Source organism: Malaclemys terrapin, chromosome 1 (assembly GCF_027887155.1).
Source record: "Malaclemys terrapin pileata isolate rMalTer1 chromosome 1, rMalTer1.hap1, whole genome shotgun sequence".
Taxonomy (NCBI): domain Eukaryota; kingdom Metazoa; phylum Chordata; order Testudines; family Emydidae; genus Malaclemys; species Malaclemys terrapin.
In genome coordinates this window covers 209391520-209463608 of record NC_071505.1, presented here as the reverse complement: position 1 = coordinate 209463608, position 72089 = coordinate 209391520, and positions in this window count along the sequence as shown.

Below are 72089 nucleotides of genomic sequence, written 5' to 3'. Positions count from 1 at the left end.
ACTGAGGGGCTCATAGGGTGGAAGAGGGATCAGACCTGGGGCGCAGGTTCCAGCTGGGGGTGCAGGCTCTGGCGTGGGCCTGGGAGATGAGGTGTTTGGGGTGCAGGAGGGTGCTCCGGGCTGGGATAGAGGGGTTTGGAGAGCAGGAGGGGGAATCAGGGCTGGGGAAGGGGGTTGGGGCATGCAGAGAGGCTCAGGGAGTGCAGGCTCCGAGTGGCACCTACCTCAAGTGCTTCCGGAAGCAGTGGCATGTTCCTTCTCCGGCTCCTATGCGGAGCGGAGGCACAGCCAGGCAGCTCTGCATGCGGCCCCATCCACAGGCACTTCCCCTGCAGCTCCCATTGGGGTACTTAGGAGCCAGAGCTGGGCCATGCCACGGCTTCTGGGAGCCACGTGGTGCGGCTCCCGAGCCTGAACCCTGGCTGGAGTGTTGAAGTGGGGCCAAGTCATGTGGTGCAGCTCACGGGCCGGTTTAAAATGGCTTGCAGGCCGGATCCAGCCCGTGGGCCATAGTTTGCCTACCCCTGATATAGATAGAAAAAAGTAAACTAGAAAAATGCCTATTTTAGGCTTGATATGCTTTTAATTGTATTCGCTGTCACTCAGAGAGCAATGGGAAGGCGAATGTGTAAGATATCTCTCCATGATTATATACCAAATGAGGAGATCATAAGGTGTATAGAGGTGATCAACATAGGACAGACAATGTACGACGCAAAGATGTGCAGGTCATGTAGTCCTCAGGCAAGACAATTGGTGGACAACCTGCATCAGTGACTCGATCCACAGAGACCACAAGCGACCACTGGGCAGACTGAAAACATGCTGGGCCGATCCCATGACAAAACTCTTTGGCCAGAAATGGAAAGAACGGGCTCACAACAAAATAGAATGGTTTGGCATCAACTTGTTTGTGGAAGGACAGATGAGGACAAACCGAACAAAGGTGATGCTTTTAATGCTTGGTCCCTGGTCTTGAAATGAGCTATATGCAGCCGAATTGGTCACACAGAGTTACAGAAATGTTGGGCTGGAAAGGACCTTAAGAAGTTGTTATCTAGTCTACCCCCTGTGCTGAATCAGGATTGTGTATACCTAAACCATCCCTGACAAGAGCTTACTGTGTTACTAAAAATGCAAATTATATAATAAAGACAAATCCATTATCCAAACCTTACCATAAAGCAAAGATAACCAGCAGAAAACTACAGATTTGTAATGCATTTCTCAGGAACAGAGTTAAATCCTTTCCAGCACAGGCCTGTTTAATATGTTTGTTTGTTAAGAGTAAACAGCTAAGCCTCATTCACCAGAATTTGATTTGAGAGGTTGTGGGGGATACAACATAAAGAACATTTTTTATCAATATCAAAATACCCCACTTACAAATTTTCTGAACATAGCTCTTTGATTTTTCATTTTGTAGTTTTTTAGTTGTAATACTTTTTTATTCTATTATATACTATATTGAGGTAATAGACTTCTGCAAGGCATTAGTACTGTATAATATTTTGATTAAAAAACTAGAAATGATACAAAATCAATATGACACACTTAAATGGTTTGAAAACATGGCTAACTGTTAGATCTCTAGTAGATCCCATCAAGCAGGTATGCATCTACTAGGATCCCACAGTGATTGGGACTTAGCCCTTTGGGATTTAACATTTTTATCAATGACCTGGAAGAACACACAAAATAATTACTGATAAAATTTGCAGAAGACACAAAAGATTGGGGGAATGACAAATAATGAAGAGGTCAGATCACTGATACAGAGCTATCTGGATTGCTTGGTAAACTGAGCACAAGCAAATAATATATATTTCAATATAGCCAAATTTAAAGTCAGACTTATAGGAATAAAGAATGTAGGCCATAATTACAGGATATGGTACTCTATCCTGAGAAGCTGTGACTGAAGAAGACATGGGGTCATTGTTGATAATCAGCTGAATATGAACTCCCAGTGTGATGCTGTGACCAGATGGCTTATTGCAATCCTTGGATGTATAAAACAGGGTGTAGAGGAGCGGACTCACCCCTGTGGCGCCTCCTGCTGGTCTCTTCTGGGAATTAGCTCTTTGACCCTGGAGCACCCTCTGCAGGTCGGGGATACGCCTGTCCTTTGGCCCCCATGTCCCTCCCTGGACCCCGGTGCCCTTTTGGCTGGGGTGCTGCTCCCTGGCAGTAACCCCTCAGTCTTAGGGTCTCCCCTTCCCTGGGAACCCTCACCCACTATTCCCACCTCACCTCAGTACAAGGCTACTGCCAGTCATCGACTAGCCCCACGCCCTGGGGCAGACTGCCTTATCAGACTACTCATCACTGGCAAGGTTGAGTTTGGACCTGCTGCCTTGGCCTACCCCTGGGATGTCCTCTGCAACCCCCAGTACCCCTTGGCCTTCTGCTAGGCTGCAGCCTGGGGCTTCCCAGCTCCTCAGCCTTTGCCCAGCCCTGCTCCACTTAGGTACTCAGTCTCTAGCTCTCTGCAGCCAGCCCCTTCTCTCTCTGAATGCAGAGTGAAAGTGTCTGCTTGAGCTCCTGGCTCAAGCCTTTATAGGGCCAGCTGGGCCCTGATTGGGGTGTGGCCCAAGCTGAGCCTGCTTCCTTCCAATCAGCCCAGGCATCTTGCCCTTCCACAGCCCTCCTCCAGGCTGTTTTAAACCCCTCAGGGCAGGGGCGGGTAACCACCCTGCTACACAGGGGAATATTGTACTCCCCGGCGCGTACTTCAGGAGGTGAGGGCCGCTTTGCCGCCAGCTGCTTGGGCCTACCTCGACCTGGTCCTGCACCAGGGCACGCCCCGCCCACCCTCCACCCCTGGGCCTCTGGACCTTTTAATCGGGCCCCTGCCCCGTGGACCCAACCGGCCCCCCTGCCCCTTTTCCGTGAGCTGGCTGCATGAGTTGCAGCCAGTTCGTTTCCAGACCACGCCAAGGAAACATCTATACACGCTCGGGCTCCACACCCTTCACTTCCTCATCCTCATGTCCCACCCCGATACAAAATGTCGGGATCTCCTACCACCTGTTGAGGGTGAGAAGCCCTGGTGGTAGGAGATCCCGAGGCCCGCCGGGGATATCAGCTGGTGGCTCCTTCATGGGTCCGTGAGCACGGGCATGTACTTGGTACGGTTTACCCCTGTCCCAGACACATGTCCTTTCTGCAGCGTGAGGGAGACCCTGGCTCACATTTACTTAGAGTGCACCAGGTTGCAGCCCCTATACCGGCTGTTCACCAATATTATGTTATGGTTTTGGTTGCATTTTTCCCCTCACTTTCTTATTTATGCACTCCCTATCCGTGGCCCCACAAAGTCACGGGACCTCCTGGTCAACTTCCTCTTGGCCCTGGCTAAACAGGCCATCTATAAAACCAGGGAGAAGAGGTTGGCCGATGGAGGTTCCTGTGACTGTGGGGCCTGTTTCCGATCCTCTGTCCGTTCACGTATCTGGGCAGAGTTCCTCTGGGCGGCGTCCACTGGCTCCCTTGACACCTTTGAGGAGCAGTGGGCGCTGTCCAGGGTTCTCTGCTCAGTGTCCCCGTCAGGTTCCCTTCATTTAGTCCTGTGACCTCACTCCTGTTCCTGTTATTACATTAGTTGTCCCCCGTAATCAGTTGGTTTTCGGGTCCTGTAGATCTTCCCCTTACTCTGGGGGGGATCCTTTAGCAGTGGGGGGGGCTTTGCCCGCCCACTTCCCAGAACCCAATAAGTACACAGGGGAATAAGAAGTAGAAATAGGGAGGTCATATTACTTCTGTATTTGGCACTGGTAAGACAGCTGCTGGAATACTGTGTCTAGTTCTGGTTTCCACAATTCAAGGAGGTTGAAAAATTTGAGAGGGTTCAGATAATAGCCATAAGGATTGGAAAACCTGCCTTTATAGTGACTTTGATCTCCTTCAGTCTACCTATTTATCTTAACAAAGAGAAGGTTAACCTGTAACTTGATCACAGTCCTTAAGTACCTACCTGAGGAATAGAAATGTGATTATAGAGAGCTCTTCAGTCTAAGGTAGACAAAGGTATAATAAAATCCAATGGCTAGAAGTTGAAGCCAGACATATTTATCTAGAAATAAGGTGCAATTTTTTTACCAGTGAGTGTTATTAAACACTGGCACAATTTACCAAGGGTGGTGGATTCTCCATCACTAGAAATATTAAAATCCAGAGTGGATTTTTTTTAAAAAAGACGTGTTCTAGATCAAACAGGAATTAATTTAGGGCAGTCCTCTGGCTTGTATTGTGCAGGAGCTTGGCCTAGATGATCACAATGGTCTCTTTTGGCCTTGTAATCTGTTTAAAAAAAAAAAACAGCCAAAAGATAAATTTCCAAGTTGGAAGGTTATTGCCATCCCTCATCCTTAATATGTGTGAAAATGATGAATGAGTAAGGGGAAGTGGGACCTGCTAAAGCACTGCAATTTTTACAAAAGCTTTTCTGGCAGTGAAGTGAAAACAATCTTTCCAAAATGTTATGTATATTTTAGAACATTTCCTATCAGATTACCAACACTGTAGTGTAATGCTATAGACTATGCTCGAATTAATTACTCCTACTTCAGAGTTAGTAATTATTTTTGATCAGATGAACCAGAACAAATACAACTGTGCTCTAGAAATAGTAAAGCATTCAAGAATTGCTATAATAGTGATGGTTTTAAAATCATATGACCCAAATTGTGCATACCCTATAAAAGTCATGGATGATTAGATGAGTCAAACCACCCCTAAAGATACTTCTGGAGATAAAGGCAAAATGTCCAGCTCTTTCTTTAACATTAAATCAGCAAACCTCCTCATTATCCTTTTGGCATAAGTATTGTGAGTAAATTCCAGTTCCCTAAAGCAGACTGTAAGACAGGAGCTGCTTGAATACATTTCAGATTCTTAGCGTTAATAGAAAGAAAAAAGTATAATAAGTGAGAAAGTTTCCTTCCTCTCCATTTCCAGAAATTAATGTGGAGATATTAATATAGTTACTTTTTTGTAGATATTAGTGTTCACTACTCTGTCCTTGTGCCCCTCATGACAAGAAGGCATAGATAATGCACTGTTACATGGTTCATGTTATTAATAAGCTAATTAACTGAACTACGTTATACTTTCCCACATGGATTCATGGAATACATTTTTTACAGGGCTTTTCTAAACATTTGGGTATAGGAGTCAAGTCTTTACCCTGGCTTTTACCTGTTCATTGCTTTGTCTGTTATCTTCTATGTATTGTGCTTGTTTCTTGCTCATGGTTTATAAAGCCCCTTTAATAACTGAAAAAATAAGACAAATATATATTTTTATATATATTTATATACATGTACAAATTACTACTGAGACAACGGGATGCCTTTTCAGAACCTACTTATTTTGTTTTAGAAAGTTTGAAACACTAGATCCAAGAAACAAACACTGTATGTAACTTAAAAAATATATTGTTCTACTTATATGAAGCAGCACAGTCTGGGTTTTGATATATGCATATTAGCGTGTAGAATACCTGTAACAAAATCAGACTATTAACATCTCTATATTGCAGTGTCCTTTAGAATCCTTTAAAATGAACCAGTTTAGCCACTCACGCAAACCTCTAAGCACAAGAATGTGTTATAGAAAGTCAGACCCGGATGTTATATAACTGTTTCTTCCTGTTCTACCTATAGAAAAGTAGAAATTCACTTCACAATTTTTGGTCCTGTTGATGTTCAATGCTCAAACAAAAAAGCAGCATTTTATGGATATAAATATTGTTCTCATGTCTATACATTTTAAACTCATTTAATTCCTTTCAGAGATTCTAGAAATTAAAATGCAGCAAATATATAGGTAGATAAAACAAGTAGAAACATTCATAGATTCATGCTGGTATATTTTGTTTGACTTGAATTGAAATATTTCATTTAGATTTAGAGTATTTAATATGTCAAGCTAAAATTGAAGGAAATTTCTAAACAACAAGTCATTTTGAACAGAAAAATAAATCATGTTTCATTTTAAAAATGTCCTGAGGCACAGGCCTACTTCGGAGTGGTCCTTCGTGGCCAGAGAGCACTCTCCAGCACCCTGCCTCTGTTTTCTCCCTTGCCATGGCCCTTTGAGAACTCATTCAGTTCAACAATAGGTCAAACAGTCCCCTCTTGGGGTTCAAAATTATTGAGTCCTCTGGTTCATACAGGCCCCAAGTGAAATTCAGTCTCTCTTGATTAATCCAAAATAACACAAAACTCCTCTCAGGGTATGTCTATACTACGAGAGTAGTTCGATTTTACTTAAATCGAATATGTGGAATCGATATTACAAAGTCAAACGTGTGTATCCACACTAAGGACAGTAATTTGACTGTGTGAGTCCACACTAACAGGGCAAGCGTCGACATTGGAAGCGATGCACTGTGGGCAGCTATCCCACAGTTCCCGCAGTTCCCGCTGCCCATTGGAATTTTGGGTCGAGCCCCCAATGCCTGCTGGGGAAAAAAATGTGTAGAGGGTGGTTTTGGGTAACTGTCGTCATCCAACCGTCACTCCCGCCCTTCCTCCCTGAAAGTGCCAGCGGGCAATCAGTTCGCGCACTTTTATGGTGAGTGACAGCGCGGACACCACAGCACTGCGAGCATGGAGCCCGCTGTGACCATCGCTGCAGTTATGGCTATTGTCAACACCTCGCACCTTATCATCCTCCTTTTCCAGAGGCAGATGCTGAGAAATCGGGCAAGGAGGCTATGGCAGCGCGGTGAGGACATGAAGTCTGAGAGTGGCACAGACCTCTCACAAAGCACGGGACCCACGCCGTGGACATCATGGTGGCAATGGGTCATGTTGATGCTTTGGAACGGCGATTCTAGGCATGGGAAACAAGCACGGACTGGTGGGACCGCATAGTGCTGCAGGTCTGGGATGAATCACAGTGGCTGTAAAACTTTCACATGCGGAAGGGAACTTTCATGGAACTTTGTGAGTTGCTGTCCCCTACCCTGAAGCGCAAGGACACCCGGATGCGAGCAGCCCTGACTGTCCAGAAGTGAGTGGCCATAGCCCTCTGGAAGCTTGCAATGCCAGACAACTACCGGTCAGTCGTGAACCACTTTGGCATGGGCAAATCTACCGTGGGGGTTGTTGTGATGAAAGTAGCCAACGCAATCGTTGAGCTACTGCTCTCAAAGGTAGTGACACTGGGAAACGTGCAGGTCATCATAGATGGCTTCGCCACGATGGGATTCCCAAACTGCGGTGGGGCTATAGATGGAACTCACATCCCTATCCTGGGACCGGAGCACCAGGCCAGCCAGTACATTAACAGAAAGGGCTACTTTTCAATGGTGCTGCAAGCACTGGTGGACCATAGGGGACGTTTTACAAACATCAACGTCGGATGGCTGGGCAAGGTTCATGACGCTCATGTTTTCAGGAACTCTGGTCTGTTTAGACGGCTGCAGGAAGGTATTTACTTCCCGGACCACAAAATAACTGTTGGGGATGTGGAGATGCCTTTAGTGATCCTCGGGGACACAGCCTACCCGCTAGTGCCCTGGCTCATGAAGCCCTATACAGGCGCCCTGGACAGTGAAAAAGAACTCTTCAACTACCGTCTGAGCAAGTGCAGAATGGTGGTGGAGTGTGCTTTTGGACGTCTCAAGGGGAGATGGAGAAGCTTACTGACTTGCTCTGATCTCAGCGAAACCAATATCCCCATTGTTATTGCAGCTTGCTGTGTGCTCCACAATCTCTGTGAGAGCAAGGGGGAGACCTTTATGGCGGGGTGGGAGGTTGAAGAGAATAGCCTGGCTGCTGATTACGCCCAGCCAGACAGCCGTGCGATTAGAAGAGCCCAGCGGGATGCGCTGTGCATCCGGGAGGCTTTGAAAGCTAGGTTCCTGAGTGAGCAGGGTAACCTGTGACTATTACGTTTGTTTACAGAGAAGCTGAACCTGCCCCCGTTTCTTTACCCAGTGAATGTTCACTATCCTCTCCAGTTTCATACTCCGTTCACCCCCTTCCCCCTCTTCCACCACACGTTTAAAAATAAAATCACTGGAAATTTGTTAATGAACACCGTTTTCTTTATTACTGTTTTTGCGGTAAAGTGTTGAAACTGGGACACAGACTGTGGTAGGGAGGGGATGTAGTGTAGTGATGCAAAGGATGCTTCTAAACTCGAGGAATGACATGCTCCTGCTTCTAGAGTGGTCCGCACTGGTGGACTGGTTGTTTCAACGGAGCCTGCCACCCCTCCTGTTCGGGACTCTGTGTGTGGGGGCTATGTGACTTTCTGACAGGGGAGGATGGTTACAGATCCCCTGCTGCGTGGCTCTGTGATCCAGGATAAGGACCGCTGCATAAGATCTCTAACTGCCCTCCCCCGCCACAAAGTCACATACACCACCCCCCCCCCCCGAAAATGAAAACCACCTCCCAGACTGACCAGGGTGCCTAGTGACTGCAATGTGTGTGTGACCTGCTGCTGAACCTGCCCCTGTGTCTGTACCCTAGTAAAGGTGACTGTCCTGTCCAATTACCAACTCCCTTTCCCCGCTTCAAACAGACTGTCCTCTAAAAAAACATTATGGAAACAGTAATTAACAGAAACATATTTTTTATTAGCAACTACACAGTTAGGGGATGAAACTGGGATGGGGGCTTGGGTGAGGCCGGAAGGAAAGGACTTATCAAATTTTGGGGAATGACAGCCTTCTGGTACTTGAGCAGTCTGTAGGGGTGGAGTGACAGTTTTCACGGATTCTGCCACCCCTCCTTCTTGGTACTTTGGGTGAGGGGGGTATGGAACTTTGTGGCGGGGGAGGGTGGTTACAGATAGAGCCCCACTGCAGTCTGTCCCCCTGCCTCTGGTCCTGAAGAACATCCACAAGGCGCCAGAGCGTGTCTGTTTGCTCCCTCATTAGTCCAAGCAGTGTTTGAGTCGCCTGCTGGTCTTCCTGCTGCCACCTCTCCTCCCGTTCGCTGTGTGATCGCTGGTATTGCGACATGTTCTCCCTCCACTGGGTCTGCTGGGTTGCCTTGGCTCAGGAGCAACCCATAACATGTCGTCCCGTGTCCTTTTCTTTCTACGCCTAACCTGCGCCACCCTCTGGGAGTGTGATGCCAGGGTAGGTCGGGAGACAGTCACAGCTGTGGGATGGGAAAAAGGGAGTGAATTCCTCAGAAAGATACATTTTTTGGTGAACAAAGAACATAGTCTTTCTCTGTGAACAAGACCATGCACAGCACCTATCACATGCGCACTCAGGACAAGGTCGAATTTTCGGCCTTCGCATTCAGTGCCTGGGGTCTTGCAGTGCAGATCAGACAAGTGCAGCCGGACAGCGAAATTTGGGTAGCAGGTTGACATGGTAAGCCGTAGACTTGTGGCAGCTTAAAACTGTAATAATAGCACTGCCCTACTTTCACGTTCAAAGCAATGCTCCTAGCGTTGGCCAGTTCCTGCTGCCAGCAATCCGGCAAGCATGAACTCTGCCCCTGCCACACCCCCTCATGGCTGTCCCCAGGAAAGATCCCTGTATGCTGCCCCTCTCCCGCCTCCACCGTATGGCTGTAAACCGCCGGTTACAGTTCTGTAAAGGAACAGGCAAGCAGTCCCAATACTAACATTCCCCTAATTCAAAGCAGGTCACCATGAGCGACATCACTCTGATGCGGATTTCAGAGAGTGACAGAGAACGCATGGTTCGTGAAAGCCTGCAAAGACCAGGGCTGTATGCCGCCATGCTCTGCAAGGCAATGATCCCGGAGTACTTGCTGCTAGCCTGGCGCGGGAACGTTTCCTACTACGGAGGACACAACAAGGCCACTCTCCCAAGGAACCTCATGCAAAGGCTTTCCAATTACCTCCAGGAGAGCTGTGGACTAGGGACTGCTACTCAGGGCCCAGTCTGCAAGTGGGAGAATCATGTGATTCCACCCTAAGAGGCAAACAATGGTTGAGGCTTCAAACCTAGATGGGGTGCTCATGGTCAGATAAGGAAGAGTCAGGTGTGCAGTTTGCCCAGTAACTGTGGCAATCATTATAAGAAAGGGTAAACTTTCTCCTTTGGGTGACTGTTTTGCCTTTTTAAATGAGATTTTTGCCTCTTTTGCTAGGTGGGTAGTTTATTTTTCCATACAAACAGTTTGACATATTACACCTTAAAGAAGTTTAAAAACATTGTGCAATATTTTGTCTATCATTGAATACAAGTAACACCTATTACACATGATAAATATTATACATTTTGCAATTTCACTTTATATTTTATTGATTTGAACAATAATGAAAGGAAGGTTTAAGATGCATAAAATTGTATTAATGGTAAAAAGGGTGAAGTTTCATCAGAAACTAAGATAGTCTTCTCAATTATCAGATTGCAATCTTGCATTTTCAATATTTTTTTAAAAATGCTTTCACCATAAAAGGACATATTTTTTTTAAAGATGATCTTCAAAGGGTTTATTCCATCTTCCTCAGCCCCAAACTCTCCCCACATCTATGATTCACCAGTCTATAGCTCTCTTTCTTTTGCTCTGCCTTCACCATAATACATGGGTACAATAAATGAGGTGGGATACTTTAAAAGCAGTGTTTCCCAAACTTGGGATGCCGCTTGTGTAGGGAAAGCCCCTGGTGGGCCGGGCCAGTTTGTTTTCACGCCCCATCCACAGGTTCGGCCGATCGCGGCTCCTACTGGCCACGGTTCACTGCTCCAGGCCAATGGGGTCTGCTGGAAGCAGTGGCCAGCAAGTCCCTCGGCCTGTGCCACTTCCAGCAGTTCCCATTGGCCTAGAGCGGCGAACCGCAGCCAGTAGGAGCCATGATCGGCCGAACCTGCGGATGGGGCAGGAAAACAAACCGGCCCGGCCCACCAGGGGCTTTCCCTACACAAGCGGCGACCCAAGTTTGGGAAACACTGCCCTAGAAGATAATAGGGTGATAAGTAACAGTCAGCATGGATTTGTCAAGAACAAATGGTGTCAAACCAACCTAATAGCTTTCTTTGCCAGAGTAATAATTATTGTAGATAGGGGGAAGTGGTAGATGTGGTATATCTTGACTTTAGTAAGGCTTTTGATACTGTCTTGCATGACCTTCTCATAAACAAACTATAAATACAACCTAGATGGAGCTACTATAAGGTGTGTGCATAACTGGTTGGAAAACCATTCCCAGAGAGAAGTTATCAGTGGTTCACAACCTGGAATGGGATCCCGCAGGGATCAGTTCTGGGTCCAGCTCTGTTTAATATCTTCAGAGATTTAGATAATGGATAGAGAGTACACACAAAATATTATGATACCAAGCTGGGAGGGATTGCAAGTGCCTTGGAGGCTAGGATTAAAATTCAAAATGATCTAGACAAACTGGAGAAATGATCTGAAGGAAAAAGGATAAAATTCAATAAGGACAAATGTAAACGACTCCACTTAAGAAGGAACAATCAGTTGCACACATACAAAATAGGAAATGACTGCCTAGGAAGGAGTATTGCAGAAAGGGATCTGGAGGTCATAGTGGATCACAAGCTAAATACAACTCAGCAGTGTAACACTTGTTGTAACAAAAAAAAAAACAAAACAAAAAAAAGCAAACATAATTCTGGGATGTATTAGCAGGAATGTTGTAAGCAAGGCAGAAGTAATTCTCTCTACTCTGCCCTGATTAGGCCTTAACCTGAGTATTGTGTCCACTTCTGGGCATCATATTTCAAGAAAGATATGGACAAATTGGAGAAAGTCCAGAGAAGAGTTACAAAAATGATTAAAGGTCTAGAAAAAATGACCTATGAGGGAAGATTGAAAAAATTGAATTAGTTTGGTCTGGAGAAGAGATGATTGAGGGGACATGATAACAGTTTCCAAGTACATAAAAGGTTGTTGTAAGGGGTAAGGAGAAAATTTGTTCTCCTTAACCTCTAGAGCAGTGGTTCCCAAACTTTTTCCGCCGCTTGTGCAGGGAAAGCCCCTGGCGGGCCGGGCCAGTTTGTGTACCTGCCGTGTCCGCAGGTTCGGCCGATCACGGCTCCCAGTGGCCGCGGTTCACTGCTCCAGGCCAATGGGAGCTTCTTGAAGCGGCACGGGCCAAGGGATGTACTGGCTGCTGCTTCCAGCGGCTCCCATTGGCCTGGAGCAGTGAACCGCGGCCACTGGGAGCCATGATCGGCCGAACCCATGGACGCGGCAGGTACACAAACTGGCCCAGCCCGCCAGGGGCTTTGCCTGCAGAAGTGGCGGAACAAGTTTGGGAACTACTGCTCTATAGGATAGGACAAGGAACAATGGTCTTAAATTGCAGCAAGGGTGGTTTAGGTTGAACTTTAGGGAAAAAATCCTAACTGTCAAGGTGATTAAGCACTGGAATAAATTGCCTAGGGAGGTTGTGAAATCTCCATCTGTGGAGGTTTTTAAGAACAGGTTAGATAAACCTGTCAGGGATAATCTAGATCAGGGGTTCCCAAACTTGGCTCGCGGCTTGTTTAGGGTAAGCCCCAGCTGGCCGCGAAACACTTTGTTTACCTGAGCATCCGCAGGTATGGCTGCTCACAGCTCCCAATGGCCGTGGTTTGCTGTTCCCGGCCAATAGGAGCTGCGGAAAGAAACGCAGGCAGGGCCACTGCTTCCCACAACTCCCACTGGGCAGGAACAGTGAACCATGGCCGTTGGGAGCAGCCATATCTGCGGATGCTCAGGTAAACAAAGCATCTTGCGGCCCTCTGCGGCTTACCCTGAACAAGCCGTGAACCAAGCTTGGGAACCCCTTATCTAGATAATACTTGTCCTGCCACAAGTGCATGGGACCAGAGAAGATGACCTCTCAATGTCCCTTCCAGTCCTAAAGTTCTTTGATTCTATGATTCTGTGCTCTGCAGCCATAAGTCTTTTCATGGACCAGGACTCTGAAGTTGAAAGATCTGAGAGGAAGATAAACATATTTCTAAGCTTCCCCAAATGGCAATGGTTTATTAAAAAAATAAAACCCACCACCACCAAACAACAACCACCAACAACCATGATGTAGCGCTTATAAAAAGTTTTCAAATATTGAAATTTCAGTGAAATTTCAACCAGATGTGTTTTATTAGTAAATTATTCACTAATCCTATCATTACAGTCTCATATACTCTAGAAAGTAGCAAAGACTCAAAGCCATATTCAGAGGATTATAGTTGTTAGGATGTGATAATGTTTACTTTTCCCTTTTTCTTATTGCCACAGTATTAACAGTAATCTGGGCTGTTGGCAGAGAGGGTTGAAAATTTAGGTAACTTTTGGAAAAGAAATAAACAAAACAAAACAAAAAACGTTGTCCCTTTTGGAAATTCAGAATTTTGATGATATTTTCTGCAGAAATTTCATAAATGGGAAAGTTTTGACCAGCTGCATCTGGGGGTATTGTAGATTTTGCTTTTTGCAATCCATGGCAGAAAGACATTTTGTTTATAAAATGTATTAAAACACAAATTAAAAAGAAAGAAAAAATAGTTAGAACATTTAGGGATCCTCCTTATTCTCCTAACTTCCCTCCCACACTATTTGTATTGTACAGAATCATTAAAAGGAAATTCTCTCATATGGCATTATATGCCCTTATTGGGGAAAAAGGTAGTATCAATGTAAGATAGAAGTTTGGTTAATAAAGTCTGATCCTGTCTCATCTCCTCCCTAACCGAGAACAAATCAAAATGAAAAGAGAAATGCATTTCTTGACTCTGAATTGCCGTTCAGATGCTAGAAAGATCACAGGCACAGCTGCTGATACAATTAGCCATTCATGGATATGCTTTTTCATACTTTTATAGTTTTTTTGTGGCCAGAAGGGACCATAATGATGACCTAATGTGATCTCCTGCTTATTGGACTTATCCAGTAATTTACATATCAAGTCCATAACTTCAGCTTGAGCAATAGCATATGTTTTAGAATGACAGATGCCCTCACAGTTAAAAAAAAAAAAATGTGCCTTATCCCTAATGTGATTTGCCTAGCATCAGCTTACAACTATTGGATCTTGTTATACTTTTTGTGCTAGATTAAAGAGATGGCTCCATACGTACATACTTGCAGACTCTAAGCAAGCCATCTTAACCTTCTCTGGGTTAAACCAGATAGATTGAGCTTCTTATGTCTCTCACTATAATGCATGTTTTCCAGACCTCAGATCATTCTTGAAGATGTCTTCCAGACCTCAGATCATTCTTTTTTTAACCCTTTCTGATTTTTCAATAGCCTTTTTGAAATGTGGACAGAAGAGCTGGACACAGTATTCCAGCAATGATCTCACTAATTCCATATACATTGTTAATACCACTTCCCTCCTCCCTTCTTAGCTATAGCATCACTCTGGAAGCACATGTTGAATTAATTTTCTACTATAACCCCTAAGCCTTTTTCTTTGGCACTGCTTTCCAGGATACAGTCACCCATCTTGTGTAGCGGATTATCCAATGGACTGATGGGGCCCCGTAGCAATGCGAGAACTCACCGGCGCAGTGCATCCTGCTGGTTGTCTTGGGAATCAGCTCTCCAGCGTACAGATCGCCTCCTCCTGGCCAGTGTCTTGCCTGCCGCTTGCCCCGTATCCCTCCCGAACCCCGATGCCATTTACTTCAGGGTACCCCTGCAGTCTGCATCTCCCCTCCCAGGGGAAACCCCAACCCTCTCACCCACCTTGCCTCAGTGGCTACTGGCAGTCACCATCTAGCCCCCGTTCACTGGGGCAAACTCCAGTCTATCATGGCTATTCATCATCAGCAAGGAGGTTGGACCAGTCGCCTTGGCCTATCTCTAGGCTGCTGCCTCTGCAACCCCAGTACCTGTTTTGGCCTTTAGCAAGGCCCGTAGCCTGGGGATTGTCAGGCTGGAGCTCCCCAGCACCTCTAGCCTTTCCCTAGCCCTGCTCTGTTCCTTGTACCTTAAGCTCCCAGGCAGCCAGGTCCTTCTCTCTCCACTGCTAGAGAGAGACTGATTTAGCCCCTGGCTCACAGCCCTTTTATAGGGCCAGCTGTGGCCTGATTGGGGTGTGGCTGCAGCTGTGGCCTAGCCTTTTCTCTCCAGAGCAGGGTAACTGCCCTGCTACGGGCCCATTCCCAGTGGCCCTGGGCCAATTTGGGGCACCAGAAAAATGGGCACCCCAGCAGAAATCTGTCGTGGGTGGCAGAAGCCTGGAGCCCTAGCAGAAGCCGCAGGGCAGGCAGGGGAAGGCCCAGCACCCAGACCCTGGTTGCAGCCCTGTGACCGGAGGAGCTCTCGCTCCCTCTTGCAGCTTCAGGGCTGGAGGATCTCACTCCCTGCTGCGGCCCTGGGGCAGTGGCATGGGGACAGAGCTTCTCTGGTCTTGGGGCTGCAGTGGGGATGGAAAGCAGAAAGGAGCAAACAGGTTGCAAGGTCTGACTGTGGGTGGAACAGGACCAGGGACATAGGAGAAGGGGCAGAATGGGGTGGGCTATGGGCAGGGCCGTGGGTGGAAGGGGTGGAATTGGGGCGGGTCAGCAGGTGGAAGGGATGGGGAGGGGCCCCCCACTTGCTCTGGGCCAGGGCTCCAGGAAACTTTAATCCGCCTCTGCCAATCTTGTAAGTGTGACCTACATTCTTTGTTACTCGATGTATGACCTTGATTTTGGCTGTTTCATCTGCTTGATTTAGGAAAACATATGGCTAGGTTGCTCTCAGTTCCCTCCTGCCAGGCTATAACTGGCTGAACTTTCACCAAGAGCAGGCTGCTCAGGCATATTTTTCAGCTTGCCAAAGTGGTCTGATTAAAGGGTCATAAGGTTAAATTTGTCCTTTCCAGCTAATCTGGACTATGATAGATAGAAAGCAAAATGAGAGACAGGAAAGGGGTACTAGCAATAAAGTGGCAGTGAAATCAACACCAGAGGAAGAGGATAGAGCAGAACCTCTACTTAGATTCACATCTCAGGAGAGAGCTATGGAAATAATGATATTATCTGTTTCCCTCTTTTGGTCTGCTCTGGTCACAGCATACTTTGGGACCATGTAAATGTCCCAAGTAGCATGGTGGCACATCCCCAAGTCTCTGCATTTAGTGCTGAAAATAGTGACAGCCATGATGCTACAGAAACTTTCTCTAATATATATATATAACAAAAATTCTGATCTGTTGAGAATTAGGAGCAACCCTAGTCAGCCATTTTGCCAGCCAGGGCAGAAAACATTTTTGGCACTGTGCACTCCTAGCAGCCAAGCAAAGAGGGCTAGCCACTCAGCGAGAGGGGAAAAAATGCTGAGGTGCAGAGTGGTACTGTGTCCCCTGGAAGTTGGCAGGAGGGTGTCCACCCTGCTCACTCACTCCTAGAATCAGCCTTGCTGAGAATCATCAGTCGGCGATTCTTCTAGTTCAAGCCATTATTTTGAGGCAATGCCTTTTCTCCCGAGTATTCATATCCATTACAATATTTTATGTAAAAAATTTTGTTCAAAGACCTGTCTGTCATCTTTCACTTACTTTGGACAATTTAAAATTCTTATCAAGGATAGAGCAGAACCCCAGAGCCTTCTGCTCCTTCAAAGAGGGAATCCTGACTGGGGAGGCATAGAAAATGGTGAAGGCAACTGGCTCTGTCCTTTAGCGTATTCCCCTCCATGTCATGAATCCCTCCTCCCTGCAACTCCTGAATTAGTTTTTGAAGTAGCTGGATTTGAGATTCCCTGGCAGTCAAGCTTCCATGGGATTTGTGCTATTCAAGGCTAAACAGAGTCAGGGTTGGGGCAAAGCAGCATTGTGGATATGTCCCCTGCCTCTGTAGGATACACTGATTTAGATGATAGAACCACTGTCTTCTTCTGGGGATTGGGTGGGAAGGGGAAAGAAGAGCAAGGGAGGGCGAGAATAAGTTACACGTACAAAGGGAGAATTTCAGAGAAACTTCGCAAGTTGGAATTCACTAAGTTTCCCTTTCCCTACTTGGGAATAACATATAGATAGGAGAGTGGGTCCATATGCCTTTAAATAAATTTGTCACAATTTTAGAAGTGCAAAAGAGGACTAAGAGGGGACTTCTATCTGCCACTTGTCACTGTGTTCTAGGCTAGAAATTGTTAAACAGGGAGTGGGTAGGTGCACACGTTGGCTTTTGAGACATTATTTAAATTAAACGGTTATAGGGTTTACTTCCAGTGTTGTCAGGTAGCAAACCTGATTTTAAGAGGTGTACTTTTTATTGCCAGTTTTGAAACAATGGAATTATCTGTAGTTAATGAAACTGTCTAATGTGACTCAGTATAAATTTGCGGTACAATAGCAAAGAAGACCTATCATTCCTTGCCAAGTGCTATGGAAGATATGACAAGTAATGGGCTTAGTGTGCTCAAAAGCAAATTCAAGGATGAATTGATACTGTCTTCCTAATTAGTTTTGACTTCAAAATCTAACATTAAACTGTGGTTGTCTAGCGAGACTCCTGTTGCCTAATGTATGTAAAACCTCTTATTGGAAAAGAAACATGGAAGCCACATAGGTTTGTTCATAGGAACATTCTCTAGGAATGTCTTTGCGTTAAATCTGATCATAGTTTTTTCCAGGAAATATACAAGATATGGAACTTGGCTAAGATCTTTTCTTCACCAAATACTAAATAATTACTCTTTTCAGTATGTAAAGAAAAATAACCACTCTTGTTTACTATGCTAACTTTCTAAGTGTTAGTTCCCACTGTTTTAGAGAAGAATTCAGAATTATACACACACAATGAAATACGAGGCTTACAGTGTTTCTGCTGAAATATAAATTCCCATCCTGGCTGGGCTCAGACAATATTAAGAAGAAAGGACAGTCTACATTAAAATATTTGTGAAAAGGCTCTGAATTTCAAGTGTATTTGTATCCTGATCCCTAAGTAGAGAGATAGGGTTGAGTTTGTCCCTGATGTAAGTCCACTGAAGTCAAATATTAAGATATGTTTGTGGAAGATTATAATTTAAAGACACTTCCTTATAAGGGACAGTATTATGAATATAGGAATTTAGAGATGTGCCTGGAAGCTGGGGTTGAGAACACAGTGTACCTGTGTGACAGAAGCTCTCTAGTTTGTTTTATTAAAAGTTTTATTCCTTTTTGATTCACTGGTTTGTTGTTTAATGAACCCCAAAATCATTATATCAGAGTTACCCCACTGATAAAATTAATCTATTTAACAATGTTATTTTAGAGAAAAATCCATCCCTAAGGAAGTCAACTAAATACCTGTGTTTTATTTATTTGAAATAGTCTAATTTGTTTCTGTGATTTAAAAAAAATCTGCATTATGCATTAAAAGAGCAATAAAGGAAAATAAGACCATATCTGACAAATCTTCGGAACTCTTACTATAACCTGAGGACTGTATGGCAGTGTAAAGAAAAGTAGAAGTGAAACTAACTACATGCAAGTTAAGATGAGTTTAAAATCAGGTCTGAAATGTTTTCTTTAAGGTTGTTCCTTTTGCAGATTCCCCTGAATTTTGGCTGTTATACAGCAACAGCAAACAACGTTTGCGGGCAGAAGGAAGCCACTTTTTCGATCATCTCCATTTGGGGGGTGGGAGGCAAAAGTAGGGCAGCATTTTATTCTGGTGACTGTAATGAGACAAAAAATGACTGGAAGCTCTGGGCAAAGATTTTTTTTATGCAGCCAGTCAAGCAGTCAGTATCTTGTGTCATTTTAACTGGTTCCAGGAGTTGGGCAATTTATAGCTACACTTTCACAGATTACTTATGTCAGCAAATGGACTTGTGGTATATATTTATGGTATCCAGGGACTTTGCCAATAGTTTCCATGAGAAAAAGAAGAAGTTTTTTTAATTCAGAGGGGGAATAACATGCACATGGTTCCAGCAAAAGAAAAAAAATGGATAAGAAGCTTAGAAGAAAGGGTTATTTGTTCTTCCCTAAGCTTCTGTGCATGTGGAGATGGGTGGCAGGGGGAAGTCAAGTCCAGCTCACCAAGGACCTGTCCATGAAAGCATAGAAGTTGTAATATCAAAACATGTTTGCTAACACATTTTAAAACCCTAACACAGATAGAGCACACTACACATGTTAGTTGGTCAAGCTTTAACCCTAGGATTAAAGTACGGCTTATCCTGTCTACACCAGGCTTTTGAAAAAGTGTTAGATAACATTTGGGATTTGTAAACTTAAGAATTCCTAAGTAAATAAAGAGTTTAAAATAATATACCCTTTATGCTCATGTGCTGTCTCTGTGGCATATTCCCTCGCCCCAAGTCCCACAGAAATCACTGTGCAGGTGTACTGTGAGGTTCAGATTCTGTGAGCTGGAGGGGACAGCATGGGAATGACTATTTTCCACAGCCTCACCTATCCACAACAGCACAGGATTCTCCCATGTAAGATTCATAGATTCATAGATTATAGGACTGGAAGGGACCTCGAGAGGTCATCGAGTCCAGTCCCCTGCCCGCATGGCAGGACCAAATACTGTCTAGACCATCCCCGATAGACATTTATCTAACCTACTCTTAAATATCTCCAGAGACGGAGATTCCACAACCTCCCTAGGCAATTTGTTCCAGTGTTTAACCACCCTGACAGTTAGGAACTTTTTCCTAATGTCCAACCTAGACCTCCCTTGCTGCAGTTTAAACGCATTGTTTCTGGTTCTATCCTTAGAGGCTAAGGTGAACAAGTTCTCTCCCTCCTTCTTATGACACCCTTTTAGATACCTGAAAACTGCTATCATGTCCCCTCTCAGTCTTCTCTTTTCCAAACTAAACAAACCCAATTCTTTCAGCCTTCCTTCATAGGTCATGTTCTCAAGACCTTTAATCATTCTTGTTGCTCTTCTTTGGACCCTTTCCAATTTCTCCACACCTTGTTTTTAAAATGCGGTGCCCAGAACTGGACACAATACTCCAGCTGAGGCCTAACCAGAGCAGAGTAGAGCGGAAGAATGACTTCTCGTGTCTTGCTCACAACACACCTTTTAATACATCCCAGAATCATGTTTGCTTTTTTTTGCAACAGCATCACACTGTTGACTCATATTTAGCTTGTGGTCCACTATAACCCCTAGATCCCTTTCTGTCGTACTCCTTCCTAGACAGTCTTTTCCCATTCTGTATGTGTGAAATTGATTTTTCCTTCCTAAGTGGAGCATTTTGCATTTGTCTTTGTTAAACTTCATCCTGTTTAACTCAGACCATTTCTCCAGTTTCTCCAGATCATTTTGAATTATGACCCTGTCCTCCAAAGTAGTCGCAATCCCTCCCAGTTTGGTATCATCCGCAAACTTAATAAGCGTACTTTCTATGCCAATATCTAAGTCGTTGATGAAGATATTGAACAGAGCCGGTCCCAAAACAGACCCCTACGGTACCCCACTCGTTACGCCTTTTCAGCAGGATTGGGAACCATTAATAACAACTCTCTGAGTACGGTTATCCAGCCAGTTATGCACCCACCTTATAGTAGCCCCATCTAAATTGTATTTGCCTAGTTTATCGATAAGAATATCATGCGAGACCGTATCAAATGCCTTACTAAAGTCTAGGTATACCACATCCACCGCTTCACCCTTATCCACAAGGCTCGTTATCCAATCAAAGAAAGCTATCAGATTGGTTTGACATGATTTGTTCTTCACAAATCCATGCTGGCTGTTCCCTATCACCTTACCACCTTCCAAGTGTTTGCAGATGATTTCCTTAATTACTTGCTCCATTATCTTCCCTGGCACAGAAGTTAAACTAACTGGTCTGTAGTTTCCTGGGTTGTTTTTATTTCCCTTTTTATAGATGGGCACTATATTTGCCCTTTTCCAGTTTTCTGGAATCTCTCCCGTCTCCCATGACTTTCCAAAGATAATAGCTAGAGGCTCAGATACCTCCTCTATTAGCTCCTTGAGTATTCTAGGATGCATTTCATCAGGCCCGGGTGACTTGCAGGCATCTAACTTTTCTAAGTGATTTTTAACTTGTTCTTTTTTATTTTATCCGCTAAACCTACCCCCTTCCCATTAGTATTCACTATGTTAGGCATTCCTTCAGATAATGCTAACCCAGACAGCTTCATCTTATTTGGTGATTAGCTCCATATACAGTAACTCTAACACACACATATAGAAGCAACAGAACAAGATAAAATACTCTATATTACAGCGGTTCTCAACCAGGGGTCCAGGGCCTCCATGGGGGCCACGAGTAGCTTTCAGGGAGCCAGCCAAAATAAACCAGAGCCAGCTGCGGATCAGGGCAGAGTGCCGAAGCCCAAGTCGCACGGAGCTGAAAACCAAAGACTGAGCAGCTTAACAATTGACCTGCTTGCTACCTCCTAATGCCAGCCCTGGGTTTTAATCTACTGGATATGCAGACAAACAGTTGTTGAGGCACAGGTGGGCTGTGGAGGTTTTTATAGCATATTGGGGGGGGGAGGGGCTCAGAAAGAAAAAGGTTGAGAACCTCTTCTCTATAATACTGCCTTATTACACTGCTCTACAGCCAAAATGCTTCTGAAATAAATGTAGTCAAACTTTACTAATTCTGGGTCACTGAGAACGAAAATGATGCTTAAAATTGTTGATTGGCTCTAGTTTTCAAGATATGCTCTTGGGTCAGTATATACGACCCTTGACTTGGGGAATGGCGGAGAATAAGTGAGTTATAAAGGGAAGGGATCTCAATTTAAACCAGAAATGACTAAAATACATCTTTGACTGGATCTATGAATAAATCTATGACTGGGTTTGGACAGTACTTGCTTTTTAGGCAAAACAATAAATGATGCAATCTGAAGCTGGTATTGCGTCATACTTGATATGAATTGCATCATGTTATTCCTAGAAGTCATGGATGATGCGATCATAATGAAGCTTGCATCACTCTGCTGAACAAATTGCCCTCTATCAGCTCTAGAAATCATACAGTGTCTTGCTCTTATTTGTCAGTGTTTGATTTTGCAAAGGGACACATTTCTGTTTAGCCAAAGTGAGCAAAGATGCCTCGTACTTGTGTGAACAGTGCAGATAACTTCTGCTATGTTTGTGGTGAAGTGACTTTTGCATCACAAAAGCGCAGTATAACCACTATGGTTAAGAAAGCCTATCACCTTTATTTTGGCTGCAAAATTGGAGATCAGGACAAGAGGTGGGCCCCACACATATGCTGCAACACTTGTGCAACAAATCTTCACCAGTGGTTGAACAGGAAAAGGAAATCTATGCCTTTTGCAGTGCCAATGATTTGGAGAGAGCCAACAGATCATCCCAGCAATTGTTACTTCTGCATGGTGCCTCCAGTTGGGAAAGGTGTGTCAAAGAAGAAAAAGTGGACTGTGCATTATCCAAACATTCCATCAGCTATACGCCCAGTACCCCACAGAGAAGGACTGCCGGTTCCTGATGCACCAGAATCAATCTCACTTGAGTCAGACGAGGAAGAGGATGAAACTTCTGGTCCTGAACCATCAATGTCACAGGACTCACATTTTGTCCCATCCTCCTCCTCTGTACCACACCTCATAACACAAGGTGAACTGAATGACCTTGTCAGGGATTTGGAACTACCCAAGAGTAAGGCAGAGCTGTTGGGCTCCAGACTACAGCAGTGGAATCTCCTGGCAGGTGATGTTAGGGTTTCCATGTTCCATGACCGTCAAAAGGATCTTGTCCCATTCTTCTTCATGGAAGGTGATCTTGTAGCCTGCAACAATATCGATGGTGTGATGGCAGCCCTCAACATCGTTCACAATCCAGATGAGTGGAGACTGTTCATTGATTCATCGAAGACGAGTCTTAAAGCTGTTTTACTGCATAATGGCAATGTTTTGCCATCAATTCCAGTTGGTCATGCAGTCCATATGAAGGAAACCTATGACAACATGAAACAACTTTTGAGGTGCATAAACTATGACCAACATCAGTGGCAGCTTTGTGGCGATTTGAAGGTTGTTGCTCTCTTGCTTGGTCTGCAGACTGGATATACAAAGTACTGCTGTTTTCTCTGTGAATGGGATAGTCGTGCAAGAGATTCCCACTACATCAAGAAAGATTGGCCACTCTGACAGTCATTGGAGCCTGGGAGGAAAATGTTCAGCATCCACCACTCAAGTAAGATTTTGTTACCACCCTTATGCATCAAGCTGTGTCTGCTGAAGAACTTTGTCAAGGTCATTGACAAAACACAAGCAGCTTTCAAGGATCTCCGTGGAAAATTTCCAAGGTTAAGTGAAGCTAAGATAAAGGAAGGTGTCTTTGTTGGTCCTCAGATTCGCGAACTTCTTCGAGATGATGCATTTGAACATGCACTGCGTGGCAAGGAAAAGACGGCATGGAAAGCCTTCCAGTTAGTGGCAATAAATTTTCTCGGAAACAACAAGGCAGACAACTACAGGTTGTTGGTGGAAAACCTCCTCAAGGCATACAAAAGCCTTGGTTGCAACATGTCACTAAAGATACATTTTTTGCACTCTCATCTAGATTTTTTTCCACCGAACTGCAGAGCCGTGAGCGACGAGCACGGTGAGCGATTTCACCAGGACATTGCAACAATGGAGAAAGGCTATCAGGGCAAATGGAGCCCATCAATGCTTACAGACTATTGCTGGACAGTGACAAGAGATCAGGGTCGGCTCCAGGGTTTTGGCCGCCCCAAGCAGCCAAAACCAAAAAAAAAAAAAAAAAGGCCGCGGCCGCGATCGCAATCTGCGGCGGCAATTCGGCGGGAGGTCCTTCACTCCGAGCCGGAGTGAGGGACCGTCCGCCGAATTGCCGCCGAAGACGTGGACCTGCCACCCCTTTCCCAAGCGGCCGCCCCAAGCACCTGCTTGAGAAGCTGGTGCCTGGAGCCGGCCCTGCAAGAGATGCTCTATTTAATGAATACAAGAGACAAGCCAAGAAGCACCGAGTAGACACTGAATAGGACTAAACTATGTACATAATAGTTTTTTGCCTATTGTTTCATAATACATTTTATTTATATAACCCTTTTGCTGATTTTTAAAGTGTTACATAAACAGGACAGTTGAAATATTATCATGTAAAGCAACCATAAACACATGAAAAGACCTAGGTTTACAATTTATGATTAAAACTCTACTATCTACACAATATACATAGATATAAAATGTAAATAAACTTAACTATCTTAGAAACAGTAGCCAATCAGTTGTTTTAATGGTCATATTTGAATTCAGCACATCAAAATAGATAATAAATAACACATTTTATCTCTGAAGCAGACGACTTCTCAAAAATTGTAGACCAGTGTTATCAATGTATGCTGATTAGGAGTTCTATGTGCCCTTTGGCTTCCTAATGACAGAGTTCTAATGAATATTCACAATTTTAACTGTATACAGTGTAAAGAAGAAAACAATACAAACATTTCTCACTCAGATAAAAATGATTCCTTTTTGTAGAGCAGAAAATGCTTTGCAAACAGCGTGCATTTTTCTCCTCTTGTCTAAAGTGTAGCTGTTGCTTCAGTACTATGCAGCTGTTTTCTAATTTTTGTTCTTGTTTTATAATAGTATGTTCCTTTTTCTGATATTGGATCTGTTTGGCCCTGTTTAGGAATTCCTTAGTAAGCCTGCTATAGTGACCAACATGATACAACAACAGCATATAGAACCCAGAGAGGAATATTCCATAGATCCAAAGGTGGGGAAGAATTATTATCTCCATTCTTCGGACAGAGTAACTGAGGTTTAGGGAGGCTGAGCAAATTGCCCCTGGATCACACGGTGCCAGGGTCAAGAACTGAAATTGGCTTTTCCTCACTCCCAGTCTCTTGTTCAACCCACTAGACAACACCTGCTAGTTGCACAGGCTAACTCAAGTTTATGGTTCCATCAGTTATAAATACTCTCTCTCTCTCTCATTCTCTCTTGCTCTCTCTCACACACACTGCATGTGGCACAACTGGGAAATAGCAGCAAGCAAATATCTTCAAGAAGGCAACTTTAAAAACAGAAACAGAACTTTTTTCAAACATCCAAAGGGGTAAATTCAGTAATTAAATGAAAAAGAAGGGGGAAATATGTATTTCCTCATGCAAAGAGGTGAATGAAGGAAGGTAATAGCACATTCCAGCCTATAACATCTTTTCAATTAATGCATTTCCTGATCTGCAAGAAGAAGACTGTGGAGTGAGAATTCCCAGAGCTAGAATCATTTCAACAACTTGTATTTTGGATTCAGATATAGAAAGCTGTATCATCACTGGCTTCAGCAAGCTTTCATTTTCATGCTAGGGTGATATAGGATAGGATATAGTTTGGCTGCCCTTTCCAAAGGCAATTTCTGGCATTTTATGCAGGCCTAACACATAAGAGCTGTTTTATTTACCAGGGAAAGCTGGCAACTTAAATGCAGCATCTGGTTTGTAGTAAGTCTCAGAATAGTGCTTTACCAATTATCTAGCTGGACTGACCGAGGCACAAAGAAGTCATCAGACATGCCCAAGGTCATTCAATAAGTGGCTCCACCTGGATTTCAACACACATTGTGATTCACGGTTCTTTGTTGCAATTATTTGCTTTCATAGGGAAGGATGTTCAGTTGCTAGTCTATATTAATCATATCCATAAATGAAAGTCACCTGTTAGGATTATGCTGCTTTATGTCCTGTGAGTAAGAAAAGTACATAATTTTTTTTAGTAGCTTGACTGCTGTTTTTCTGACATTCATGATACGTGATACAAAAAGCAAATATACCAGTTAGAGGGATTAGATGATAAAGATGGAAGCACTCACGGGGCACCTACCATATATTTTTCTTAATGGACAATAATTTGAAAGAGAAATAAAATAAATGTGACAAGGTTTAGCACATTTCAACTGAAGCATTTTAGACAGGGATTGTATGTAACTGAATTTTGTTGTACAGTATCTACTGCAATCTGCCACATAATTCACTCTAAATAAAGCTGATTTAAATTGTATCACACAGTGAAAGCCATGTTAATGGGTTTTGTACGGTCTGCAGTGCTCAAGGGAATGACTGGAGTTAAGGGCATCAAGATATCTCACAATGAAGTGGGTGCCACAGAAGAAGTGAGCTGCCCTCTTATTGATCCATCTATATATACAGCTTTGGTAAAGCTTTATGCAGTCTACTCTTGCTCTAGGTAATCTAAAAATGTCCCTTTATGTGTTCATAGTCTGCCAGAAAACAAGGGCATTGTGTTGAGCAAGTCCATGATAAAAATGCAAATGCCTTGGGATAGCACTTTATACAAATTACTGATATTGCTGCACTCATCTTGGCTGAAGCACAAGAGAACTATGCTGAACAAAGCATAGATTCAGAATGTTTTGTTTGAGGTTCTAATGATTTTTAAATGATACTTTGAAATTCTGCTGTAGAGTCAAAGGTGATGCCTGCTATTGAAGACTAATGAGGATGCTAGCAATTCTGCTGCAAGGCTGCATGACTCTAGTAGTGAGAAATGGCAGAAGTGACCTGTAGTGTACTGCCACGACAAGGCACTGCAAGTTCTTAAAATTAAACTATTAAACTTGGATGGGGGAACCTGCGATCTTTCAACCAGACTTGATCTGTGTAATGCTAGAAATGAGCATGCTAACAAAATACAGTGCTTCCATATATACCTCTATCTCAATATAACACGACCCAATATAACACGAATTCGGATATAATATGGTGGGGTGGGGCTGCGCACTCCGGTGGATCAAAGCAAGTTCGATATAACACGGTTTTACCTATAACGCGGTAAGAGTTTTTGGCTCCCGAGGACAGCGTTATATCAAGGTAGAGGTGTATGTCTGGTACATGATGATGAGCTGGATATTTCCCATGAGGTGGGAAGAGACTATAGGACGGGAATGTCTTGGTGCTTAGCAGGAGTGACTTCTGTATTTTTGTGGCTTTTGACATAACCACAAAGTCTTGTTCCATTTATTATTATCATTATGATTCTATTTGTAAACATTAAGGGCTAGGTTGTGCCATGTTTCTGTGTGCAGGCACAGGTTAGAAAAGAGAAGCTTTTGCCCACCCCTCATGCGCACATCTATATGCAACTAGGGACCAGGTACTATTATTGTCCTTCCATGTTAGGAAGATAAGAGGCTGCTTCCTCCTGCTGATCTGTGCAAACCACCTCAAAGGGGAAAAGAAAAAAAAGAGAATCAATGTGTGGCCCTGGATTGAGGCTCACCAGAGCAAGTTTCAATTATCATCTCTCCCACATCCTGCAATTAAAAAACCATGGCTGTCCCATGCCAGCTGACTCAGGCTTGCGGGGCTTGGGCTAAAGGGCTGTTTATTTGCAGTGTAGACTTCAAGGCTCAGGCTGGAGTCCAGGCTCTAAGACCCTGTGACGTGGGAGTGACTTTGCATAAGTGTCTGTTCAATATAGATTCTTACACCACACTTATCACCATAGCACCTGAGCACCTTTCAGTAGTGCATGAAGCAAACTGACTAAAATCAGTTATATGTTATTTGTGCTCTTATCCTCTCTGAAGGGGGAGAAGTGTGTTCAGTGGAGTGTCTTGTTTCTGGGTTTTTTGCAGGGGAGGGATTGATCATCATTGTTTTTTGATTGCTTGGGTATTTTTTAAATCCCTTAATCTCTCTCTGCCTCAGTTCCCCATTCTACAATGACAATAGTAATATTTCATTTCTCTCGCTTTATGTCTATTTAGACTGAGATGTCTGGGACATAGATAATCTCTTATTCTGTATCTGTACCCTTAGCACAGCAGGGCCCCAGTCCTTATTACCCTGATGTAATAATGAACAAACAAACAATGAAGTTAATAAGGGCCCTGCCCTTCTGCATCAATTTTTGGGGCTGACTTGGTGGGCAAGGAAGGAGCATGCTGCACATCCAACTTCTCCTGTGGGGAAGGATTGTGTTTCTTCAGATACGACCCTTCCCCTACCTCTTATGGGGTGGTGGGGTAGGAAGATGATGACTCAGAGGAAAAGCAATGATGAACAGAGTACCCACAATGATTGGAAGAACAGGAAGCAGTCATGGCAGAGCAACCAGGATGCCTGGAACCTGGAGAGGGAGAAAAGCCAACTGGACCAAGCTAGGCTGCACTGGAAAAGGGAATAATTCACAGAAGAAGAAAAAAAGCATATAGACTGCGAGAAATGTGCTACTATGAGGAGAAACCATGCCAGGATGAATTAGATCCTGCCTATCTGGAGCACTTGGCACCTCACACATGATAGCAGAGCATTAGAAAATGGATCGATAGAGTTGTTCAATGGATCAGTTAAAAAAGCCTCCCCACAGAAGCCATTAGATTCAAACCTTGCCATATCTTATCACATAAAATCCCACTGCAATAATTTCTTAAGCTCCACACACTGCACCTTTGCAGAATGAGGTCAAGGAAGGAGTCGTTACTCACTTTGTGCAGTAACTAAAGCTTTTTTAGATGTGTCCCTCTCTGGGGGCTTCAGTTCAGGTGCACCTGTGCCCCATTCACCTTTGATTAGAGATTTTTGGTAACAATGTCCATTTGGCCCATGCATGTGCTCAAGCCCTTGTGCTGAGGACATACAGAGCTGTGTGGCTGAACTTCTCAGTTTGATTTTACCAGTAACAGGGATGTTTCATTGAGAACTGGCCTAAAGAGGATTGAAGTCATCATTGGTCACTGATAGCTGCCACTTTTTGTTCATATAGCCTGCCTCCAAGATAGAGTCCCTGCATATCGAGCCCTGAGGATCAAACTTGGGGTCAAGAGGGGATGTAGCCTGGCCATGGACTGGCAGCAGTCACACAGTTGTTTTTGATTAACCTATCTGCACCAGATCAGTACTAACTGTGTGATCCTTTTAGACGCCTGGAATAAAGCTGAACAATATAGCTATACACATTCAGCTCTACAGCTCCTTGCTATCTAAGCACATTGTTATGGACAAACTGCCCACAGTTCCTTCTCTACCACACAGTCCTTTGAGACAAAACTCCAAAGTAAAATAGGTGGGGAAGGAGGGTGGGTCGTGGAGTATCTATGGCAGGGGGAGACATCTCCAAGAACTCAGTTCTCCAAGAACTCAAAGTGAGTAACTTCCTCCTCCTTCTTCGAGTTATATCTCGATGGGTTCTCAACTTCAGGTGATGCCCGAGCAGTATCTCTGGAAGGAGGAAGGAGCACCAGAGTGAGATCCAACAATGAAGACAGAAATTCATTTCCAACTGCAGCATCTGATCTGCCAAAGCATAGCACTTGAATAAAGTATGTATTGAGGTCCAGGTTGTGGCTCTACAAATTTTGACAAGTGGAATATCTTTCAGTAGTGCCACAGAAGTAGGCTGGGATCTTGTAGAATGGACTAGTACCCTAGAAAAAAAGGTTGAATGTTGGCAGCTTCATAACAAGAGGTTCTAGAGATTCACCTTGAAAGTAATTGAATAGAGATTGAGAATCCTTTGGCTCTGTCTGCAAATGAAACAAATAGTCTGGGAAGATTTCCTAAATTGTTTGGTTCTGTCCAGTTAGAAGGCTAACTTTTTGGTCTTTATTATAAATTGTAGCTTGTGCATGGTATTGTCTGTCATTCTCAGCTTCCACAACTAAAGAATTTGGTGGAGGACAGGAAAACAAAGATTCTGAATTTCTTGCTGGGATATAATACCTTTCTTCAGCCTGTTTACATGTAGGTGGTGCTGTGGCAGGAGTCTTCCAGAGGGTCTTGGCAGATTCTAGCAGAGCCTCATGCACTGGCAAAGCTATTGAGCTGTTGTGTGTAATATGTCAAAAAGACATGTTTCAACTCTTGGGCCTTCTCTAAAGGGATTTGGAGCAAGTCACTGATGTGCTTCATCAGTTCCTGAAACTGCTTGAAGCCATCAACAAGGGAAGGTGGAGACATTACACCCTCATCTGATGACAATGATGATATATTTCTTTGAGGTGTCACTTCCATATCTGCTCTGGGCTCTTGCTCCTTGAATGACCCCTCCTGAGGTTGAGACTGTTGAGGAGGATGTGATGGAGCAGGAGAACATATTTATCTATACTTCCCACAGGAGTATCTGGGAGTTTGAGAACTGCTGATGATTGGGATCCATGGGTCCCAATATGGCCCTGAGGGGTACCATAAAGTAGAAGAGGGGGCATCCTGTGCTGATCATAGGATGGGAATAACATTGTTTTTCCCATGGGAACTTCACTTTCAGGGTAGGTGACAGGGGAGAGGTCCCTTTGGTGGTGGGCAGGAGATCCCTGAACAAAGATCTGAGAATCAGAGCAGTCATCCTCCACATAGTCCAAAAGCAGAGTGAACAATGAAGGAGATGCTAATGGTCTGCTTGGTGCGGTAAGTACCAGAGAGCTAGTTTCTACCAGGATAAGGTAAGGTCTCAGGGATCCAGCAGATCTTAGTCCTGGGAAACATTTGGTACCCATTAACAAAAGTGATTCCAGCTGATCTGAAACAAACAAGGCTCCAGAGAGCCAAAATTCTTGCAGTTCTGGGTGTAGCTGTGCTAAATTTTGATTGCTATGGAGCCTGATCTGTGTCAGTACCAAGGGTGCTGAATGCCTCAGTGGTACCTACCTAAAAGATGGCATTGGTACCAAGTTTTCTGCTTGTTTCTGTGGTCCATGCCCAGTAGATGACATTAGTACCAAAGATGTTGACAGCTTCTGGTGTACTGATGCAATGGTCTGGGACACCTGATTAGGTACTGAGAGTAGTACAAAGGGGTCTCTAGACACAGACTTCCTTGAAGCAGAGAGTTTGGAATCTCTGCTGGAGTGATCATGTTTAAGTGGTACAAGGGACCATTTCAGTACCAGAAAATGCTTCGTACCATGATTTCTTGAAGAGCTTGAATTCAGAAATCAGAATAGCTTAGAGCCTCAACAGTATTCCATCTTGAACGAGGGGTCTCTGAAACAGTTGATCTCTGAGGTGACGGAGATTTCTTTGAAGAAGGCTCTCTGGTGGGAGATCTGGAACTCCTCTTCTTGTTGATAACCTTGTTGATACCTTCTGTGCTGTTATCCCATGAAGATTTTGGTGAGTGAGGTATGGAGATTGACAGGACATTAAGTGCACCTGAAGGCCAGTATACATGGGGTGTTTTCTGAGCCTGGATCAGAGGCTGTCCTCAGAGCTTGCTACATAATTAGGAGCATTAATTTAATTGCCTTGTTTTTCCTAGATGTGATTTTGAAAGCTGTGCAGATCCTACACTTGGTAGTTATGTGCATGTCTCCTAAACAGCGGAGGCATTGAGAGTATCTGTCACTAGCTGAGATGGACTCCTGACAGGAGAGGCAGTGTTTGAAGCCTAGTGATTATGACATATCCCAACCATGTCAACCCCTGGTGGTGCGAGGGGAGGAGGGAAGGATTATTTAGTGGGGAGAAATGAATAAAGAACCATGAACTAAGTCAGGGTTTCCCAAACTTGGGGCGTCGCTTGTTTAGAGAAAGCCCCTGGCGGTCCGGGCCAGTTTGTTTACCCGCCGCATCCACAGGTCCGGTCGATCGCAGCTCCCACTGGCCGCGGTTTGCTGCTCTAGGCTAATGGGAGCTGCGGGAAGCAGCAGCCAGTACATCCTTTGGCCCGCGCCGCTTCAAGCAGCTCCCATTGGCCTGGAGCAGCGAACCGTGGCCAGTGGGAGCCACGATTGGCTGGACCTGCGGACGCGGCAGGTAAACAAACCAGCCCGGCCCACCAGGGACTTTCCCTAAACAAGCAGCGTCCCAATTTTGGGAAACACTGAACTAAGTAAACAAACTAAACTAAAAAGCAACAGAGGGTCCTGTGGCACCTTTAAGACTAACAGAAGTATTGGGAGCATAAGACTCCTTGCATCTGAAGAAGTGAGGTTCTTACCCACGAAAGCTTATGCTCCCAATACTTCTGTTAGTCTTAAAGGTGCCACAGGACCCTCTGTTGCTTTTTACAGATTCAGACTAACACGGCTACTCCTCTGATACTTGAAACTAAACTAAACTACACTAGCACTGTGTAGCGGGGTGGACACCCACTCCTGCCTGGAAGGGCTTGAAAGCAGCCCTGGAGAGGGCTGCAGCTCTAAAACCTGGGCTGATTGGGGAAGCGGACGCAGCTGTGCCACACCCCAATCAAGCCCAGTTGGCCCCTATAAGAGGCTGTCAGCCAGAAGCCCAGTCAGTCTCTCTCTGCATTCAGAGAGAGAAGGGCCTGGCTGCAGGGAGATTAACTAAGTACGTGGAGTGGAGCAGGGCTGGGGAAAGGCCAAGGGAGCCAGGGAGCTCCAGCCTAGGAAAGCCCCAGGCTGCAGGCCTGGTAAGGTCTATTAGGTACTGGATTGCAGGGGGCAGCCCATGTGTAGGCAGAGGCAGCAGGTCCGAACCCCTTTGCCTGTGATGAGTGGCTGATACTTCAGTCTGCCCCAGTGAAGGGGGGCTAGATGGAAACTGGGCAGTAGCCAAGACTGAGGCGAAATAGCGATAGTGGGTGGGGGTACCCCTGGGAGGGGGAGACCGAGAACTGTGGGGGTACTGCCAGGGGGCAGCACCCAGAGAAAGGGGCACTGGGGTCCAGGGAGAGACATGTGGCCATGGCAAGGCAGATTACTGGCCTGCAGAGGGCGCTCCAAAGCTGAAAACGAGCTAATTCCTGAGATGACCAGCAGGAGGCGCCACAGGGGTGAGTCCCGCATCGTTTACACACTGGAACTGGAAGGCTAAGCTGCAGGTTAAACTTGAAGGGGCACAGTAGATGCTCTATCTCAGGCCTTTGGGTAGTTAATAAGGAACTGAGGGTGGTTTGCCCTCGCAGCTCTATAAATCCATGATATATGGAATGAAGATGTCTGGAGTACATGTATGGACTGAAAAGGCTAGAGAAAAATCTTTGATCAAAGGCACAAGGAGAGCATGTGCACCTGAAGTAGAACCTGAAGTGCAGCAATCATGTGGATACCACTTGAAGAAGAACCTGTTTGGAGTATGGCCTGCAAGCAGCACCGTTTCATTTTATATTGAGGAAGATGCAGTTGAAGCATCTACACTGCTTTCTGCTGTGGTAGTACAGTGCGAAGAGAGAGGCAGTCCCTCTCATGTAGCCAGGTCCAAGATTAGATAAGCCCTTATTGGTCAGCAGAAACACCGTAATGGTGTGTATTGGCCTTTTAAAGTTTGAGGGAAACCTTTTTGGGACAGTACAAACCCTGTCCAGGATACATGACCACTGATTGGTTGGAACTGGCCCTGGGAAAGTTGTCTAGAGTTTTCTATAGAGCCCTTACTGCTCATTAGCTTTAGGGCTTGAAAAGCAGAACGCACTGTAACTCACTTCTCCCAACAACAGGAACAAGTATAGCTCACATTAGTTGCCAGCCAATCACTTTCCTGTGATTCAGAAGAACAAGGTTGCTGGGAAATGTCGTACAAATGGATGCCACATTTGTAATCCTTGGTTCTGGCAAGGCCTGCTGGGAAACAGGGAACTGTGTCTGACCCTTCAAACAGAGCAAGACAGGCCTAAGCATACAGCTGGTTGACATTTTCCATAATTTTGTTTTTGATGGTGGGGAGAAGTTTTTCATGAAAAAATTTGCTAAACATTTTCCTGATTTTCAACCAGCTCTCTGGGACAGAAGCAGATTGTGCTGAAGGCTCTCCCATGAAGGTTGTGGGCAGGTAAACCCACCTTCTCAGTTTGATTTTTTTTCCATTTGCTTTGCAAGGCTATTTTGCAGCAAAGACCTTTGATGGGATTCTGTGAATCTATGGAGATGAGTTTCTGTTTAGGGCAATTAAACATAATCCATGCAATTTACTACAACAACAAAATCCAAACCAAATTTCTATCAGGAGTACTTTTTTTTTCCCTTGGAGCCAATACAAACTCAATTTCTTCTATCCCATGTCTTACATAGATCCTTCAGTAAGGACAGAATTATGCGGTATATGGAGAAACTTAATGTTCTGGAAATAAATTTCCTGGCAGTTATACCATTGTCTAAATGTTTTTCTGCTATTCTGGGTAACAGGTAATTTTATAAATAAACAAAAACAAAGACACAGGCTACCTTCTTTGTTCTCTTGATATGTCAGAAGATTTAACAACATACAATAACTCTATTTCTGCATAGAAATAATCCAAATAAAATAATAATAATAATATTCCAAACATTAATAATCCAAAACAAAACCTCAACTATAACTTTGAGTCTCATATTCCTCCTTGTAGTGATGTTGAGTGGCCTCCCTCCGAACTGGAGAGCAAGGGACCACTGCACTCCCCAGGGCGGGCAGAATTGAAACAATGCTGCCCCCGGTACTAGAAGTCCCGGGGTGGGACAGGACATATAAAAGTACAGCAGCAGAGCTCAGTTGGGGCTGGACTGCTGGAAGGAGCAGATATCTCTTCCAGGGAGCAGAGATCTTTGCAGGATCCTGGACTAGTCCCTGAGTGGAGCCGCACCCTGTGGTTGAAGGAGACAGCTGAGTCTTCCAAGGAGCTGCCAGGACCACCATCAGATGAGTGCCTCAAGGAGCTGTGGGGACTGCCAGTGGCTAAGTACCCCGAGGAGACAGAGGACCTTTGGACTACAGAAAACTATGCCAAGACTGTGGTAGGAAATAGCCCAGGGGAACCAGACTTTTGTCTGTTTCTGCTGCCAGAGAGTGAGTCAGCATGTTTTGGGAAGTTCCCCACTGAGCCAGTGGTGGACCCATCCACCACTGTTAGGGCCCTCGGCTGGGACTCTCTACCCCCCCTCCCTGTCACTGACCCCCACCCCTGGGGTGGTGACCAAACCTCCTCTTTTTCACCAGAAGTCCTGGGCTGTGTTGTGGGCTCACCCCCCAGACAGAAGGCTGTGGATCCATAGACTGCTTGTGGCTCTGTCCAGAGGGCCAGAGCTCCCTTATAGACTGTTATTTATTTTCTCCCTCAGCCCAGAAGTCTCTGGGCTAAAGATTATTTGTGGCTGTGCCCCACCAGCGGGCCAGAGCTCCTCTCCCCTAAACTGTTGTTTGCTGTCTGCCCCAGGCTAAAGAGGGTTTGCTGCTCGCCCCACGAGAGGGCCGGAGATTCCCCAATAGAGTTACTTGCTGTATGCCTGTAGTGAGGCAGAGGGCCTCCCTCCCCATTCAAGAGTGAGGGACCACTACACTTCTACAGTAAATCAACATGCTCAATATTTCAAGTCTGAATGTACATAACACATTTAGTAGGGTTATATTAAATACCCAAAGGGAAGGAAAATGGGCATGTGCGCAGCTGATGATTAATGATGATTAAGAATGAATAATAGATTCTGCATCTTTCTGGTATTCTCCCATCTCATCTGCTCCCCCTCCTGATCCCCAGAATAGATGACAAATGCTGTACACTGTAATTTAGATGTCTTCTGTTTGTAGAATTTTGGCCTGATTTTCCTAGATGTCAATGTAGAACACTTCTAACTCCCAGTGACTCCAATGGGATTTGCGGATGCTCAGCCACTGATTTTCAAAGTACAGTGTTATTTATTACTGAGCTGCCATCTCTCACCTGTTTCTATTTCCATACTGTCATATAAATTTCTAAATATTTTTTTCAAAACTCTCAGCTTACTTAGACAAGAGACTAATGACAAAGTTGACTTGGCCGTCTGAAAATCCATTGCAGGAAACGCAAGAAAATAAAGTGTCAGAAGAGGGGAAAAATACAAGTTATTAGGTTCCGACTAATAGAGATCTATTAAATTATTTGGAAAAAACAAGGAAAATGAATCTGAAATGTGTTTCTGTGCCCACCTGAATTTAACTTGGCAATGTGGATTATAAAAAATTGGTAAGTACTTTTGAGGTGAATAAATACACCAGTTCATTTTTCTTAGCTAATAATTTAATTGAGAGAGCGAGAGATCTGCATGCAACGCATATTTATCTTTCAGATTTGAAAAGGACTCCTGCAACTTGTGGAGGAGTCCTTTCAGAAATGAGTCTCACAATCCCCAGTTGCTGGAATGAGCCCTTGAGGCCATAGACTGCCAACACAAATTCAGCACTGCCCTTTGGCTGCTCTACATTGCATCAGCTGAGCAGCCAATGTAGTTTGTAGGAGTGCAAAAATGGTTTTAAGCTATTCTTCCACTCCTTTCTGAGCTGTGCTAGGAGACCCTTCACTACAGCTGAGGATCTTACTGGCTTGATTCCACTGATTTTTCAAGGCATCTAAAAGTAAGATGTTGGAATGCTGAGTGCTGCAATGCCTAAGTCCCTTTGTGGATCTAGGCCTGGGTTCCTTTGAAAGTTCTACCCCAAACATTCAGAGAATTAAACAATTTGAAGATTTAAAAAAAAAAGTTGTTTAGCCCTGTCTACATTTTCTTATGAAAATAAAAATAGCCAGGGTCAGACAAAGAAAACAAATATCATATTTACAATGCATTTCTATTATTCATAACACTTTGTGGGGCCCCCCCCATCACAATTAATATATGGAACAATTTCAAAAGTAAAAATAAATTGACATACCCTTTAAAAAGTTACTTAGAATTGTCCACAAGCCTCTGTAATGTAGCTGTACTTCACTAAAATATGTTTTATGTATTTCCTTCATGCTTAGAGCTTAAATAAGACCCAGTTCACCAAGTAGAACACACATTTTCAAAGGACCACAGATCCTTGGCTTCTGTTACATAGTCTTTTTCATGGGCTTATATCAATTACTTCATTTTGTGTCTCCAAACTTTCAAAGGCATTCTCTCACTATGCCAACAGGCAACCAGAGCCGTTTGTTATAATGCATCCTGTACCCTGCTCAGCCCCATCAAGTCATCCTTTCCTATACTCACCAGAAGCTTGCCCAACCCATCCCAGCTCCATCAATATATATGCTCTCTTATTCATCAATTCTCTTCTCTTCTGTCCAGGATCTCCAATCAACAGATTCTCTTCTCACGTCCCTCAGACTTCCAGTCAGATCTCTGCTCCTAGTTCTTTTTCCCCAGATTATCCAGACTCCAAATCATCCTCTGCAAAAATACCCAACCACCCCATCTAACTGAGCCTCATACCAAGCACCTATCTACCAACAAATTGGTCCTCTTCCCTGTCTCTACTGTCTACCTCACCCAAATGGTCCTCAGCTGTCATTCCTCAGTAAACTCATCTGTTATTCTACACCGGTTTATGGGAAGGGTTTTTTTCCCCCCGCTCTGCCCTACAAAGTATGGGGCAAGCAATTTCCTCTGTTCTCCCCATAAGTGGGTTGTATGGCTGTATGCAAAGGGGAACAATTCTATGCTATACAGTTCTGTTCTGGGAGGCAACAGGCAGCCAGTAGTAGCGTTACTACTGAGCAGCTACAGGACAGAGAGAGAACAGCTGTGCTGCAGCAGCACACGCCACAGACTAGCTGGCTCCAAAATACATTGAGGGCAGGGAGTTGGGGAAGTGGGATCTCATACCACCTCTGTTCTAACAGGTCTAGTTTGCCTGTTACAGTCCTAGGCAACTTTGTAATCTTTTTCACATTTATACCTTATATTTACATTAAAGTCCATGAGACTGGGGAGATATATTAGACTGGCAACCAAGAAAATAGTCATTTTAATATACAGTCCTGCAAATCCATATTGATGTACCTTGATATCAGTGGGTCCGTCTAGAATATTTAATATAACAATATTGCCATTCAGCAGGTTAATGAGTAAGGGCCATACACAGCCTTCAATCCAAGACAGAGCTCCCACAGGGCTCCGACACATTAAATACTGTTTGTAGTTCTGGTCGCCCCATCTCAAAAAATACTGATTAATAACACATGGTCAAATGTTCACTGGCTACAGTTTTTCAAATAATCCACTCCGCGATAGCCCATTTCTGAAAGGCTATTGTTTTAAAATATTGGTATGAAAGGATTGTTTCAAAAAGGGCATCCTGTGACATAGCTGTAAACTTTGGATTGGTCCATTGAGAGGTGGGGATAGCTCCTAAGGTTCACTGCCCAGAACAGCTATTATTTCACTACCGACAGTTGCTGGGGTAGGATGCTTTTCTCTGTATGTGTTCAGTAACACAGACTCTCTTCAGAGTAGCAGCCATGTTTAGTCTGTATCCACAAAGAGAACAGGAGTACTTGTGCCACAAGAGTCTTTTTACAGACTCTTGTTGCTTTATTTTTTTATTCTCTAAAACCTTTTTTACTTTGTCCTGTGCTTATTTTTTCCTCTCTTTCTATTTAAAAAAAAATCATCTGTCCTTACTAAACCTAACCAATCTTTCTTCTGTTTAATAAACTTTCTTTCCTTTTTTCCCCTGTAAACTAACCAAATCTATATATTTTTTTAATCTTTAAGGCAACTCTTTCTATTCTTTCAACCTTTTTCTCTAAACATGGCCAAACACAAGCACACAACAATCCCCCTATTGAAACATACAAAATAATTACAAAAAAGTCTTTTTCAAAATGGCCGACAGTGCTAAACCTCAACACCAAGGAAATGGGAACGGAGGGTGGGACATAAGCCCAAAATGGGGCATGGAAACCTGTCAAAAAGTATATGGTGATGAATGCTATCGAGGTATATACTATTATCATCTATCCTGACCTCCTGCATAACACAATCCATACAACCTCATCCAGAGATTCTGCATGAAGCCCATAATTAATGAATTTCTTTTCTTCTTGTACTATCCAGAACATTTTAAAGGCAATGAAGCAGTGGTGGTTCCAGTTCAGGACAAAGTGGAAGGGGAGTAAGTTTCAAAGACTGTTAACAGCAAGGAACTGATTTCATGCCAAAAACATGTGGCAGATAAAACTCTGAAGAAACATTTTTCAGACTCATAAAAACATCATACACAGACTTTATCTCCATAAACCTCAAAGTCAAGTGCTAAGGCTGTGTACCTCCTTTTTGGGCAGATTATGTTGCTCTCAACGCTAGCCTCAAGCAATCTTTATATTCCTTTAATGAAATAACTAGGAATAAATCTTGCTCATGCAGATGTGTCCAAGGTAGGAGAAATTCTTAATCTTTAAACTGAGATTTACCTTGGACATTGTGAAGGATCATTATAAGAATTATCAAAAGGCTTCTTCAAAAGAAAGCTATTATTTTCTCTTTCCTCCTCTTTTACACATAGAAGTATATGCCCACTGGCTGTTTTTCCGAAGTGCAGAGATAACAACAAGTGTATAGTTGTTAAATTACAATATAGCAGATCCCTAAATTTAGATATAGGGAAGTCAAATCAGTAATATTGGAGAGAGAGTTTTCGGTCTCACATGACTTCATATTTTGTGAATGTATTATTTGGTTTTCATTTTATCAAGATCAGGGGTCGGCAACGTTCGGCACGTGGCTCGCCAGGGTAAGCACCCTGGCGGGCCGGGCCAGTTTATTTACCTGCTGACACGGCAGGTTCGGACGATTGCGGCCCCCACTGGCTGCGGTTCACCGTCCCGGGCCAATGGGGGCGGCGAGAAGCGGCGCGGGCGAGCAATGTGCTGGCCGCGGCTTCTCGCTGCCCCCATTGGCCCCGGATGGCGAACTGCAGCCAGTGGGGGCCGCGATCGGCCGAACCTGCCGCGTCAGCAGGTAAATAAAACTGTCCCGGCCCGCCAGGCTGCTTACCCTGGCGAGCCACGTGCCGAACGTTGCCGACCCCTGATCAAGATCATTGTTCCAAGGTGAGGAACAACTAAAGAGGCTGGGTCAGAGGAAGAGGACAGGAAGCATAGAGAACTGTAGCAATATGAGAAACAAGCCTGTGGAGATTATTTAAAGTGTCTCTAATTTGCACAGTACCTAGAGAATAAAGAAAGAAGTAATCATTTTAGCACTTATTAAAATATTTTTTGAAGAACTAGGGGAAAAAAGCAGGGAAGGGTCTAAGGAAGGTGATGCAATGGAGAAAATAACAGGCTAAAAACCACCACCACCACCACCACCCACCCACCTTTTAATTCACGAAAGCTCCCTAACAACTATTCATCTTTAATTATTCCCATATCTTAAGTGAGTAGAAATATTATTAGAATGATTTATTCCCCAGAAAGTATATAAATGAATGCAACAAGTTACTCTATTAAAATACTTTCAGAATAGAATTTCTGGCACTTCTGCTCCATGACAGAAATGGGAGGTAGGAAGTTAGGTCCTTCTCCAGCATGGCTCCATCTGGGTGCCAGAAGTCTGCCTGCATGGAACTCATTGTGGGATCATGGCTTCAGGATCCAATCCTGCAAAGACTTAGGCACCAAACCTGCAGCTGACTTGTGTGGATGCAAGGGTTCATCATCATGGAATCAACTGGAATCAAGGTCTTATTAACTTTAACTTAAATGTGACTACACATGTAAGCAATTGGTAAGTCTCTGCAGAACTTGGTCCTTTTTCATTATCAATTAAGATTTATTATTTTAAAAAAGCAAACATCCTTAGGTATTTCATAGAGAAATGGAACAATATGTAGAATATACTCATGTGAGATGAATTTTAGCTAAAGGGGTCTGCTTATATAGACCAGGTTCACTTTATTACCATTTATTGAGATCACCGATTCATCCTAGTTAGGTAATGACTAAAAATTACTCCATGTGATGGACATTTAGTAGAATATGAGAAATGAGTTGGGTAGTCCCAATCCAGTTCCTGCAGGGACAGGTATCCATATCAAATACACACACCATCTGAAGAGACATTAACTAGCAGAGAAGCTGAGGGTTTGAGTAGACATAGGAAGTGAATGATTATTTCTTCCCTAGTGATGGCCTCTCCAGGGAGGGGTTGAGATGTATTGGTGAGACAGAGGGGCTCAGAAATTCTCAGCTTCTGTAAACTGTCATAACTCCTTTCATTGTAGCTATGACAATTCACACCCGCTGAGGATTTGGATGTAGGGAAGCTTGAATTTCTCTTAATCACACTGTACCAATGTCATGGTATTAGAGAACTTCAATCTCCAATCTGTCAAATAGGCAGCACCCTTTGCAAGTTCTAAAACTCCACAGTATAATGAAAAAAACAAACAAGCAAGCAATGTGTAATGAAAGGTACTATCTGGAGCTCAACTTAATATCTTACAGTATTCATGGGACTAATCAGCTGAATTAAAAAATGATAAATTACAAAATGTTAAATTCATACAATATGTTATTGTGAATTCCCATTCTGAACTAAGGTTATTAGCTTACGTGCACACCTTTAGGGCTTGATATTTCACTGCTTTTCTCTTTTTGTAATTATTTACATGAGTGTAAAGCACTGCTGTTCAGATTGGGTAATATCATCCAGTTTGCACACAGGTAAATGACTAGACAAACAACCTCTTGAAGTATCAGACCCGAAGATCTGCGCTACACCACTGAAGACAAGAGGGACTATACCAAGTGCATTACCCTAGTAGATAAGTGTTATCCAAACTGTGCCTTTGAGACTCTCAGCAATCTGGGTTCCTGCTTTTTCACTTATTTCAGAGGGGAAGTTATCTTCACCAGACTTCCCTCTCTGCACTGGCACCAGTGCTCTTGCTGGCTCAATGGTGGTGGTGGTGAAATGTTGAGCTGAGCCAAACTAAGCCTCAAATCCAGTGTAGGAGTGGGAGTGGTGATCTGGCAGCAGATATACTCCTCATTCCATCCTGGGGCATGAGGGTGCTGCTTTGTTCTCATGGGAAGGTGCATAGCATGGCTCACAATTGAAAGTTTACCTTATAGCTGTCTGGGGTTCCCTCTTGCCTTCCAATCTGGTAGGTACATCTGTCATGGATTACATTTATTAATTTAGATTTAATTTGAAGACACTTACCCAAGACTCTGGGGGCCTGATTTAGAAAAAGGTTTAGGTAAGAATTTAGTGCGATTTTCAAAAACCCTATCAAACAAACTGTTTCTAGGTACGGTGGTTTACCAGAATCTGTATTTACACATTCTGTGGATTCCAAATAATATTTTTATACTATTAAATGGTTGCATGAACTGCAGGAGTATCTGATAGACTCTTGCTTAATTCTCAACATAGTTTGGTTGTTTAGCAATTTTTTTCCATACTACCTCCACAAGTTAAATGACAAATTCAAGTGACAGACAAATTGAAACAAGAACAAACTGAAGATCTGAAATAGCAAAATCTACCTTTATTTCTTTTAAAACTCTGCTGCATCTCATTACTTATGTGACTATATTTAAAGCTTCCTTCCTGCAAATAAGTATTATCAAAAATATTTCTTAAAAATAATCAAGTTCTCTTGTCTGAATTTCCCTGCTAGAGCCCTTGTCAAGGCTCCTTCCCCACTCTGAACTTTAGGGTATAGATGTGGGGGGCTGCATGAAAACTTCTAAGCTTAACTACCAGCTTAGATCTGGTCCGCTGCCACCACTCCCAATGTGCTAATTCCCTTCCCTGGGTAGCCTTGAGAGACTCTTCATCAATTCACTGGTGAATACAGATCCAAACCCCTTGGATCTTAAAACAAGGAGAAATTAACCATCCCCTCTCCCCTCTCCCACCAACTCCTGGTGGATCAAGATCCAACCCCCTTGGATCTAAAAAACAAGGAAAATCAATCAGGTTCTTAAAAAGAAGATTTTTAATTAAAGAAAAAGGTAAAAATCATCTCTGTAAAATCAGGATGGAAAATAACTTTACAGGGTAATCAAACTTAAAGAGCCCAGAGGACTCCCCTCTAGCCTTAGGTTCAAAGTTACAGCAAACAGAGGTAAATACCCTAGCAAAAGGTACATTTACAAGTTGAGAAAACAAAGATAAAAGTAACACGCCTTGCCTGGCTGTACTTACAAGTTTGAAATATGAGAGACTTGTTCAGAAAGATTTGGAGACCCTGGACTGATGTCTGGTCCCTCTTAGTCCCAAGAGCAAACTCCCACCAAAACGAAGAGCACAAACAAAAGCCTTCCCCGCACCAAGATTTGAAAGTATCTTGTCCTCTTATTGGTCCTTTGGGTCAGGTGTCAGCCAGGTTACCTGAGCTTCTTAACCCTTTACAGGTAAACGGATTTTGGAGTCTCTGGCCAGGAGTGATTTTATAGTATTGTACACAGGAGGGCTGTTGCCCTTCCCTTTATAGTTATGACAGCCCTGGTTCAGCAAATATTTTAGCACATTCTTAACTTTACACATATGTTTATGTTAATCTCTGTTCAATAAAGTGTGTGTAAAAATTAAAGCATATGCTTAAACCCGGTTAACTTCAGTGGGATTTAAGCATATGCTTAAAAATAAGTATTATTCCCTGGTTCAAGTTAAGGGAAATCCTGTGGTATTTCAGGCACTACTATGGGCAAATAAACTATTGAAGGCTACATCCACAGATGTTCTAAACAAGTGTAGCTCCCTTAATGCCAGTGTATACCAGTTGAGGATGCAGCCCTGAATTCTCAATAGTGGAAGCTAGGGCACCAAGCCAAAAAAGCAATTAACACATTCATTTACTTCAATGGGAGTAGTCAAATGCTCAAAGTTAAGCACATGATTAAGTGTTTTGTTGCATCAGAGCCCATAATATGCTATATCTAGACAACCACTATGAAATATTTAATAGTGCTTTCACAAACAGTGGCATAAAATTCTAACCATTATGTAAACAGAGTTGTGGATCAAACATATGTGACATAAGAAACTATGATGGTGTCGGGAACTATGCATTTTATAGCTACTTGTTTGGGAAGGCTTTATTCATTACTCCTAGCTTGACCAAACTTACTGCAGTAAAAAAAAAAAAAAATATAGCAGCTCACACTGTGAATTATTTTCTATGTGATTGTGATATACAGTAGATATTGATTTTACATATATGCACATGAATAGCACCATTACATGATATGTCCATGTCATTACAATCATACATTATACCTAACTTTGCAATGGTTGCAACTAAAGCTGGTCAAACTATTTCCAACACAACAGTTTCCATTGGAAAAATCTGATTTGATGGAATTTAAGAATTCTGAGGGAGTGTGTCAATTGTGATGGAAATTTAGATGGAAAACAGGCAGGCAGATTGCATGCCTGGTTTCCTGTCAGCCACGAAGCCAGCCGGCTGCTAGAAGAGTACAAGTATCCCTGGGCTTTCAGGCTCTCTGGGTTTCCCACTAGTCAGTCCCCTGCTGCAGTCAACACTGGTGTGTACCATAATGGATATACTAAGATAACAATATATCCACAGATTAACCTATAATTCATTTTCCCTTTAAAAGAAGGGAACATAAACATCTGGCCTGCTGCAAGTTATATGAATGCAGGCAAGTCCCATCTCATCTTACTGAAGAGGATAGTGCCATTATAAAATGAGATGTTATCCATCTTTTTCCTTTGTTTACTGGATAAACTGTTTGGGATGCCTGTCCCTTCCATCACAGAGATCATATGGGACCCAGTTTAATGCCCACTGAAGTCAATGGGAGTTTTTACACTTGACTTCAATGCATATTAGATTATGCCCATAGTGTAATATTTATATCCTGCCCTAGCATTTTAATCAAGCTGCATCTTGCTTTAGATATCAGTATCAATAAACTTTTCCATTCACTGAATTAGTTAACAAATGCTAGAAAAGACTGTCTTTTAGAAATCCCCATAGAAATTGGTTTCATGTATTAGTGTTGTCATAATGTCACATATATGCTAAATTTCACGTTATGACAACATTAATACCTGAAACCTCATGTACCAGGGGAGATTGTCCTGAATCTTGTTAATTTCAATAGGGATTTCTAAAAGCCAGTCTTTTCTTAGCATTTGTTTATGTACCAAGTGAAGGGAGAAACATATTGATACTGCTATATTTTATCTATTATACCAGTGGTTGCAAATATAAGTGTACTATCAACATGTATTTTACTCATCAACTTTATAGGATAAGGGTTGAAAGCAAATTTAAGGTTGTTTAGGTAACCTGAACTATATTTTCATGCTTTTGATGGTTTGTAAATATAACTTGCTATTTATCAGTTTTCCACTGTTCCTAATTTATGCCCATGAAAGCTGAAATCCTATTTTTTATCCTCTTGGTGGAAAGCAGCCATGGTACTTAATATTGTCTTCTAGTGTGTTTGACTTCATATACTTTGGGAGGGATACATGTTTGTACAATCCATGTGGACAGCACACTAATCACAGCATAAGAGAACTACAAAGAAGACTATTGAAAGAAGGTTCAGGAAGGCATCAGTTTAAAGATTACATGCTGGTAAATAGTAATTTTCTCCAGTCTTTTCTTTTATTTGTAGTGAAAATACAGTGAAAACTTGATGGCCCTGAATGGGTAAAAATGGCTGCCCAATGCCTTTATAGCATTCTAAAAGTATAGTGTGCTACTTACTACATAATGAACAGATTCATGCTCCCAATTTTTGTCTGCTATATCTAGTTTCTGCCTTTTAAGCAAGAAGGAAGAGTGAGTTTGACGTGAGTGTATTACGTGTCAGCAGCAATATGGACTGATGCTGAATTTATGAATGAAGAGTGCTGATTAAAATCCTGCCTGGCATTCAACAAAAAACAACTGTACAGAATATTGCTTTCAATTAAGATTGCATTGGGGGCTTAGGAAATTCTATTAAAAACCCCACTACTTTTCCTAATTACTATGTGTGATAGTGATTTTGCTTTTTAGAAAAAAACAAAACATAAATCATATACTTGCAGAGGCTTTCCATTTTTTTCCATTCCTCACCTTCAGCCATTATTCTGAGTCCTACATATGTTTGCTAGATGTACTTTATTTTTTAAAGAGCATCTTCACTTACATTATTGTGAAGTGGTTATTTCTCTTTCCCTCACCAAAGGCTCTTAGGTAAATTAAGTTGCCATGGCATAAGAGGGAAGATCTTTCATGGATTGAGAATTGGTTAAAAGACAGGGAACAAAGGATAGGTTAAATGGTAAATTTTCAGAATGGAGATGGGTAACTAGTGGTGTTCCCCAAGGGTCTGTCCTAGGACCAATCCTATTCAACTTATTCATAGATGATCTGGAGAAAGGGGTAAATAGCGAGGTGGCAAAGTTTGCAGTTGAGAATATTTAAAGAAATAAACGATACAGAAAATTTGAAGCGTTAGTTATTGGTCATTGGGGGTAACATACAGAGTAAGGGGGTATGTTGGTGTTTTGGGGCTGGGCAGCACACATAGTATATACACACTGCAATGTCCCCAATGAGGGGTGGGTAACCGGTGGGCGGGATCAGGAGACAGTCGATAAACGGTGAGGGTCCACCACCCATACGGGAGGCAGGGACAGTCATGGGTATAAGCAAGCGGGCTGGGTAATGGGGATGGGGTGACCCTCACGTGGCGGGATTCAGCTAGGTTTGGTGGGTTTAGGGCTCAGGGGATAGGGTCCAGCAGGGTGTGTGTGTGGGTGCACGAGGTCTCCCCGGCTCACTCTTGGTATTGGCGGTGGCCGGTGATGTGCTCGGTGTAAATGTCCCGGGACCAACGGATAGTGTCCGAGACCATTAGGCATCTCATGAGCCGCGTGTAATGACGGCCCACCCCACAGGTCCTCAGCATACTAAACTGCTCAAGATAGTTAAGACCAAAGCAGACTGTGAAGAACTTCAAAAAGATCTCACAAAAGTAAGTGATTGGGCAACAAAATGGCGAATGACATTTAATGTGGATAAATGTAAAGTAATGCACACTGGAAAAAATAACCCCAACTATACATACAATATGATGAGGGCTAATTTAGCTACAACTAATCAGGAAAGAGATTTTGGAGTAATCATGGATAGTTTGTCAGAGGGTGGAGATGTATGGCAGGAGAGAGATCACTTGATCATTACCTGTTAGGTTCACTCCCTCTGGGGCACCTGGCATTGGTCACTGTCAGTAGACAGGATACAGGGCTGGATGGACCTTTGGTCTGACCCAGTATGGCCATTCTTATGTTCTTATGTTCTTTGTGCACAAAAGAATTGTGAAGAGATGTATGCTCAAAACAGGTCAGCTGTCAATTTGCTTTGTAGTCAAATGATCTTGCACAGATGCAAATCCATTTAAAGTCAACTTGGGTATGATTAAAGTCAATTCATGGGTACCATGAAACGAAGACCATGTCTACACTAGCAAGTTTACAGTGGCACAGCTATACTGATTCAGCAGTGGCGCTGTAAGATCGCTCATGTAGCCACTGTATGCTGATGGGGGAGAGCTCTCCCATCGACATAATTGAACCACCTCCAACAAGCGGCAGTAGTTATGTTGATGGGAGAGTGTCTCCCAACGATATAGCACTGTCCACACCTGCGCTTCTATCAGTGTAACTTATGTTGCTCAGAGGGGTGTTTTTTCCACACCCCTGAGCAACATAAGTGATACCAACAAAAGTGCTAGTGTAGACATAGCCTAAAAGAAACATGTGGGTCCTGCCTTCCCTCTGTAGGTTTTTTTTGCCATGCACATTTTGGCCCTAACTCAGCAAGATACTTAAGCCTAGTTTTAAGAACATGCATAGTCCCATTGAAGTCCATAGGGACAGTCACTAGCTTTGGTATGTAATTAAGTTCCTTCCAGAACTGGAGCCTCTGAATAGTTAAACACAAAACTAAAATCAGAAGCACTACTGATGAATCCATATTCTACCATTGGTTATACATATGCAACTCAGATGTCAGTGGGAACTCAGTGTGTGAATACAGAGAAAATAATATGATTCATAGTGCAGGTATAAAATAAGTTTTAACTTTGAAACACTTCATTTTCTGCATGACTTGTTGCATAAAACATGTATGGTGCTGATTCAGAAAAGTATTCCTATTAAGAACAGCATCTGAGCACATTCTGTTGTCCTACAGAAGTTATTTCCTGATCTAAGTCAGGGATAATACACAGTCATGCATCACATACTCATACATTTCTTTTGGCACACAATACAATTACAATATCTATGCAAGCTTGGGGTCTAGAGAAGCAGTGGGTTACAAATCCAGCTGTTACATTTAACATGAAAAAGTGTGAATCCTGCATTTGGTACTTGATATTACCTAATTAATTTTTGCATTTAGTGCTGGTACAGGAGTCCACCATTTTGTAAATGGTAAGTGGTAGTGTTTATGTATTATTAAGTAACTGCCTGCAGTTTTCTTATCAGTCTCTGGATAGTATGCAGAAGCTAAAAAGAGAAGACCAAAAGGAAGGAATATAAAAAACATTTTCACTTTCCCCCCATCCCCCAATCCCTGTCCTTCCCTCAGCCCCGCCAAACACATTTTTCTTAATTCAGCTAGAGAATGAAAAAGGTGAAAGCTGACAATGATCTCACTTGCCCCTCTGAATTTACCAGAACAAATTGCCAGTGATTAGTGTTAATAATAAATGTGCCCGCTGATGTATATGTTTTCAAATTCCAGATCTCATTGGTGTGCATGGTATTTACTAATACTAATAGTATTAGTAATACATATTTTATATTGAGAAAGAAACCAAAGGTCCATCATGGTTAGGGCCCCATTGCAAGCTGTACACACACACAGGAGAACATACTCCCTGCTCAGAATTTGTAACTGAAGGTCCTGTCCCTGCTAATTGCAATTCACAGGAGGACTGCTTAGGGTTACCATACGTCCGGATTTTCCCGGACATGTCCGGCTTTTGGGGGTTCAAATCCCCGTCCGGGGGGAAATCCCCAAAAGCCGGGCATGTCCGGGAAAATCGGGAGGGAGGGATGGAGGGCTCGGGCGGGGCCTCTTTGGCCGGGCCGGTGCGGGGCCGGGCCGGGGTCGCGGGGCCGGGGGCATGGTGCCGGGCCAGGCGCGGGGCCGGGCGGGGAGCCGGGGGCGCGGTGCCGGGCCGGGAGCCGGGCGGTGCGCCGGGCCGCGGGCCGGGGTAGCGGGGGGGGTGCGCGGGGCCGCGAGCCGGGCCGGGGTAGCGGGGGGGTGCGCCTGGCCGCGGGGCCGGGCGGGGAGCCGGTCCAGGGTAGCGGGGGGGTGCGCCTGGCCGCGGGGCCGGGCGGGGAGCCGGTCCAGGGTAGTGGGGGGGTGCGCCTGGCCGCGGGGCCGGGCGGGGAGCCGGTCCAGGGTAGCGGGGGGGTGCGCCTGGCCGCGGGGCCGGGCGGGGAGCCGGTCCGGGGTAGCGGGGGTGCGCCGGGCCGCGGGGCCGGGCGGGGAGCCGGTCCGGGGTAGCGGGGGGGTGCGCCGGGCCGCGGGGCTGGGTGGGGAGCCGGGGGTGCGCGGGGCCGCGGGCCGGTCCGGGGTCGCGGGGCCGGGCCGCCGGGGGGTGCGCTGGGCCGCGGGGCCGGGAGCCGGGCCGGGATAGCGGGGGGGGTGCGCTGGGCCGCCGGAGGCCGGCAGTGCTGGGCGGGCTGGGGGTGGTCGGCCAGGGCTGGCACCCCAGGGCCCGAGTCGACCCAGGCTGGCGCTGCCGGGGGGCCAGCCTGGGCCGCGCCTGCTCCCCCCACAACCCCCCTTACCAGCTTCAGGCTTCCCGCGAATTTAATATTCGCGGGAAGCAGGGGAGGGGGCGGAGACTTTGGGGAGGGGGCGGAGTTGGGGAGGGGGCATGGGCGGGGCTGGGGGCGGGGCCGAGGCCCCGTGGAGTGTCCTCCATTTGGAGGCACAAAATATGGTAACCCTAGGACTGCTGCTTCCACATGAAACACCATTGGTGCCAAATTACAAATCATCTTGAGACTCGCACACTACATTGGGATCCTGGAAGATGATTTAAGTAAATCTCTTCAACATCCCACCTGCAATTCACACACATTTCCCCCCAACATTGTAAAGAGATAAAGCATATCATTCTGAACTGAATACTTGTTGTCTTTCAATGCCCAAGTATACTGGGTGAAATTCACCACTTGATGCACATAGCCAGAGACTTCTGCACCCCTTTTGTCCTGAGAATTGTACAAAATTGGTTGCTACAAAATTGCATGTTTTAGTTTTGAGGTATTACCAAAGTCTATCCTGTGCTTCTGTATGGTGTGGGACATAACTATGTATTTCTCATGTCTTACTCCTGAGGACATTCTGCTCCAAAAAAAAAATAAAAATTCTGTGCACAATATTTTAAAATTCTGCAAATTTTGTTTGTCAAATAAATGTGGAGACTCCTGCATGGCATTGGGGATCACAGGTCACTGGCTGCACAGAGGTGAGAGATCACTGTTCAGCTCCCCCCCCCCACCTCCCAGGACACAGACTCAGTGGTGAGGCTGCACCCAACCCTGACACAACACAAGGACCGGGCCAGCCCCAGAAACACCTCAGAGCCCTGCCCCTCTGTGCCAGGGACACCAGGTGTGGGTAGGCAGGCTGAGCAATGCACGATCCAAGTGTGGAGGGGCTTAGTGTCAGGGGATCCAGGTGTGGGTTGAGAGGGTTCTGTGTGGAGCAATGTGGGTGCAGGTGGCTCAGTGGGGGATCTGGGTGTATGTATCTGGGGGAATTCAGATGCACAAGGTCTTGTTGAGGAGTTCTGGGTGCAATGGTAATGGGAGTCTGCCGGGGGGGGCAAGTGATAGAGCTCGGCAATGGGTCTGGGAGTGAGTGACTCAGTGGGAGGTTCCAGATGTTGGGTAGTGAGGCTCACTGGGGTGGGGATCCAGGTGCTTGTGGCTTGTCGAGATGGTCCAGGTGCAGGGGGAGTGGGGCTCATCAGGGGGGTTCTGGGTGCAGGGTAGTGAGGCTCAGCGGGAGGGTCTGGGTATGAAAGGGTCTCAATGCACAGGGGTTGGGTGGATGGGGGAGCAGCTCCCTGTACAGTGATCTCTCCCCCTGAAGCTGAAGAATGATGGGTTCAGGAAGCACGGGGGGGTGGGGAGAGTTTGCAGAGCTTCCTACAGCCGGGGGAGAAATCTGGGGGTTGGTCTGACACAGCCCCAGATGCGGTGCAGGGGAAGAGGAAGTCCTGTCCTCCCCAACCCCTCTGGGACTAGCAGCTGAGCTGAGATTGATTTACCTCTCTGCTGGGTGTCCTGGGCATCCGAAACATATTTCTGGGGAGGGTCATTTGACTGCTCTTGTGGGTTCCCTTTGCTTCCCCATCAGAAAGTCATTTTTCTATGGGGAAGCAAAGAAATCTGTGGGGGACATAAATTCTGCATGTGGGCTGTGATGCAGAATTCCCCCAGGAATGATGTCTGTGATTTAAAGCTCTAGGCCAATTACACGTCCACCACGCCTTACAGAAGATACATGGACTGTGGGAGTATAAGCGCATTAAAGTAAGCAAAAATTAAAAAAAGACTTAACATTCTGAATTTTCTACATGCCTTCTTGAATAGGAAAAGAAAACTGATTATCCATCATAGGTGTTTTTAGTGCAACCTGTCTCGTGCATTTCTATTTAAAGAGTTATGGCGTGCCCAACATAAACCAAATCATATGACTTTTCCAGTTGCTTCCGTTACTTTGCTTGGAATTACTAATTTAGACTGCAAGCATCTTGGAGGGCTGAACCAACTCCCCCTGATGTCAGTAGTGGGTCTTTCTATTGTGTTCAGTGGGGGTTGGATTGGAGCCCAGGGTCAGGAGGCAGAGACCTTGGGTGCAATCCTGGTCCCACCAAAGTCAATGTTCAAAAACCCCACTGACTTCAGTGGAACCAGGATTTCTCCCTTTGACTAAAATAATTTGTAAGTACCTCTATGGCGTATAGAAATAATTATGAACGGTAATTCATGCTGCAGATGTTGGGATTAAACAGTTCTTAAAGGAAACTTGCTGGAATATAGTGAAATATATAATTGTCACCTACTAATTTTGATCATCTTTCCTATTGGCTATTAATATCTTAACCCCAATAAAAGTACTGCTTTATTAATCACACTGTACTATTCATCCTCTTCTTCTGCCAACCAGAAGAAGTACAGGCCCTTTGATTGCCATTGTTAACAGGTTTTATTGTGTAGATATAGATGTACATTACTCCTTTGGAAAATCTGATCTGTTTAGAACTGAACTTGAACTTTTAGTTAAAGAACAAATAGCCAGTAGATCTACTGAAGTGACCAGTGTTCCTGCTGTTTTATTATTAGTCAGGTAGCTCTTTATGGAAAATTCTTACTTGAAGTTTAGTTGTCCTGCGTATTTAGACATTCTAGGCTATAATATTTTGAATTCTGTTGCATTTTAGAAGCCATTTCTTCGTGCCCATTTTTGTTTTGTGACTGGCTGCCTCCAACCAGGTTTCAGCCAGCTTTGGTGGGAAACTTGTGAGGAATCCAGTAAGGGAAGGTTATATGAGCCTAACCTCAACTGGATCCCTTGTACTGCTATCAAATCCTGCTCTTGAAAAGATCCAGCTCATCATTAGCACCAGCTAGGTAGATAGTTGAAAAAGTGCTCAAAGTTGTTCCTACCCAAGTCCCACTAGGAATACAGATTCACAGATTTCATTGCTAAAATGGGGTGTACACAAAGCAGAGTTTCATGTTTATAATTCACTTACTGTTTAGTGCTTATAAGAGAATTGGGACAAAAGGATTATTTGCACAGAGGTTGAACTGCTTTACATTTCTTAGACAATATGAAAAATATATAGATATAAAACATAGGAGGCTGGATGTATTAGATTCCTCAGAAAGTAATAATACCTTTTTCAAACTGATTTTCATCTGTTCATGACGGCACACTTTTGTTGTGTGTTTGAGTTTGATAATGCAATTTCCCCATCTCAGATAGCTCATGAGTACTACACGAAGAATTGGGGAAAACAGAGACACAGAAGAGACTGAACAAAAACATTGATGAAGAGCTTGGACATTTTGTAAAATACCACTTGGAATGGGAAATATTTAGCTATAGGCACTAATCTGTGACTGAGACTCATTTCACAAAGTAGGACTGTACAGTGGATATGCAACAATGGCCCATTACTATGATAATTATATATATATTGGTGTGCCATCGACTTGGAGGAACTAATGCCATATAACCCCACCATTGCTGTCTCCTGTTGTCTCTACAGATGGCTATGCTTCTAGCATATTGAAGTTGACTACGTAATTGTACAATACATCAAGGAGCAAAACAGATGAACTTATAGCTTGTAAGGAATGAACATGGAGGAGGAAGAAGGACTACACGGGGTGGAAAAGAGACATAGAAAGAAGCAGGTTTGAGGAAACATAGAGAAGAAGTGTTTTAAACTCAGACAACGGTCACATACAATGGTCTCCTCTCCATATGAGAGACAGAGGACAGAGATAGAATATTGTTTTGAAAGATCCACAATTAAAAAAAAATCCAGAAGTCAAAGTAATGAATATAAATATCTCATTTACTGGGTTTCATACTGTTTTTTTTTAGGATTCTATTTTAAACTGTTCATTTGTTTATATGTATATACTGCACTCATCACTGGGAACTATGCATCTAACTCTAACTAGATAAAATGTATGACATGTGGGACCTCAATCTCTTAATCAAGCCTGCAGTTGTTTTTGCACTAAGGGCCACACTCTGCTTGCCTTGCTCAGTAGGGTAATCCTCTATAACTCATTGAAGCTCCTGATTCTAGTCAGTATGGTGAACAAGCAGTTAGGCTAAATAAACTGTTTTGAAATAGTTATATCCTATTTGCACAATAAATAAATAGTGTCTGAGCCAGTAAAATGAGCAATGGCTCTATCTGCAACAAACCAGTACATAAAGATTTGTACTGCAACATTCTGATAATTTATCTGAGGCTGTCAAAAATGTGAGTAATGGAAACCTGAGTTCTAATTGTATTAATAAAATACTGAATATTTGTAGTACACAATATTCATGAATATATCTATAAAAGTCATTCTTGAAAAGGTGAGCCTTAAGGCATTTTCTAGTTCCTTAAAGGGATTTCTATTTGCAAATACTGAAAAATAAGCCAGTTTATTTGTTATTGAAATCATAAAAGAGCTAAGTACACCTCTACCCTGATACAACCCGACCCAATATAACACAAATTTGGATATAACGTGGTAAAGCTCGGGGGTTGGGGGGCTGCGCACTCCAGAGGATCAAAGCAAGTTCGATATAACGTGGTTTCACCTATAACGCGGTATGATTTTTTGGCTCCCGAGGACAGCGTTATATCGGGGTAGAGGTGTATTATATTCTTACATGTTTGACCAAGTACATGGCTAAAAAGTTCGCAGGTGTGACCCAAAGAGGAGGAAATTTTCAGTGAGTTCTGTTCTGTTCTGTATGGCAATATGAAACATTATTTTCCCTATTTCTAACTAATAACTGAACCACTTATTTGCTTGTCAAAGGTGAAAAACAAACCATATTAATCATAATGTTGAGAAAGTGCTGAACACTCCCTTTGTGAGATCCCTTTAAGATGTCAACCAGGGCACCCCAAAGCAGAAATCACTCTTAAAAATCTTAGTCTGTTAAGAAGCCCCTGAGTCTACTGAAAAGTAGTGAAACAATGTTTTTTAATTAATAACAAGCATCTAAAAATAAATCCCTTTATTTTACATATTTTGAAAATTGACACTGTATTGGCTTCTTTTACCAGACAGAAAAAGATAATCTTCCCAGAATTAGTAAAAGGTGCCAGATCTTTAATTGTGCCCATTTCCACAATTTAATCACAAATTTCATGGTAGTGGGTGTTTTCCTTAAAGTCCCGGCTTGTAAAGGTATGTGAATCTCAGTGTTCAGTTAATAAATAATGTTACCTGCATGCATAGTCAAGACTAAAAAAAAAAAAAAAAAAAGGAACGCCTACCCCGTCCCCTCAAAAAAACACAACCTCAAAAAATCCTTCAAATGTATTACTTTAAAATAATCTCATATTTTTAAGCCAGTCTTTTGGATCTTTTGGAGGCCTGAATTATGATTTTTGAATTCTTCAAGTTAGCAATACAGATTTCTGCTCCTGTTGCAGGTACAAACAACTGTGGTTGACTTCAATGAGAGCTTTGTAAGAGCAAGTTGAGTAGAATTTGACTCTTTGCACATACCTTCTGATGACACTAAACAGAAAGTGATTTGAAGACTTTATTTCCAGAATTACATGATCTTTGGCTTGTTTGGGAGGTGATATTTATAGAAAAATATTTTCTTGTACATTCTCTCCTAAAAAATAACCTTTTGGATTATTTATTGCCATTTGGGTCTTTCAGAATACAAATGGAGTCCAGGTAACATTTATATTCAAGTTAGAAAAGAACTAAGTGTTCTGTGTTTTACAGACAGAATAGGTGTCTTGTACTTGTTGCTACCCATAAATATGGGTCTAGTTATTAGTTAAATATTTTAGGCATGGAACCCTCACCCTATGTCTGATATTTACTATGAGAATGCACAGAGTGAAAGGAGAATTCACTGACTTTTAATATTTTGTTCACGCAAAGCAAATCAGAGGCTCTCTGTACACCTCCAGACTAAAAAAGGGTTTCCAAATCAACCAAAATGTATACCTTAAATTCTGTTGATACTTATTTCTTCCTGGAATCATTAGAGAAGGGCCTGAATCAAAAACAAAAATGTAAACACTCTTGTATTTTTAACAAGTTTTGATTCCAACTACTGGTTTCTATGAAATATGCATCTACCTGGTCTTTTTTTTTTTTTATAATAGGAGTCAAAGCTTGTCCACATGCATAGCCAGACCATGTCTCATCCACAGCCACATAACCACAGGAATATCTGTCTGTCCTATCTTCAGTACAGAGAAACTTTATTTTTATGAATCACATCTCTCATCGTCACAACCATTTTCAAAGTGCAGGATCAGGTCCTGAATGCAGGTTATTTTTAATTTGCCCTCTAAAACTGCAGAGCCTAAATTCCTCTGAGGTTTTATGTCTGCAGAAGATGACAATGATGTCCAGGCCTAGTCATTACATGTATGGATAGATTAGAGTCCTTGAGGGCTTTTCTCCATTGCCTCTGGTAGTGAGCCTGCCAGCCCAGGTCCACCCGCTTGTACTAGAGGGGCTCGTGCTGGCGTGCTAAAAATAGCCACATAGACATCGAAGCTCTGGTTCTGAAGCCTGTGGGGTGGTCTGGAGAGCCTGAGCTCCAGCCTGAATCACAATGTCAAAGCATCATCTTCACAGCTATTTGTAAAGCACATAGAGCTACTTGCAGGCTATCACAAGTCTGTGGGTCCAGGCTCAGAGGGTCACACCCAGATGTGGTGTAAACAAGTTCCAGATGACCTAGAGCTAAGTTGTTATGACTGTTCAACAGAAGAACATTTGGGGAAACAGAAACGTAAACTCAATTAATTCAAGTGCTCACATTTTATATGTTCTGTTACTTGAAACAATGAGCTAAATCCTATATTCATTTCTAAGATTTCACTCTGATCTCACTGAGGCAAAAGGTCATATCCTGAAAGATGCTGCACCCCAACTACTGCCAATGAAATTAATAGAAGCAACTAATCTTGGTCCCATTGAAATCAATCGGAGTTTTGCCACTGATTTCAGTTGGGCAAGATATCACCCTTAGCCCATTGCCTAAGTGAGGAATGACTAAAGACTTCAGGCTTTGTCCCAAAATTTGTAGTGATCCTATGATCTAAGACAAAAATTAACAGTGGCAAGAGTTTTTGTGGTAAAAGTTGTAGCCTCATTATGCACATTGTTGAACATAATTAACAATCCATTTGTTAATAAAACAATGATGCAATATAATTTATGATAAATCTTAATGTCACTTAGCAAGTATTTTCTTTTGCAGAAGCTGGCAAACAATAACCAAAAGAAAAGAAACATTAGCTGTCGTTATGAGGCTGCAAATGCCCTTTCCATTTGTGAGAAAAGAGATAATGTCTCTCCTGTGGACTTGCAATAGTTTTCTATTCAGTCATAAATTAAAAATGCTATTAAACCCATAACCTCAGAGAGTTAAGCTAATGAAATTTTAGACAATACTGTTTGGAGGAAGGGGGAGAACTCCTTATTTAAATATACACTCCTTTATTTGGTTACATTTTCCTTTCAGAACAGGTCACATCAGGTTCACAAGAATAGTTTCCAAAAGGAAAGGAAGAAAAGGCAAAGGAATACGTGCACTAATAAGAAAAAATGTGAAAATAAATGGTAGCAGATGCAAATAGGAAGTAGATGTCAATAATTAAGCTATGCACTTTAACCTATTTATCTTCTGATTAATATTAAACTAATTGTCTACAATATAAGAGTCTACAAATCAAGCAACCTTTCCACTGGACATTAAAAAATATAGCCAAATCAGCATGCAATGTATTCAAAAGAGGAATTGAAACAGTGTTTAACTAAAGATGAGCAGTCCTTAAATAGAGGTTTAGTGGGTTCAGGTAAAAAAGCCAGAGCATCAAAGTAAATGGAAAATTCTGTAACTGTACATTAGTTTCAATGTAGGTTCAGACTAAAGTCTTTACTCATGTTTAAGGTAGAGACTTTTTTTCTAAGATAAAAACAAAGGAAAAAAGAGCTAAATTCAAACCCAGTAGCCCAGTAGTGGGGACACACATCTGGGGTATGGGAGACTCAGATTCAAATCCCTGCTTTGGAGCAGGGATTTGAAGCCAATTCTCCCTTCTCCCTCATGAACCACCATAACCACCAGGCTATAGAATCATTCTCTGTCTCCAGCTGTTCAACATCTCTAAAAATATACATACTTTTTGTTTCATCAGAAACTATTGGCCAAAATCAACATGAATTCACAAAATGTCAGTCTACCTATATCTGTATATTTTGGAAGAAAGGTAGGGCAAAATTACCCAGCACTAGCTGTGAATTTTTCAGTATGTCAGTCCCTTTTCACAGTTTTGGTAGAGTTCTGTATGTACCATGAGCAAGGCTAAATTTTTGTCATGGATATTTTTAGTAAAAGTCACGGACAGGTCACGGGCAATAATGAAAAGGTTGAAAGACTTGGGCTACTGGGGCTCATGCTAGAGCTCCAAAAATAGCTGTGTAGACAGCACTTTGAAGTTATGGCTCAGGCTGGAGCTTGGGCTCTGAAGCCCAGGAAGAGTGGTGGGCTTGGACTCCCTGGGGATGGAGGGTCCAATCCTGACTAATGCTGGGACCCAGGCTTCAAGTCCTATTGGTTTGCAGTATAGACACAGCCCCACTGGACTCATGCACTAAGAGTCTGCCAAAAGTATCCCACAATTCCATGGGCTGGTTTTCTTTGTCCTCTGGACAATGATGTTTGGTGGACAGTAAAGTTTTCCCACACTGCACCATGAACAAAGGGCTAGATCGGTGTGGGCAAACATTTTGGCCCGAGGGCCACATCGGGGCTGCAAAACGGTATGGAGGGCCGAGTAGGGAAGGCTGTGCCCCCAAAACAGCCTGATCCTGCCCCCTATTCGCCTCCTCCCACTTCCTGCCCCCTGACTGCCCCCCTCAGAACCTTCGACCCATCCAACACCCCCTGCTCCTTGTCCCCTGACCGCCCTCGCCCGGAATACCCGCCCCTAACTGCCCCCTGGGACGCAACTCCCTATCCAACCCCCCCTCCCTGTCCCCTTACCACCCCCTCACAGGACCCCTGCCCCTAACTGCCCCCCTGGAACCCTCCTGCATCCACCCGCCACAGCCCCTTTCGGAATGTGACCCTGTGAACATGGGTGGAGTACTCAGGAGGAGCAGGGGCAACCGCGCAGCTGGAGAGAAGTGGTGGTTTCCCCTTCAAAGCGCCGCTTCTCCCCAGCCAGCTGCGCGGCCGCCCAGTGCTCCTCCTGAGTCCCCCGGCTGCATTCCCCGCCACCCACACCGCCCACCTGCTCCCGCCACCTGCAGTGCAGCCCCTCCCCCTGCACAGGGTGTGCCGGTGCTGAGTTGCCCAAGTGCCCCGCCCTCGGTCCTCCTATTGTTGTGGGGCACGTGCCAGGGCACCCTGTGTTCACTGTTAAATCTGCCCCTGAGTCGCGCCGCCCAGCTGGAGCCAGCCATGCCACCGTGCTGCTGGCACAGTGAGCTGAGGTTGCGGTGGTGTGGGGACAGCAGGTGAGGGGCTGGGGCCAGCCGGGAGCTCAGCGGCCGGACAGGACGGCCCCGCGGGCCGGTTGTGGCCCACGGGCCGTAGTTTTCCCACCTCTGGGCTAGAGTAACCACATTTTGAGAGGGTACTAAGAAGTATGGAATATAGGTGGTTGAACTTAGGCCCACATAATGCAGTGTAGATGCTGGAGCCTCACGTTAGAACACAGGATTTAACAATCCCTAAAGTGGTGTTACAAATCAGTGTAGATTCTCAAGACCTAGGTTTACAAACCCAGGGTCTGCTTACTTGTTCTGCTAGCCCTAGGCTTACATTACATAAGCTAAACATGTAGTGTAGACATGCCTTAAGGGGTTAACAAGGAGACTAGCCTCACCTGAGACCAATTGCTGGATTTGTAACAGCTGGGAGGATAAAAAGGCTGGAGTTTAGAGGACAGGTGTGGCTACCAGAAGGATTCTTTTGTCATCGGGAAGTCAAGATATTGCCCAGCTAGTTTGACTTCCAGAATGGGAGAATCAGAGTTTGAGTGTGGGGAAAAAAAGACTACAGGTTAGGTAGGAAAGCAGCAAAAGACTGGGAGAAGCCAGTTCAGCTGCTTCATACAGAGTCCCTGGGCTGAAACTGCCTGGGCTCCCCTACCATCCCCAGCAGAGGGGATAATTTAGCATAAAGGTGTTGGGGCTCTGGAACCGTTGACCCTTCACTATGCTCACTGGACTTCTGGCTCACCAGACTCATTATTGCCCTGGAAGGGGAGAGAGACTTAACAACCTGGCTGAAGTCATACCAGGAAATCACCAGAGACAAAGGTAAATTATTACTAATGGGCTAGGGGGAAACTGAGCCAGACTTGATGCACCACCCCACATAGTTGTGAGAAGGTACCAGATGGTGAAGCATAAGGCAGCTGCATTGTGTCGCCCTGCTATGATTGCTTCTGGCTCCATAACCAGCTTTCAAGTTCCAAACCTATCCTGCCTTCTCTTTGCACTATGCTGCCTCTGGCCAGCTGCTTCTGCTCTCCCTGAAACCTGGTCTCTCATATAGCTTATCTTCCATCCAACTCCATAATCTTCACTTCCTTTTCCTATATTGTGGGGATTATTGTGTCATCTACTGGCTGGATGTTGAGCTGCGTAATACTGTACCTTCCAACTCAGCAGTAATGGCGGGAAGGTTCCCACAAATGAGCCAGCCCATACGTTGGAATGCACTTGATTCAGATAGTTTCATTGTGTGTATTCCTCACATCTACCAAACACACCTATCCACTGACCCCTGCACATACCTCCAAACACCGTCAGAATTTTGATTTGCATAGGAAGAATTGCACATGTACTTTTTAGGGAAATGAAATCAAGCTGTCCGAACTTGGTGACTAATTTGTGTCCCTTCCGTTGTTAGAAAACTTCTTTTTATATATTGTGTGTGGGAAATCCTGAGCATTTGAGTAGAGCAGGGCAGGGCAATATCCTGAATGGATCAAAAGTAAAGTCTACTGTTTCATTTTGTCAACATTTCTCTCTAGATTACTTGAGCTGTTGGGAGCACCTTATTCAACAACTTGTGCTTAGTAGCCATGTCTGTTATGGCTGGTGAAAGCTAGTGGTGAAGAATTGTGCCAGTTGTTGGAGATTCTCAAAACCTCATTCAGTTTGGGATGTTTTCCTAAAGATATGTACAACCAAGAAGCCATATTTTAAAGCTGAAAATCTGGCCAATTTTCACTTTTCATCTGAAATCCTGGCCTCATTGAAATCAATGCTAAAACTCCCACCAATTTCAATGGAGCTGTGATTTCACCCCTAATTTTTCATTGCTGGGTATGATCCCTGAAAAGGTGATGATGAGACAACTGTGAGTTGCCTCAAATCTCTCTGAACTGTATCAATCTGGGCATCTTTAAATATTATGTTTCCAATGACATCAATGATTTTTAGTAGAAGGGATATATCAGTGGCAATCAGGGATCTGATTAACTGATTTCTCTAACTGGTCATGTTAAGGGGAACACTCACTGCCAGCACTGCCTAGTCTTTGGGCAGGGGTGTGGCAGATTGTCTTCCTCCTGGGCATTTCCATTTCTTACTATTGCTTCATACTGCAGTGGTCACATATATCAGTGAATCCGCCCAACAGCCAGATCACTTTCAAGTCCATCCCTTTCAGGGTATACTAAAAGAGTGCAATAACAGGGAAGTCTTCGGGATTAAGCAAGAGACTCAGTGTCTTTCCCCAGCTAGGTTCTCCACCAAGGTATAGACTCCCATCATTGTCCATCTCAGGAGTTGACAGGGGAGCCTAGGTCTACCCTCTCCACTGGGCACTAGTCCAGAGCCCAATGTTAGGCAGCCAAGCCATGTACCCTAGAGTGCTATACAGCTGCCTTCCTGAATCAATATCCACCAGTTCCCTCTCTTCCCACCAAGTAAAGTAATGAATTAAACAACAAGATAAAGTCTGCAAAAAGAACAGGAGTACTTGTGGCACCTTATAGACTAACACATTTATTTCAGCATAAGCTTTCGTGGGCTACAGCTCACTTCTTCAGAAGCATAGAGTGGAACACACAGACAGAAGATATTTATACATACAGAGAACATGAAAAGGTGGAAGTACGCATACCAATTGTGAGAGGCCAATCGATTGAGATGAGCTATCAGTAGCAGCAGAAGAAAAAACTTTTAAGTGATAATTGAGATGACCCATAGAAGGTGTGAGGAGAACTTAACATGGGGGGAAAAGATTCAATTAGTGTAATGACCCAACCATTCCCCAGTCTCTGTTTAGGCCTAAGTTAATTGTGTCTAATTTGCATACTAATTTGAGTTCAGCAGTCTCTCTTTGGAGTTTGTTTTTGAAGTTTTTGTAGCCTTCAGAGAGTCCTTTCTTTCTAGGCTTGGTCTAGTCACGGTAGCAAGAGCTTCTGTAATGCTCCTTCCCACTGAGGTGCTCTACTCCTCTTTTTACACTCCTCTTCCAGCCTGTACAGGCTTTGCATGTGTAGTGTGTTTGAACCCAGAGTTGCTCTTTAACCCTTCCTTTTCAGTGTTGGGTTTGTACATACCCACCACATCATGCTAAATGACAATGCTGCAAACATGGTAGTTTCAATAGCTGGGCTGTGTCAAGTGCAATTATGTGGCAACCAATTGAATAGGTTCAACAGCTGCGTCTTACTGACAGGAATGCTTTATCCTTATTATCTTTGATCACAAAAGCATGGACTCACTATGTACTAAATTAAGTATAGAAGATAGTAACAATAGCCTGCTTAGTCTGTTTGTCTAGGAGGATGACCAGTAGATCACCTAATTAGATTTATTTAAAAATAAAGGGATTAGGAATAAAGTCAGAATTTCAGTTCCCTTAGAGAAGTTGGTGAGTGGCTATATTAGTAGCTGATGCTACCAGGAGACAGACCCAATTACAGGTAGACAATTTCCCTTTCTCTAAAAGTAAATCCAGTCCTTACAAACTAAAATTAAAAAGGAACTCACACTAATTAAACTATTCAGTTTCAATATTCATCAGATAGTAATAGAAATTATGGTGAGAGTAAAGGACACTTCTGTCTCTTCTTCCTTGATTTCAGTTTCTGGCATTTCTGGAGTTAGCTGTGTTCATAGCAACATTCTGACAAACCAACTCCAAGCCCAAAACATTATGATAAAAAGGGTTATGGATTCAGAAGGCAGAAAGACCCCATAACTTAAAAAGGCAACATACACTTCTGATTCCAAACCCTGGAGCAAAGTGAAGAGACTCTGTACAAAAGAAAATGCTGGCCAACTTTATAAACCAGATGGCTTTTAAGAGACCATGTCTGTTGGCACACAACCCTTCAGAATCTGATTTGCCAAATTATCTGATCTTTAAAGCTAGCAGGTATTCTCATCCAGTAGCACTATAGGGACATTAGTGGGTAAACTCGGGTTGGGCTGTACATCAGATCTCTAGATATAGACCAATATCCTCAAACTTGCATATCTAAATGTATACTGAGCCATTGAAATACAGTGAGCTGATTCTTAGAAATGCTGAAAATTCACAGCTTCAATTAATTTAAATTGGACTGCTTGCATAAATAAAGAGTACTCAATAGATCTGATTAACAACTTATCCTTTATCCTTTGCAGTATTCTTCATGCACTATAACATAATGCTTTTCAAGAAAGGCAAAATTCTTCTCTTGGTCACAATACTGAGAACCCAGTGCCACTCTGGATTTATGACGATGAAACCAAGAGTAGAATTCGGCCCACAATGCTTTAGAACCAATATAGCGATTCTCATGCAGGTAATATTGTAGGCATTTTGGGGTACATGATTTGGGTGTTGAGAGGCTTTTCTGTTTTTATTGTCTGCCGGCTGAGGTAAATTGTCATCTGAATTTGATTATTTAAGGCTGCTCACTAACATACTTGGCATATTTGTATATCAGTATTAATGCTGCTGTAAGTGTAATTATTGTCAGGGATCTCAGAGCTTTTGGATTAGCATTTTTAATGTCAAATCTAAAATATATGTAAGAAAAATGATGAGAGATGGAATAAAATGAAGAAGACGCATGTAAATAGTTTTGCAACCTAACTACAATAAAGGGATAATGGAAGAATACAATATTGGAAAGAAAAGAGCAAATTCTCAGCTTTATTGATTCATAATTTTAAGGCCAGAAGGGACTATTAAATCCTTTTATCGTGACCTCCTGCATAATACAGACCATATAATTTCACCCATTAACTCCTGCATTGGCCCAATAACTGATGTTTTACTAAAACTTATCTTCTCTGAATGGCAACCAGTCTTCATTTGAAGAATGAAGAATCCACCATTTCTTTTGCTAGTTGTTTCAGTGGTTACTATACCCTTACTATTAAATTAATTTCGTTGACTTCAGTAGAATTACACATGTGTAACTGAGGACATAATTTCACTCTTCTGACCCCAGGCCAATGTTTCACACTATGAAGTGTGAAGAGGAGAAGTGAGTCCATGTTTCAGAGGGATGGAACTAGAGGGATATAAAAACATGACAGTACTGCCCCAAAAAAATGGAAATAAAAACATGTACCTGATTCTTCTCTCACCTTCATCAATGTAAATCAGATGTAAATGACTATAATGTCAATGGAATTATGCTGGCATCATACCAATGTATTTGACAAGAAAATCATGACTGTCTCACATACATTACCACATAAATAATGGCTTATTATGGTGGGAGGGGAGCTAATGATGGGGGAGGGAGAATTCCCAGACTGTGGCTCCATGCCTCCTTTGGAGGCATACCACTCAGGTGAGAATAGTTATTAACAATGTAACATAATTGTAAGTCTGGCTTTTTATCATTACAAGATCATTATAAAATAGCATGTCAAAATAACAGAAGAAGAAAAGACAGATATTCAATTATAGCTCCTCTCAATCTAAAGCATGTTGCTGCCTGTATTTAAAAAACAACTAAGTGGTTGCACTTGGGCCATCCTGTTAAAGTGAAAGTGAAATAATGACTTTGGGAGGGGTGGATTTTGAGACATTCAAAAATAAATTTAAAGGGCCTGATGCTGCCCTCAGCAACATCCATTTTATGCCTGTGTGAATCCATTCAATCCAGGTAGTATTACACTGGTTAAATACCAATTAAGGGAGTGGCGAATCAGACCCTTTAAAGTTCTCCAATTTTTATTAAGGATATACAGCAGGACTAGAAAGTGAGTCTTAACAATGGAGCTAGATATTCCTCAGGAATGTGTCAATTCCGTCTAAACTTCTGACAGAAACCAGCCAGGTTGGCCAGGTGATCAGTATGTCTGCCTGGTTGGCTTCCTACCACCCCACCTGGCTCTCTGGGATCCCTGGGATCCCCAGCTGGCCTGACTCATGGAATTTTTCTGAAAATGTCTGGGCCAGCAAGGTGGCTCCCCAGCCAACTCCCTGGGCAAGCTGTTTGGGCAGCTGAGGAGCTAGACAGACCAGGGAAATAGATTGCTGGCCCAGAATTTTTTTGAAAAAATCTGTTTGTTCTTCTGAAATGGAAGTATTTAAAAAAAATGTCTGTTCCACAGGAAACAATGTACTTCTGACTTTTGTATCAACTTTGAACTCCCCACCCCCCTTCCTGAAATACAACGTTTTCCATTTGGATGGAAATTCTGGTTCCCTCAAAGCTCTTTTTCAAATTTTACAAATCAGCTAAGGCACAGATACTAAGTTTCATCACAAAGTCCCTCATGTCACAAAGTAAGTTGCTTAATTTTCTGGTAACAGAAATTAGAGGGTTCCTTTGATTAAAGCTGAATTGAAGATAAAATCTTCAGTATATATTAATTTGAGCAGGAAACTTTATTTATCACATCACAATCCTGGGGCAATGTGTGCAGTGAATCCAAAGGGGTTTTGCTGTTCTATGGTGGAGGGTACAAATGCCATTGGATGATAGAAATGTAGAGCTGGAAGGGACCGAGAGAAGTCATCTAGTGCATTCCACATGCTTAGGAGGAATAGGTAAGTAAGTAAATAATAGGAATAAGTAAACCTAGACAATCCCTGATAGATAGGTCTAAGCTGTTCTTACAAAACCTATAGTGACAGGGATTCCACAACCTCCCATGGTAACCTTTTATAGTTAGTGAGTTTTTCCTTATATCTAATCTAAATCTCCCTTCATGCAGTCTAACCCAATTACTACTTGTCCTATCTTCAGTGGACATGAAGACCAACTGATCACCATCCTCTCTGTAACAACCCTTAACATATTTAAAGACTGTCAGGTGTCCCCTTCAGTTGTCATTTTTCAAAACTCAACATACCCATTTTTTTTAACCTTTCCTCATAGATTAGGTTTTCTAAACCTGTTAACATTTTTGTTGCTTGTCCTCTGGACTCTCCAATTTTTCCACATCTTTCCTGAAGTGTAGTGCCCAGAAATGGACACTGTACTCCAGCTGAGGACTCACAAGTACAAAATAGAGTGGAACCTACTTGTCCATGAAAGTCATCGACATACACAATTCCTATTAATTAATCGCAGAATGAAATAGCATTTTTGTAGCTGCAACTCACTGTTGCTTATATTCAATTTGTGATCCACGCTACGCCCAGATCTTTTTCTGCAGTACTACCACATAACCAATTATTCCCCATTTTGCAGCTGTGCATTTGATTTTTTTCCTTTCCTTTACTGAATTTCAACTTTTTGATTTCAGACCAATTTACCAATTTATCAAGGCCATTTTGAATTCTTATTCTGTTCAGCAAAGTGCTTACAACTCTTCCCAACTTGGTGTCCTCTGCAGATTTTATAAACATAGTCTCCACTCCATTATACAAGTCCTTAATGAAAATATTGAATAATACAAGATCCAGGACAGACCTCTGTTGGACCCCACTAGATATGACCTCTCAGTTTTACAGAGAACCATTGATAACTACTCTTTGAGTGTCATTTTTCAACCAGTTTTGCACCCACCTTATAGTAAATTTTGTTCTTTACAACTCATGTTGGCTAGTATTTATCACCTTATTGATTAAGTTATTCCAGGATATTTCCAAGAATTGAAGTTAGGTCTATAATTCCCTCAGTCCTCCTTGTTATAGATACTATGTTTGCCCTTCTTCATTCCTCTGGGACCTCACCCATCCTGCACACATTCTCAAAAATCATCACTAATGTTTCTGAGATTGCTTCATTTCATTCCTTATGCATCTGAGGGGGGAATTCCATCTAATTTACCTAAATATTCTTTAACATGTTCTTTCCTTATTCTGGAATCTTTTTCCCTTTCCACCTTGTCCTTCATATCAATTGTGTTAAACATCTAGTCACAATTAACCTTTCAGTGCAGACAAAAGCAAAATATGCATTAAATACCTTTACTTTCTTGATGTTGTCTGTTGTTAGCTCTCGTTGCCTGCTAAGTAGCGGGATTACACTTTCCTTTGTCTTTTACTTCCTTTTAATGCATTTATAGAACTTCTTCTTATTGTCTTATGTCCTTGCTAGGTGAAACTCATTTTGTGCCTTAGTCTTTCTGATTTTGTCCCTGAACGCTTGTGCTATTTTTTTGTATTCATATGTAGTAATTTGTCTGTCCCCTTTTTTGTATGACCTTTTTTAGGTCATTAAAGAACTCCTGATGGAGCCATGCTGGTTTCTTACTTTTCTTCCTATGTTTCCTGTGTGTCAGGATAGTTTGCATTTATGCCATCAATATTATCTCTTTGGAAAAACTGCCAGTTCTCAACTCATTTTTCCCTTAGGTGGTTCTCTCCCCCATTTCCCTCCCTTGCCACTCTGGGGACTCTACCAGTTTTCTGAATTTGTTAAAGCCTGATTTTTTTTAAAAACTCTTTTGTCCTTATTCTGCTGCTCTCCTTCCTTTCCTTAGAATCATGAAATCTCTCTCTTCATTATTGCTTTTACCCAAGTTGCTTTTCACCTTAAAATTTACAACCAATTCCTTGATAGCCATAGTTGCCCCTGGTGATTTCCTCTCCATTTTGAAACCAGAAGTTGTCTCCAACACATTCTACAAACTTACTGGACTTTTTATGTTTCTCTGTATTACTTTTCCAACAGATGTCTGAATAGTTAAAGTCCCCCATTACTACTATATCTTCTGTTTTGGTTATTTGTTACTTTTTCTAAAAATACCTCATCCACTTCATCCTCCTGATTTGGTTGTCTTTAGTAGACCTCTACCATGATGTTACCACTGTTTTTTTTTTGTCTCCCCTACCACTTTTATCTTCACCCAGAGACTTTCAGCTGGTCTGCCTCACTCCCTTCAGGACCTCAGAACAAAAGTATATGTTCTTTATGTACAATGCAACACCTTCATCTTTTCCCCTGCCTACGGTACCAGATAGTAATGGTGAAAAATCAGGTCAGTGGGGTAATAGGTACCTATATAAGACAAAGCCCCAAATATTGGGACTGTCCCTTTAAAATTAGGAAATCTGGTCACCATACCCCTGCCTGTCCTTCTTGAGCAAGCTATACCCCTATATTCCAGTCATGAAAATTATCTCACCAAGTCTCTGATGCCAATTAAGTCATAATTTTGTTTGTGTACTAAGATGTCCAGTGTTTCCTCTTTATTCCCCATGTTCCTTGCATTTGCTTATAGACCTCTAACATGTTGACCAGATCCCCCCGCAATGTTTTCCCTCTTGATGCTTCTATGCCATATTGTAGCTTTCTATTTCTTTCCCCTCCCCCTTCAACTTCTAGCCCTCTGTCAGGTCACTTTTTTAATCTTTATCCATGGGGTTTTGTTACCTGTCCCCTTTTAAACCAGTTTAAGGTCCTCCTCACTAGTTTGGCAAGCCATTGAGGATGCTTTTGCCCTTCTTCATCAAGTGGACTCCATCTCTTCGCAGAAGAACGTCTTCATGGAACAGCATCCCATGGTCAAGGAATTCAAAGCCTTTCTGTTGATAGAATCTGTCCACCCATAGATTCATCTCTAGGAGCATCTGTCCCAGCCTAGGTGCTTATCCTCAACTAGCAGGATGGATGAAAACACCACCTGTGCCCCCACCTCCTTCACTCTTGCTCCCAAATCCCTGTAGTCACTGCTAAACTAGTCAGGGAGAATTATCCCACCACGTCTCTGTGAGTATCATTAGGGACCACATGGATGAGCACTGTGGGGTTAGAGGGACAGATGAGCCTCAGCAACTTTCCTGCAACATCTCAGTCGTCCGGCAGGCAGCACACTTCCCAGGTTGTCAGGTCAGTAGACGGATACCTCCATCCTCATCCGAAGAAAGTCCATGTCTTCTCTACCGTGTGGTGGCCATGAGCCTCCCAATCTTGGAGAAAAGTGATTCCTCTTCCCCAACAAGTCACTCTTCTTTATCAGCAACTAAAGACTGCTCCTCTTCTTCTGTTGCCAGTACTGCATGCCTGTTCTTGGCATCAGTGGATGCGGGATCTGGATGAAGCGCTGTCTATTGCCCAAGGGTGGCAAGCAACCAGTCTCCTTCCTACAGAGAAGCTGATTCTCCTTCAGCTTCTTGTGCCTCTGTAGTCTTCTCTAGTTGGCAAGTATCCTCCATCCAGCACATCTCTACATCCTGAAGATGACTTCCTCTTGCTCTTGGATCCTATGCAGAAGAACCACCTTCTCCTGCAGCAATCTTCATTCCTGAGGGACTCTACCAACAAACACCTCCCATACAAGGCTTAGCTTGCTTTGCTTTCTTTGGCAGAGACATGCAGTCCTCATTCTCAGCAATTGAAGACCCGATCATGGGTAGAAGCCTCCAGAGTCAGGATGCCTGACTGGCAATTCTCCTCACGCACACAGGTCAGTCCAGGGTCCAGGCAGTCCAGGCCAGTCATCTGCACTCTGCAGGCCTGACGCCCTCTCCCAGTGCGAGAGCTCAGGGGAAGCGGCTGTCCTCTCCAGTGGCTGGCTGCCCACTGAGCTTCCGGGTCCCGCCTTTATACTCCTAGCCCCACCCCTTGGTTTCTGGGGGGCAGAGCTAGGGGGCCAATCTGTCTCACTACACCACCTCACAGCAGGGGAGGGCTCCTCCCAAGCCAGTTATTTACACAAAACTAACAAAGTATCCATGCTTTGTCCAGTAAGGAAAATACAGTGGTGGACTATTAGAGTTAGTGGGGAAAACATTGAAACAACTTGAAACTTAACAGTCTTGCAAAACTAAGAGGAAGGAATTTTCCCTTCAGTAATTCAACAGAGTCTGAGAAAGTGTGTGTGTGTGTGTGTTGGGGTGGGAGGATCCTTGTGTGACAGGTTGGATCACAGAAACCCCCTTGGGAACTGCCAACTGATGTGCCAAGACTACTTCTGCCCCTGCTTTCCTGCCTGGGCAGCTTGGGACTTCAGTGCCCTGCCTGGTTTGAGCCAGACCCACTAGCCTGCTGCAAACCCAGACCCAGGTCTGAACCAGGTCCCCTAACAGCTTAAGAAGTGTTCTTGTCTTTAACACTCAGATGCCTAACTCCCAATGGGGTCCAAACCCCAAATAAATCAGTTTTACTCATAAATTGTTCACCCTCTATAACATTGATGGAGAGATATGCACAGCTGTTTGCCCCCCACACCCACCCTAGAGGTATTAATACATAGTCTGGGTTAAATAATAAGTAAAAAGTTATTTTATTAAATAAAGAAAGTAGGATTTAACTGGTTCCAAGAGTAACAGACAGAACAAAGTGAATTACCAAGTAAAATAAAATAAAACACGCAAGTCTAAACCTAGTACAGTAAGATAACTGAATACAGATAAAATCTCACTCTCAAATATTTCAATAAGCTTCTATCATAGACTGGATGTCTTCCTAGTCTGGGCACAATCCTTTCTCCTGGTACTGCTCTTGTTCCAGCTCAGATGGTAGCTAGGGGATTTCTCATGATTGCAGCCTCCTTTGTTCTGTTCTACCTCTTTATATGGCTTCGGCACAAGGCGGGAATCTTTTGTCTTTCTGGGTCTCCACCCTCCCCTTCTAAATGGAAAAGCACCAGGTTTAAGATGGATTTCAGTACCAGATGACATGGTTACTTTTCCTGTGAGACTCCAAGCCTTCATTCCTCCCAGCCTGACTCACAGGAAGGCCTGCCTGCAAACAGAGCCATCCATAATCAATTGTCCTGGCTGATGGGAGTCATCAAGATTCCAAACCACCATTAATGGCCCATAATTACAATAGGCCTCAGAGTTATATTTCATATTTCTAGTTTCAGATACAAGAGTGATACATTTATACAACTAGGATAACCACACTCAGTAGATTATAAGCTTTGTAATGATACCTGACAAGAGACCTTTTGCATGAAGCATATTCCAGTTACATTATATTCACACTCATTAGCATAGTTTTCTAAAATCATATAGAGTGCAATGTCACACCCCGCAAACCCTTAAAAGAATGGGTTTGAAGGGAAGGACATCCAGAATCGGTGGGCCGACAACTATGTGGGGTGCTGTCTGTGAAATGCTGGATCTTCTCTATTAGAGAGAGAAAGTGGGTGATGTCATATCTTTTATTGGACTAGCTTCTTTTGGTAAGAGACAGAAGCTTTTGAATCACACAAAACAGAGGGCACACTGGGAAACTGTTCAGAGAGAAAAGGTAACTTGTATTAGAAAAGAGAATTTAGCTAATGTAGAGATGTGAAGCCTGAAGTTGCATTTATCTGTGTAACTTGTATGTGTTTGCTTTTCTTCATTGTTTCATCTTTGAATCTATGTTTTTTCCATTAAATAAACTTTTGCTTATTTTTACCCCAAACAGGTCTCTGTGCAAACTGTGTGGAGTATGTCTCAAAGTGAACTGGGGGCAAGTGTCATTCCATCAGGGGTGGTGAACCAGATGGGAAAATCTGAGGGTCTGGTAGTTAAGAACTCAGAGAAGACAGATGTGGTGAGACTTGGGACCGAAAGGGCTGTTGAGGTCACCCTGCAACGAATAACCTGCAAGGTGGTGGAAGCCTGGTGAGACCTTTATGCTTGTAATGTGGCAACACATGTCAGGGCTCTACGTCATAGCATTGTAGCATTAAGGCACCAAGGTTGTAGGGAAGACGGAGACAGAATCCCTTACTGATCTGAAGGCTCTCCAAAATGTCACACCTATTAAAAAAAACCAAACTACACTCCTCTCACTTCAAAGAGCCCAGGTGGAATTCATGTGTTAAGCCTGGGAAAATATTCAGGAATTCTTCTCTCTCGTGCCCATACATAAGTTGAGTTTTGTATGGTCTTCCATGGCTTTCACTATTTAGGACTGCCTTACACTAGAAAATTAGGCTTATCTATGCTACTCGTGGTTTGGATTTTTCACACACTCTGAGTGACGTAGTTATGCTGACCTAAAGTCCCTGTGTAGACAGTTCTAGGTTGATGGAAGAATTCTTCCAAACCAAGAATTCTTCTATCAACCTAGCTACCTCCTCTTAGAGAGGTGATTACCTACACCGATGGGAGAACCTCTCCCATTGGCCTACGTACTGTCTACACTGAAGTGCTACAGCAGTGCAGCAGTGCCACTGTAGTGTTTTAAGAGTAGACAAGCCCTTAGTCACTTACACCTGTGCAAAATGAGTTCAAGTTTGTTGTAAAATACGATCACCAGCATGAATGTAGAATTCTGATATAGTAGCAATTTGCACCTGCTTTCCACAAGTATAATGGGAGTCATAGACTCATAGACTTTAAGGTCAGAAGGGACCATTATGATCATCTGGTCTGACCCCCTGCATGATGCAGGCCGCAAGACCCTTCCCTGGACTCTGCCATTGAAGTCCCCAATCCTGTGTTTTAGTGACT